The sequence below is a fragment of the Bufo bufo genome, chromosome 10 (assembly GCF_905171765.1).
Source record: "Bufo bufo chromosome 10, aBufBuf1.1, whole genome shotgun sequence".
Lineage (NCBI taxonomy): Eukaryota > Metazoa > Chordata > Amphibia > Anura > Bufonidae > Bufo > Bufo bufo.
Window position 1 is genome coordinate 115,264,377 of NC_053398.1, and position 72,089 is coordinate 115,336,465.

Genomic DNA, 72,089 nt, shown 5'->3' on the forward strand with positions numbered 1-72,089 from the left:
CTGTTTTCTATCACTCAGCCAGTTACTTACCCACATACAGACGTTTTCTCCCAGTCCGAGCATTCTCATTTTATATACTAACCTTTTATTTGGTACAGTGTCAAATGCTTTGGAGAAGTCCAGATATACGAGATCCATTGATACGCCGCTGTCAAGTCTAGAACTTACCTCCTCATAGAAACTGATTAAATTAGTTTGGCATGACCGATCCCTCATGAAGCCATGCTGATATGGCGTTATTTGCTTATTTCCGTTGAGATGCTCTAAGATAGCATCTCTCAGAAAACCTTCAAACAGTTTACCCCCAACAGATGTTAAACTTACCGGCCTATAGTTTCCAGGCTCTGTTTTTGGGCCCTTTTTGAATATTGGCACCACATTTGCTATGCGCCAATCTTGTGGAACATTTCCTGTCAGTATAGTAAAATTGTTATCCACTGACCGTCTAATATACCTCCAGCCACATAATCACTTGTTCTTTTCTGTCAGGTGAATGCATAATTTTTAGGGCCTGTACTCCACTGGCCTACAGGAAAATTGTTATTCAGTGAACGCCTAATGTACCTCCAGCCACATAATCACTTGTTCTTTTCTGTCCGATAAATGCCTTAAGTTTGGGGCCTGTACCCAACTGGCCTACAGTAAAATTGTTATCCACTGATCGTCTAATATACTTCCAACCACTTAATCACTTGTTCTTTTCTGTCCGATGAATGCCTAATGTTTGGGGCATGTACTCCACTGGCCTGCAGTAAAATTGTTATCCACTGACCGCCTTATATACCTCCAGCAACATAATCACTTGTTCTTTTCTGTCAGGTGAATGCCTAGTTTTTGGGGCCCGTACTCCCGTGGCCTAAAATAAGATTTTCTAGGCTCCAGCAGGGCACATTTTTGAGAGTTTCCCTTTAAGACACACAAAAATGGCCCCTGATTATAATATTTTTTTTGTGGGAATTTTTGCCATTGATCCCCCTCTGGTATATCACTGTCCATGTTGTGAGACTATTTGTGCACTTCTAGTAAGTGTTTGGTGGCTTCAAATATGACCTGAAGGTTTATCAGGTTCGCCTGCTATTAAAGTGAATGGGGCTCTCCCCGAACGTGCGGTTCGCGAACGTTTGATCGCGAACGAAACTTCCCGGCCGATGTTCATCCATCACTAGTGAAGGCATATGAAAAGATTAGATACACTTCCCAAAACAAGCTGGAAGTATGGTCCAAAATATGGTCTGTATGGTAGATCGTATGGTTGCAGGGGGTTTGTTGATTATTATGTTTTTTTGTTTTTTGGGGGTTTTTTTCCACCCTCACTCCACCAGGGGGAATATGGTGTTATTTAATGTATGTGATATGTCTGTTATTTTGATAATATAAATAAAATTTACTTAAAAAAGAACAGTATTTTTGCAGCCGAAAGCCATCATTTATGCCGAAAACCGGTTCCAGCAGAAGAGGAGACTACCGGGGTTACTGTACCAGCATAGCCGAACACTGCATACATGCAGCTGAATTTTTCCATCCAAAAGCTAGCATTTATGCCGTAAACCGTCCGGATCCCTGTTGGATCCCATTATAGTGCTCGGCAGTGTGCGGCTATGCTGGTACAGTAACTCCTATAGTCTGCTCCTCCGCGAGAACCACAGGGAAATTTCCCGGTGGACCAATGCCCATGGGGCCACTCGACCCCTCCGTAGGTCTCCTGGTATGTAACAATCTGATGCTCTCAACATTAATGATGGGAGCATCAAGTACTTATGTACTTAGCTAGGTACCATAGGTGCCCTCCTGAATTCTACTGTATTACCATTATCAGGATGGTGATATAGCTGAATGCTGCAGCGGGCACAGGATGCCATAGCTTCCTCCCCAACCATTCACCCCAACCAGGGGCAGATTGGCCATAGACCTTACAGGGAAATTTTCCCGGTGGGCCAAAGCCCAGGGGCCACCTGGGCCCTCCTCATGGCCAGCCAGTGGAAGTTTTTAGGGATGTATTTTGTGACGGACTGTGGTATTTGGCTGTGTTGGCGTGGTATAATGTGCCACAATATGGTGTTGTTGGCCCTGCCTTCCATCAGTTTGGACCCAACTACAAAACTGGCCATTTTTTGTATTTTTTCCAGGGCCACTTTCAGTTTCCAGTCTGCCCCTGACCCCAACTTTGGCCTGCATTGCATATGGTATGGCTGAGCCCACCTACTTGCATTGCTCCCACCTTCTGTCAATTTGGATGGGCCACTTATTTTTTTTACCAGGGCCACGTTAAAGGGTTTCTGTCAGTAGAATTTACAGTATTAAGCTGGCTGACATTAGCGATGAGCTAATGTCAGCTGCACCTAACTCTGCTATTCAAATGATTAACCGTGCCCCTGTTACTGTAGAATTCTTATATTTATAATATGTAAATGAGCCTCCAGGAGCAGGGGGGGCGTTGCTCCTGCACCTAGAGGCTCCCGTCTCCCACCTCAAGTCACGCCTTCCAAGTGTTTATTGACAGGGCCAGGCATCGTTCGCATCCTTCTGCCTGCCAAGTGTGCCCTGGGTGAATCTCGTGCCGTTCAGTATTCTACGCAGGCGTGGTGAGGAAGCTGGCATCCTGCGAGCGTCCTTCCCCCACCGCGCCTGCGCAGAATACCGAACGGCGCGAGATTTCCCCAGGGCACAGGGCAGGCAGAAAAATGCGAACGATGCCTGGCCCTGTCAATCAACACTTGAAAGGCGTGACTTGAGGTGGGAGACGGGAGCCTCTAGGTGCAGGAGCAACGCCCCCCCTGCTCCTGGAGGCTCATTTACATATTATAAAAGTAAGACTACAGTAACGGAGGCACGGATAATCAATAGAATAGCAGAGTTAGGTGCAGCTGACATTAGCTGACATTAGCTCATCACTAATGTCAGCCAGTTTAATACTGAAAATTCTTGGGACAGAAACAATTTAAGTTGCCAGTCCGCCCCTGCCTGGCCGGAAACAGGCTTAGGGCTCGTTCACACGAAAGTTTTTTGCGTTCTGTATACGCAAATGGTTCCGCAAAAAAAATGTACTCCGTATGCATTCCGTTTCCGTATTTCCGTTCCGTTGAAAGATAGAACATGTCCTATTATTGCCCGCAAATCACGTTCCGTGGCTCCATTCAAGACAATGGGTCAGCAAAAAAAATGTAACACATACGGAATGTACTCCGTATGTCTTCCGTAACCGTTCCGTTTTTGCGGAACCATCTATTGAAAATGTTATGCCCAGCCGAATTTTTTCTATGTAATTACTGTATACTGTATATGCCATACGGAAAAACGGAACGGAAAAACGGAATGGAACTGGAAACACTACTGAAATAAAAAAATGGAAAAACGGATCCGGTAAAAACGGACCGCAAAACACTGAAAAAGCCATACGGTCGTGTAAACAAGGCCTAACTTCTTAACCAAACGAGATGTGAACTGAGCCTTATTCACCAGTGCAATCATTAGCTCTTTTACACCAACATAAAACAGCATAAAGTGATTTTTACTTCTCTCTTTTATTCTTTTTAAGCTAATGTAAGGTATTCTAAAAATATGCTCTCTAATAAAATATATAAATATCACGGGGGAAAAAAAAGGTGTTTAAAAGGAAAATTGAAAGAGCGCACATTAGTATAACGGTGACAAAGGAGAGATCGTTCGGAAAGAAAAGCCGCATACAGAAGTAATTAGAACAAGCGATGCCGCAATTTCAATGGAAGCGTTTGTTTGGGGAAAGACACAATGGCGAAGGTGAATTATATTCGTCTTATTAATATCAAGGTTTAACAAAATAAAACCTTCTGCATTATAATTCATTTTACAAGAAGCTGAATTAGCATGCATATGATATCTGTCTTCCTAATTATATGTATCTATTTTCATAGGTGCAGGCAGATACAGCCCGGCGCCGTGGCACCTATTATAGGATCAAGCACATCTATGCAGCTGTGTTTTGATCAGTGCAAAGTTTTTCTGGCAACGAAGAACAGAAATCACCTATAGGACCTGACAAGAGGCAAAGTAATATTCAAGGGTTCTTTCTGTGGAAGAACAAAGGCGATAACTCTTTCACTACTGGAAGCGGTGTATTTAGGAAACCTAAATATCGAATTAATCTTGGACACTATATGTCGTTTCTGGCATCCCAAAATCGGAGAAATTGAGAAATAATAGACCTAAGTGCAGAATATTGTACAGAAATGTTGGATTTTTTTTATTTATAAATTTTTTAACAAAAATGGTATTTCAACAGCAGATACTAATAGCACATCCTGGGTTGTCTTTTTCTACAACGGAGGAAACCACAAAAGGGGGTCAATTAAATATGCAATAATGTATGTCATATAAATGTCTATCAATGGACTACCATAGAGACAAGTGAATTTCTCAAAAATTTGATTCGGCCGGTTCGCCGAACTTTTCCCCGAATTTATTCGCGGCGAATCGCTGTAAAAAATGACTATTTCCTGGCTGCAGAGAGCCTTTATAGTGGTGTAGAACACTGTGCCTTGCAGTAACACGCATAGGGAGTCTGCTGTGGTAGTGAAACAATACTGTGAGTCCGTATGACATGCAGATGTTCTTAGAATCACTGCATACTTATTAGGGAAGTCACTGGGCCAAAACTGACCAAATAACTCAAGCGTGAACTCAGCCTTACAGATCAATGTTAGCGTCAAGAAGAAGCACACTCCTTTTACACCGTCGGCAGCTGATTCCACATAGATGTCTACAGAACCTGTTCTATTAAACGCTTATACAAGTAGAGCCCCCCGACAGAGTGGAGAGCGTGTCAGCAGTAAGTTTGTGTTGACGTCACTAATTATTTTGCCCATCCTCTGATCAGTCAGAACAATAACCCCCAAAAAATGGATCCTGTCTGTGCAGCATCCACCTTCACTCTGTCAGCATTTGAACAGTAATCCATCAGTATTGCTAAAGCCCAAAAAAACAGGAGTAGATCCAAAACAGAGATGACACGCGAATGGAATATTTGCATGTCTTCTGTGTTTTGTACCCACTCCTGCTTTTGGCTACCAAATCATAAGCCAATTCTGATGCAAAATAGGGACCATATCATGCAGGCCTTACAGCTGTTACATAGACAGGATCTGTTGTGCGTCTCATTTTTCCTTCCTTCTGACAGATCAGAAGAAGGGTAAAAAAAAATTATTATGTCAGCCAGGCCGAAAGGCAAAATAGTGGCCCAGTCATGAAGTGGGGAGGGTGGGTACAGCATGAGAGGTCCACAGAGTGGCCCTATGACATAGTGGTGAGGTGGAAGCAGCAGCATTAGGAGGTCACAGAGTGGTACAATGGCAGAGTGTGGAGGTGGCTGCAGCAGCATTAGGAGGAGGCCACAGGGTGGCACAATGACAGTGTGGAGGTGGCAGCAGCATCAGGAGTACACAGAATGGCAAGGTGACATAGTGTGGAGGTCGCAGCAGCATCAGAAGACCACAGATTGGCAAGGTGACATAGTGTGGAGGTGGCAGCATCATCAGGAAACCACAGAGTGACCCGGTGACAGAGTGGGGAGGTGGGTGGCAATACCAGTACCCACTGAAGATGGTGGGTAAAAGAAGGAGCACTTGGCATCAGACGTGTGGCATCAGGAGGGTGAAAACATCAGAATAGTAGCTGAGACAAGTAGACAGAAGAAAACAGTCTCTTTTGTCAAAGTGTTGGTGTGGCACCATTGATGATCTAGTCTGATGCATCAGGCATTGGTGGGTGGAAATCCTGGCTGATCCACGCCTGACTCATCTTGACAAAGGTCAGTCTCTCCACATTTTGGGTGGACAGGAGAGTTCTTCTTGGGGTAACTATGGCCCCCGACGCACTAAACACCCGCTCTGATGCCACACTACTGGCCGGGCAGGACAGCTTTTCCAGGGCAAACTCTGCCAGTTGCGGCCACAAATCCAGTTTGGCTGCCCAGTAGTCCAGCGGATCTTCAATGTGGGGTGTCATGGTGCTGTCCAAGTATGCCACCACCTGCTGGTTCAGGTCCTGCTCCAGGTCTACCTGCTGCTGCTGGTCAGTAGTTTCTTTACTAGGCGGGTGAAGAAAGCTGCTCATTAACGACTCTAGACTCAAGTTGCTGCAGCCATGGCAGAGGAATGTGAGCGCAGAGGGTCCCCCTGGTCAGACCTGCAAGAGAATGGACGATGGCGCAGATAGGCAGCGGCCAACTGACTACATAGGATGTCTCTATAGTAGTTCAGTTTGACCTCCCTCTCAGCGGGTGTAAAATGGCCCCCATCTTGGACCGGTAGCGAGGGTCCAACAAGGTGGAGAGCCAGAAGTCATCCCTCTGCCGAATGATGACAATTAGGCTGTCACTACGCAAGCAAGTGAGCATGCATCGGGCCATTTGTGCAAGTGACTCAGAGGGATTCCCTGCCTCCATCTCCACTGCATATTGCCATGGTGTGTCTGGGTCCTCTGCCTCGTCTTCCTCATCGCCCTGTAGCTCCTCTGGGTGCTTCTGCTCCTCCTCTCCTGTCACCTGTGTAGAAACCCATTTTGCTACATATTGCTTGGGCTCCATGTCCTCCTCTTCTTCCAGTTCAGCCCCCACAGGGCTCATGTGGCCGTGAGATCTAGACGCCACGTGTCCAGTCCCTTGATCAGACAAATTTACCAGCATCTGTTCCAGGACATGAAGCAGTGGAATGACGTTGTTCATCCCGTAGTCCTGGCGACTGACAAATAACTTGGCCTCCTCAAAGGGCCTGAGCAAACGGCAGGTATCACACATGGCTCAGCCATCCTTGGTTCCGATTTTGTGTTGTCGCGAACAAAGTCTTCATTTCTTGACGAAGGACACAGAGCAGTTCCTCCCCTGTGTGACTTTGTTTGCCCAGGCAAATGAGGTGCAGAATAGCATGACAACACCGTGCCCTGCACATGTGGTATGCTGGGGAGGCACTGTGAATTGTCCCTGCAGTGGAGGACACGGAGGAGGCAGAGGTGGACTTTGTCGCAGGACCAATGGCGTGAGAACGTGGAGGTGGAAGCAGCGTCACCTGGCTAAGTTGCTGGTGTGGCTGTGCAGGAACCACATTCACCCAGTGGGCCGTAAAGGACATGTATTGTCCCTGACCGTAGTTACAGCTCCACATGTCCATGCACTGCCATGCACTTTGGCAAACACCAAGGACTGGCCCACCTTCTGTTCTACGTATGTGTCCAGGGCTGGTACTGGATTTTTGGCAAAGAAATGACGGCTTGGGACTCTCCACCTCGGCTCGTCACAAGCCATCAGTTCTCTGAAAGGTGCAGAGCCAACCACTTGGAAAGGGAGGGACTGCAGCACCAGCAACTTGGCCAGGAGCACATTCAGCTTCTGCGCCGTTGGATAAGTGCACGCATACTGTTGTCTCTTGGCAATCACTTCGGTGATCGATTGCTGACGGAATTACTGATAAAGAGTAGGAGGAGGAGCAGGAGCATCAGGACCAGCAGATGATGGGAAGGACAGACAGCTCCCTTCTGCTGAAGTAGTGGAGCCTTGACTGCCTGAAATCGGGTGTGTGCCACTGGGTGATGCAGCGGTTTCTGCGGCAGGCTGGACCAGCACATCAGAGCCACGGTTCTCCCAGGCCACTTTATGATGACGCTGCATATGTTGACATAGGGCCGTGATCACGCTTCACCTTCTGCCCACAGATTCTACAAATGGCCATGTTCACCTCGTCCGACGGCTTAACAAAAAACTGCCACACCGCCAAGTAGGTGATTTTACCCTGAACACTCCGCTCTGACTTATACCGCCGCTGCTTCCGTAAACTCCTGCCCCACTACTTTTCGGGCAGGTAGGCTTTTATGAAGTGGGTAGTCTACCCCTGGGCACGTTTGGTTCCCGACTTCCCACTGCTGCTATCCTGCTGACTCCCGGCCACGCTAGCGACTTGCTGGCTCTGCCGCTGCTCTTCTCCCGATGATAATGCAGCCCCCAATTCACCCAGCTCCCAAGTGCGATCAGCTACATCATCATCACCAAGTACTGTCTGCACATCACTGATGTCCTCCTCAAAGTTCTCTGGGTCAGGAGCCTGACCGTTTACAACACCAGCTCCCACTCCACTCTCCTCATCACTACTTGCCCGCCTACCATTGGAAGCGGTGGATGTCTCCTCCACATCTTGGCTGGCCAGTAGCTGCTTACTGTCCTCTATTAGCTCGTCCTCGCTGAATAGGCGGAGCTGAGCCCACAGCATATAATACTTATGTGGCTGAGGGAACAGAAAAGGACAGGGGCAGGTTGAGGACAGGTGAGGGAACAGGGCCTGCTCCCAGGCCATGCCAACTAAGGGTTGTGTCTGACGAACCCACTGACTCTTGGCTGGGGATGTATGATGTCACTTGGGACGAAGTGGATGACCGAGTCAACCATTCAAGAACCGCTGGGTTACTGGTCAAGACACGACCTCTAGATGACACTAGGAGCTCAGGCCTCTGGCTGCGACTCCTGCTGCCACGCTCCCTTACTCTGCTGCGACCTGTTCCTGCGCCAGAAACATTTAGGCCTCTGCCACTACCCTGTGCAGGGCCTGGCACTTCTCTGTCTGAAATACTGTTAGATCAAATAAATAAATAAAAAGGAAATTAAAACACCCCAAAAAATTCTGTAATTTTCTCACTTCACCACACAACGGCTAATAAGCCCTTTTTTTTCCCACTAATAGACCCCAAAAAGGGCTTTAGAACATATAACTGCACCGCTAAACGGCAAATATATTTTTTTTCCCACTAATACACGCCAAAAAGGGCTTTTGGTCATATAACTGCACCGCTGAACGGCAAATATATATATTTTTTGCCACTAGTACATGCCAAAAAGGGCTTTAGGACATATAACTGCAACGCTGAACAGCAAATATATTTTTTTTGCCACTAATACATGCCAAAAAGGGCTTTAGAATATATCACTGCACCACTGAATGGAAAATATATATTTTTTTGCCATTAATACATGCCAAAAGGGGCTGTAATTATCTCACTTCACCACACAACGGTAAATACTTTTTTGTGTGCCACTAATACATGCCAAAAAGGACTTTAGAACATATAATTGCACCGCTGAACGGCAAATATATATTTTTTTGCCACTAATGCATGCCAAAAAGGGCTTTAGAACATATAACTGCACCGCTGAACGGCAAATATATATATTTTTTTGCCACTAATACACGCCAAAAAGGGCTCAAATTGTCTCACTTCACCACACAATGGCTAATAAGCCCTTTATTTCCACTAATACAAGCCAAAAAATGCCTTAGAACATATAACTGCACAGCACAAGGGCAAATAAGACGTAGAAATATTTCCTTGCAATAAACCCTGTTAATGGCTGTATCACACAGCACTTGCACCCCAATACCAAAAAAAACGGTTTGCTGGAATTACAGAGCTGTATAATGGCAATTTGGATCCGCCGTCAGTGCATCAAGGTGTAATAGGATTGTTCCTATGACCCAGGCTGTAAACCTCCCTACTGAAGCCTGTTCTGCTTCAATACTGTGGAATGATTCCTCCCTAGCGGCAGACATAGCTGACCTAACAGAATTTTTCCAAAAATTCTGATTTTACCAAACTTGAATTTTGTCTGATTCAATCGGGGAGAGAAGAGAAAAAGAGAGACAGACATTTCCATGCAATCAGAGCACTTTCAATCTGGGTAGAATTTATTTGGACCTGAATTGTTTCACATGGGTGATTAGGCTGAATAGGACCCCAAATGGCTTATCTGTCATCTCTAATCAAAAAGCTTTATAAAACATAAAATAGTGACAAAATGAGAATTTATTCTATTCTACTCATAGGGTGTCCATAGAGGGCCAGTACCTATTCCTGACATTGCAACCTATGAATGTATTAGGTATTAATGAGGGCTTTAATATTGCTACCTTTCAATTCAGTGGAAGCTGGAGGCATCATCGATGGACTTTCAATATGCAGGAGATAAGGTACAGCCTGAGGACTGACAGATCCATGTTCTTCAGTGAACAGATGATGGACCTGAATGAATCTCTGAGTGACATGGTATGCTCCACCTGCCATGTTATATCAATGATGACTGCAAGTCAAAGCCGAGGAGGACACGATGTTATCTTCATGACATTGCAAGGAATCCATTTGAATTCCATCTTCCACGGGACGAGAATATTCAGGAGTGAGAAATACAGCAGAAAATCATCTACGGGAGTGATTTATACAGGGGATATGCTGGAAGAACACATGATTTACACCTGTCCCAACTGTTGAATATCAGTAATATTTATTCACGTACACACGCTTGTCCCTGCTATGTAGTAATTGTGGGAGATATATTGCTGAATAGTTCCTGATGTGGCACACTCGTTCCATCCATTTTATCCATCCTCTCTGTAGCTCCGGGGAGACTCAGAAAGCATTAGATCAATACAATGTCTTGAACAGTCGCCTGCAGCAGAATCATTTCTCAAGGTGGACACTGATGCTAAAGAGCTGCATTGACCCATTCCCTCCCAGGAAAGGTGAAGTGTGAACAGAATTCCACATTCTTGGTAGACTTACGCCGTTTTTATTTTACCAGAGAACGGTTTAAAATGAAAAGTGAACATAAAAATTTTTTAAAAAGATTACGGCTTAAAAATGTCAACAGTGTTTGCTTCCCATTACTTCCGTAACGCAACGTATTCTGCAGAGTTGTACACATTGTGATCACTCACGTCGGTTCCTGTCCCCTGTGGGTCTCACAATCTAATTTTGCTATTTTAGTCACATGCGCACTCTAGAAACAATTTCATAGGAAGCCAATAAAGGCATTTGTTAGGATGTTATCTTTAGAGTCTGGGAAGAGACCGAAGCAAGCGCAAAGAGAACAGATGGGCTCCATGTAGAGGTCGCCCTGGTGGGATTCCAGCTCAAGGCTCTCCTGCTTCTAACTAGAGATGAGTGAATTTCTTCAAAATTCGATTCGGCTTCTTCGCCGAATTTTACAAAAAAAAATTTGCTTTGTGACGAATTACTTCGTCATGAAGCGCATTTTTTTTGTAAGTAGCGGGTGCCATGACAGGGAATGCCGCCTCCGTCATTGTACCCCCCTCATAGCTGATGGCGGCATCTGAGATTAAAAAACTATGTAAAATGAACAGAGAAAGAAATTGAATCCTACTTACCGCCTACATTTGCTCGCGACAGGCCAGGCACCGCCTCCTTGCTTGAAGATCTGGCGCAAAACCTCACGTTGTCATGCCGGCCGGCGTGGTGACATAATATGTCACCATGCACGAGATTTCGGCCGAGATCTTCAATCAAGATGGTGGCGGCCGGCCTATTGCAAGCAAATGGATTAGGTAAGTATTATTATTATTATTTTTTTTACACTATTTAAGGTTAAATCGATTCGCTACCACGAAGCTCTAGGAAATTCGACTTCGTGGTGAATCCAATTTATCTTGAAGTTCGGATCAAATTCCACTCCGTTGGATTCGATTCGCTCAACTCTACTTCTAAACATTGAGTCCATGTGTTGTCCGCTTTATATTATCTACTGAAATTTGACTACCAGTATTTTCAATGTTCTAAGAGTTATGGCCAACCATGAGTCAAAAGTCCAATTCCAAAAAAATAGAAGAACATAATACTATTTACTATGCCTAAACTGGCCGGTCCCCTTCCCGCCCGTGCCATGCCCACTTTTTTAGACCTGGCATGAGCGGAGACAAGTTGCAGATTTCTGTGCAAAGGACCTCTGCGCCACAATCTGCGCCAGAATTACATGTAATTTAGTCGTACTTCTGTTTAATAAATGACCCCCTTGGTGTTCCTTGCCACTTCTCACAGCGGTCTATGTTTAAGAGGTGAAAGTGAGGTTGGACCTGGATTATGGCACATTTACTATGCCCGACTTTTCAAAAAGTGGCAAAAAAGTTGCAACCGGCGCCAGGCAACCCTTACAAACCACATTACACTCACGCCAAATATATTATTAAGGCGCGCCATTTCATAAATTTGTCGCAGGCGCATAAAGCAAAGACCACAAATGTCTAAAAAGCACACACAGGTAACATATTAGAAGGGCCTAGATGAAGTAACGAAGGCTAACAATACAAGCCACGTATCTACAAAAAAATCCTATCTATGGTAAATGCACCTCCACGGAACCCGGTTTTGGTCACGCAGCAAATGATTTCTATCATCACGGAGTCCGTTGATGTAATGGAGAGCTGAACGCACGCAAGCCGATTGCCTTCATCCTTCAAATGCAATAACCGAGACTCCTGACACTCCTGATGGTGATTTTATTGATCCTACTAAAATCATTATCAAGTATTGTGGTCATCTTGAGGCCATACACATGGTGGACAGCTGTTCAATATTGCCTGTCGCTGACAGGGGGCACTTATTTTGGGGGCCACCTGCCGCCCTTCCCTGTGCCTTCTTGGACGTGCTTTTAAACATATCACTACATTTACTACTACACCCGAAATATTTTACGGTGATGATCATATATAATCTATTTTCCAATTCTGTCCATTCCATACTGGGGTTAGTGGTTTTCAGGTTTCCAAGTCAACAGAACATTCTAGATCATTTGCCAGCAATGACTGTATTAGGCTGAGTTCACACGAACGCGTGTGATCCGTGCCCGTGCTGCGGCCCGCAAATTGCAGGCCGCAATGCACGATCGCCGGCCGTAGGTCAGCCGCATCGGATCGCGGACCCATTCACTTTAATGGGTCCGCGATCCGCCTGTTCCGCAAAAATATAGGACATGTTCTATCTTTTTGCGGAACGGAAGTACGGGACGCAACCCCACGTAGGCACTCCGTAGTGCCTCCGAGGGATCCAGTTCCGTGCAGCCGTTCTGCAATTCCGGATTTGCGGACCCATTGAAGTGAATGGGTCCGCATCCGTGATGCGGAATGCACACGGAACTGTGGCCACAATACGGCCACGGATCACACACGTTCGTGTGAACTAGGCCTTAGGCTAGTTTCTGGCAGGCTGTTTCGGCAGGGGAACAGCCTGCCCGATCCGTACTACAGTGTGCACGCGTATGCTGCAGGAAGTCCGCCCGAGATCCAGCCGCAGCACGGCAAATATGCCAAGAGTTGGCCGGACAAATACCACTGCATGCGGGCCGCCCGGACGAAAAAATTGGGCGTGGAGAAATCGAAGATTGCGGCGCAACTAACCGTTGCGCCGCAATCTGCACCTGAAACACGCCTAAGCTTGATAAATGACCCCCAATGTGCATTCCCACAGTAACCGGACTGAAGATCACCGATTCCTCTGCCGGCTGATCCTAGCAATACTACGCGAATATTCGTTAAATCAATGTCGTTCTTGTCGCGGGGTGTAATAGACGGACAGGAAGCTCCGCTTTCAGGCTTATCAGGAGCTTCTAAAGCGTCAGACGCTGTGATATTACCATCGATTTGTAAAAAATAAAAAATAAAATGGAGACAGAACTCCCCTTTCCCAGCACCGTAGTGATAATTATATCTTGTAAAAGTCTGTGATGTTTCCTGCGGGGGGGGAAAAAAAAAACGCCGGACAGCGTGTCTGAGACAATCCTCAGAGCAAGTGGTATCCCGGTGTCAAACATGGCATACGGCTGTAACGTCATTAACCCCTTCCTGCCCGGGATGAGATCCCTCCAAGTAGCCCAACAGGAACAAATACTAAATGAAAAGGGAAGAGTTACAGACTGTGAGCGCTGCGGTTTATATCAAACATACAAGGGAAAGTTGGTGCAAGGCCGGATTCCCGGAGGGACAAGAGCGCTCGCAATAAACACGGTGGGGGCGGACGGTGTGCCAGGACGAGAATAATCTCAACAAGGGTAAAGGATCGCTCACAGCTGAATAGTTCCTGCGTGCCAAGTTCAGTCCGGCTGGCTGCTTGTACTCAGAACTTGAAGACTCGGCCGTATGGCTCACGAATATTATACTGTGAGCGTCGGCTGGCACTTCGGAGGAAGGGTGAGTCTCTGTTCTTGTATAGTTAGGTGTCTAGTGTACTATGGGGGAGATTTATCAAACTGGGGTAAAGCAGAACTGGCTTAGTTGCCCATAGCAACCAATCAGATTCTACCTTTCATTTTCCAAAGGAGCTGTGAAAAATGAAAGGTGGAATCTGATTGGTCGCTATGGGCAACTCAGCCAGTTCTGCTTTACACCAGTTTGACAAATCTCCCCACTTTGTGTTGTATTGACCCTGTGTTACATCATAGACTATTATACATTTATTTTATATATTTCATAGGTCTATATTCAATTTTTTTATTGGATCTTTACTTCGTCTAATGACCATATGGGCTTTTAAGGACATAAATCCTTTTTCATTTTTTTTTCCAGTTAAACCCAGATAGTGACACACAATCCTTTTTTACTAATCAGTTTTTATTATTTTTATTTTTTTCTGATTGTAGATTTTTTATTCTATTTCCTGAACATGATTATGGGGGCGACCATCTTGCCTGAGCTGTTCTTAAAGGGAGTCTATCACTTCAGCAAATAGCATTTATTACGTAGAGAAAGTTAATACAAAGCCCTCACTAATGTATTGTGATTGTCTATATTGCTTCCTTCGCTGGCTGGATTCATTTTTTTCGATCACATTATACACTGCTCGTTTCCCTGGTTACAGACCACCCTACAATCCATCAGTGGTGGTCGCGCTTGCACAATATAGGAAAAAACACCAGCCTATGTGCGCTCCCATGGTCCCGTCCACAAGAGAGGCTGACGCTTTTTCCTATAGTGTGTAAGCACGGCCACCACTGATGGATTGCAGGGTGGTCTGTAACCATGGAAACGAGCAGTGTATAATGTGATGGGAAAATGAATCCAGCCAGCAAAGGAAGCAATATGGACAATCACAATACATTAGTAAATGCCTTGTATTAACTTTCTCTACATGATAAATGCCCCATTCACACGTCCGCAACTGTTTCGCGGTCCGCAAATTGCGGGTCCTCAAAACACGGACACCGGACCACACATGGCCGGCACTATAATAGAAATGCCTTTTCTTGTCCGTGGAGGCGGACAAGAATAGGACATGTTCTATTTCTTTGTGGGGCTGTGGAACAGAAGTGCGGAGGCGAACATCACACGGTGTGCCGTCCGCATCTTTCGCAGCCCCATTGAAATTGAATGGGTCCGCACCCGTTCCGCAAAATTGCGGAACGTAAACTGACCCATTTTGCGGACGTGTAATGTCATATCATTGATAAGTGCTTGTTTTGGGCTGAGCATGGTCTGTGTATAAGGACCCTAAGGCCCCTTTCACACGGGCGAGTATTCCGCGCGGGTGCAATGCGTGAGTTGAACGCATTGCACCCGCACTGAATCCTGACCCATTCATTTCTATGGGGCTGTGCACATGAGCTGTGATTTTCACGCATCACTTGTGCGTTGCGTGAAAATCGCAGCAAGCTCTTTATTCTGCGTTTTTCACGCAACGCAGGCCCCATAGAAGTGAATGGGGCCACGTGAAAATCACAAGCATCCGCAAGCAAGTGCGGATGCGGTGCGATTTTCACGCATGGTTGCTAGGTGACGATCGGGCTGGGGACCCGATCTGTATTATTTTCCCTTATATCATGTTTATAAGGGAAAATAATAGCATTCTGAATACAGAATGCAAAGTAAAATAGTGATGAAGGGGTTAAAAATTTAAAAAATTAACTCACCGAGTCCACTTGATCGCGTAGTTGCGGATCTCTGTCTTCTTCTGTAATGTTGAGCTGCCGGCTAAGGACCTGTGGTGACATCACATCACATGATCCAATCACATGGTCCCTCACCATGGTGATGAACCATGTGATTGGATCATGTGATGAGCACAGTGACGTCATCAAAGGTCCTATTCCTGTGCACAGCAAAGAAGAAGACAGAAGAGATGCCGTCTGCGCGATCAAGTGGATTAAGGTGAGTTCAATTATTTTTTATTTTTTTTAACCCCTCCAGCCCTTTTTTACTAAGCATTCTGTATTCAGAATGCTATTATTTTCCCTTATAATCATATTATAAGGGAAAATAATACAATCTACAGAACACCTAACCCAAACCCGAACTTCTGTGAAGAAGTTCGGGTTTGGGTACCAAACATGCCGATTTTTCTCACGCGCGTGCAAAACGCATTACAATGTAAAAATTTAAAAAATCGTGCATGTTCCCGCAACGCACCCGCACCTTTTCCCGCAACGTCCGTGTGAAACCAGCCTAAGGGTCTATATACACGTCCGCAAAATGGGTCTGTATCCGTTCCGCAATTTTGCGGACGTGTATATGGACCCTTAGGGTCCTTATACACAGACCATGCTCAGCCTAAAACAAGCACTGAAGTTGATAGGTGCTTATTTAAAGGACCTTTCACATGGGCCGATACAAACTGAAATGGGGAACTAACAACCGTTAGTACGGTTGTTCGTCCCCATGGAGGCAAATGACACCACTCCGCCTCAACCTTATGTGATTAAACTAAATAACAACACTGACAACTTTTAATGGAATAGAAATGGCCGAAGTGCTTTATTAAGGGTAACCAAAATTAAAACCAACAAATAATTTAATTAATTAATTAATAATTAAACCATAAACCATAACAATAAATACCGATCTAAAACCATCCATATATAGACCAAGATCCACTCCGCATCAGCTGAGCGATACAGCCCCTCTAATAAAGCACAGCGACAAAATAGCTTAAAATTAAGGGAGGACGGGCGCTGTCCAGATCCGCGTCGACTGCCCTGAGGTAGCGCTGAACCAGCAAATATAAAGGGGACGAAATTCCCGCCGTGAGGGCAGGAACAAAACAGAGAGCTGGAAATCTCCCCCAGCAACCAATTAGGAGCTCAACTTCAGTTGCCATCCAGATTCTTCAGTATAAATAGAACCAGCTCCAACCGGATTCAGCTTCTTACGCACCTTGAGGTAATTCTACCTGAAAAATAAGGCGGGAGAGAAAAAGGTGGGGGGGGATAGAGAGCACGAGCTGCCTACTAAATATGTAATAAAAAAGGGGGGTCATTACCCCCATGTGTCCCCCAAGCTAATCGCTCTGGTGGGCCCGTACATTCACTTTGCATGGCGTCACCAGCGTATCCTCTGTTTGCATGTAGAAGATGCCATCAATGACGAACAGGCGCTTGCTCCTTTGTCGGCTGATTGCTGCCCTGTTTGCATGGGACACTGATTGGGAGCCCATGTAAAGGAGGCCTTTACTCTGACTGCATGGTGTGAATGTGAGGAACGGACGATAACACTTTTTTAGACAATATGCGCCTCCGGTACCACTTTTCATATCACTGGTGAGACTTGTCATTTATAAAACCGGTGTAAGGCAGAACTGGCTTAGTTGCCCATAACCAATCAGATTCCTCCTTTCATTTTTGACAGCTCCTTTGGAAAATGAAAGGTGGAATCTGATTGGTTGCTATGGGCAACTAAGCCAGTTCTCTTTGTTCTGGTGTTTCAGGCAATATCTGAAGTAACAGCCCCCTCACCTCTTACACAAACTGCCATAAACAATCCTATAAGGGTCCACACACACAAGAATTTGGCTGCCATTATTTTACCTCACACTTTGATTAACAGAAAATTCACCCACTAGGTCATATATATTTTTATATAGGCCTGGATTTTGAATAGGTGCAGTGACATTATTTTACCTGTAACAAAATGCCAGAACAAGTACAAGTGGGGCTTTTTTGTTTTGCTTTTTTGCTTTTTTTTTAGCACGCAGATTTTTTTTGGGTCCTTTTTGCACACAGTGGGAGGATTTTTTTTGCCCCCACCTATTTCAGTTTAGGTTTGCAAGTATTAAAAGCCATTGAGCCATCATCTAGGTGCAAGTCTATACCACCCTCGCCATTTTACGAAAAAGTGAACATGGCGGGAGCCGAGTGTGGGGTGGAGCCATCAGCCTTGGCACATTTATCATCATTTATTTAGTTTATGCACTTATATAGCGCTGACATATTCCGCAGCGCTTTACAGACTATAGCATCACACTCCCCCCAATATGGCTCACAATCTAAGCTCCCTATCAGTATGTCTTTGGAGTGCGTGAGGAAACCGGAGAACCCGGAGGAAACCCGCACAAACACGCGGAGAACATACAAACTCCATGCAGATGTTGTCCATCTGGTAAAAAAAAACATGGCTGAAATCTATATCAGCTACGGACGGGCTTAGAATTCAATTTGGGCGCATGGACTGCCGGAGGATGTGCCCTATTTATGACGAGGCCATACATTTCCCCCAGTGTGTCTTCTTTCTGGTATTTCTTTCCTATAGAGAAGGTGTTGACAAAGTGTCTGGAAAAAATACCAAGAGCTCCAGGGTGCTGTGTTTTTTAAAGGAAACAAGAAAGACAAAAAATGCTACCTAATGAACAAAAAAAAAAACATATTTTCCACAGACCCTCTGGAACTGGAGTTTTTTTTTACTTCAGAAAAGCAACAAAAATGGCACTAAAAATCCAAAAGTGCAGAAAAGCTTCACTAAAAACTTAAGGGGTCATTTATCAAACTGGTGTAAAGTAGAAGAGGCTTCGTTGCCCACAGCGATCAATCAGATTCATCCTTTCATTTTGGACAGCAAATTTGGAAAATAAAAGGTAGAGTCTGGTTGGTTGCTATGGGCAACTAAGCCAGTTCTACGTGACGCCGGTTGTGAAATCACCATTAGGCCTCCTGCACACAAACGTGTGCGCCCGTGGCGGTGCTGCGGCCCGCAAAATGCGGGCCGCAATGCACAAACACCGGCCGTGAGGCAGCCGCAGCGGATCGCGGACCCATTCACTTTAATGGTTCCGCGATCCGGCCGTTCCGTAAAAAGATAGGACATGTACATGTTCTATCTTTTTTGCGGAACAGAAGTACGGGACGAACCCTCATGAAAGCACTGTGTAATGCGTCCGTAGGGTTCTGTTCCGTGCTTCCGTTCCGTACCATTCCGCATCTCTGGATTTGCGGACCCATTGAAGTGAATGGGTCCGCATCCGTGATGCGGAATGCACACGGAATGATGTCGGTGTATTGCGGGTCCGCCATACGGTAACGGGACACCTACCCTCGTGTGCAGGAGGCCTAAGGGTAGTTTGCAATATAAAAAAGGAATATTGAGGCGCTCGGTCTTTATCATCTGCCGCAGTGAACAGCATTCATTAGACCTTTTTTTTGCAGTTTTATAGTATATGTAGTTATATCCTGCGCCTGCTGATGGCGGGAGCTGTACGCAGTTTTTGGGTATATTGCTAGGATATGTCATCATTTTCTGATCCGTGGGGGTCCAACTGTCAAAATCCCCACCAATCCCGAAAATGAGGTGATTGCAACTTTTCTGCACAGCAGGGAACTGGACGGAGGGTGACAAGCAGGTAACAGCCCTCCGTGTCTTCTCATATGGGATGTGAGCAGAGGGTTTTCAGCTCTTGATGCTGGGTTCACACCTGAGCGTTTTACAGCACGTTCCTACGCGCTGTAAAACGCTCAACAGGAAAGAACCAATGATCCCCTATGGGCATGGTTCTCACCTGAGCGTTTTACAGCGCGTACGAACGCGCTGCAAAACGCCCTACGCCCCAAGAAGTACAGGAGCTTCTTTGGGGCGTATGGTCGCGCGTTCCCGTACATAGACTTCCGGGAACGCGCGACAATGGGCGTTGCTTGTTGCCGGAGCTGCGTCTGTAAACGCCCGATAAAATCGCGCATACAGAGCGCTCCTTCGGTACGCTCATGTGTGAACCCAGCGTTAAATAAACCTATTTGTGTTAGGCCTCTTTCACACGGGGGCGTGTGCACCCCGTGGTCGTGCTGCGGCCAGCAAAATGCGTCCGAATGGGTCCGCCATCCGGCTGTTCCGCAAAAAGATAGGACATGTTCTATCTTTTTGCGGAACGGAAGTACAGGACTCCGTAGTGCTTCCATAGGGTTCCGTTCCGTGCTTCCGTTCCGCACCATTCCGCATCTCTGGATTTGCGGACCCATTGAAGTGAACGGGTCTGCATCCGTGATGCGGAATGCCCACGTAACGGCACCCGTGTATTGCGGATCCGCAAATGCGGTCCGCAATACGGCAACGGGGCGCACAAGCCCGTGTGAAAGAGGCCTTAAAATAGCAAAAAAGAAAAATGACTTATTTTTCAAACATGCTTCCATGCTGACAGTTTCCAGGTACCCCTGCAATGATGACATGTCAATCTCGATGATGAGTATTATTATTATTATTATATTTTTAGTAGCAGTATTTGTAGCAGTATTACTGAAAATAATAACAATTATTATTATAATTATTATTTTATTTTTAGTATTCTTAATAAAGTATAATCGCCATCATTTTGTATTATTTTACTTTGGTTCTGCCATCATCATTCATTGCAATAGCAGCACTAGGACATAACTCTATTTAGATTGCAAGCTCTGAAGACACCCGTTTAGTGGAATACAAATGTTAAATGAATGCCTTATAAAGCAAAACCCTTTTTCACTGCATAACAAAAGCATGTAAAGAATGCAGAAAATACACAAGAACAGATAAAAGTCCATGAAATGTCCCAAAAAAACAAACAAAAGCAACTTAGGGTGTGGAAAAAAAAAAACATAAAAGCATAGAAATAACAGATGTCACCGTCACCAGTTGCTGCAATTTATTTTTATGCTGATGATGGAAACTAGAAGTCAAGTAAACCCTGTACATAAATCACACAGGAGGCATTGTGTGATCCTCGCTCCTCATTGTAAGCCCTATTATATGTATGTAAACCGACTGTAAATATTGTGCCCTGTAAATCCTCACACCTCCATTGTGTGTATGCAAAGTACATAAACAATCTCCTCTATTGCCGGCTTCCTCTGGGGGTAAGTGCATCACTGGGGGTAGGGATATTATGATCAACACAATATTTGGAGTCTGCACTCTTTTCTAGGCCCATTTTACTGTATGATTGTATTTTTGCTCTTTGCTGTTTGGATATATATGGCCTCAATGATATCAATTTGCATCAACTTTTTAATCCGGTTTTTTGAGTCTATTTTCAGCTTCTGGTCTCCACGGTGGAATTTTTGGTTCTATTTTCCCTCATTGTCCCTTAGAATTGATTTTTTTTATCTGTTTACTGTTTCTTTAGGGCCTCATGCACATGACAGTATTTTTTCACAGTCCGCAAAACGGGGTTCCGTTGTTCCGTGATCCGCTTCCGTTTTTCCCCCCGTGTGTCTTCCTTGATTTTTGGAGGATCACAAGACATGTAAAGTGAAAAGAAAATCTAAGTCAGGTTTGCCTTGAAAATGATAGGAAAAAAACCGACACGGATCACGGACGCGGATGACAATCTTGTGTGCCTCCGTGTTTTTTCACGGACCCATTGACTTGAATGGGTCCGCGAACCGTTGTCCGTGAAAAAAATAGGACAGGTTTTTTTCACGGACTGGAAACACGGATCACGGACGCGGAGGACAAACGGTGCATTTTCCGAGTTTTCAACGGACCCATTGAAAGTTAAAGGGGACCCGCAGAAAATCACGGAAAACTGAACAACGGTCGCGGAACCCAACAACGGTCGTGTGCATGAGGCCTAAATGAAATACATAAAAAGTAATGTGCGCAGTTTCTTGAGTTCTAGGCCTCATGCACACGACCGTATTTTGTTTCCGTGTCAGATCCGTTTTTTTGCGGATAGGATGCGGACCCAATCATTTCAACGGGGTCCGCAAAAAAACGCGGACAGCACACCGTGTGCTGTCCGCATCAGAATGTCCGTTCCGTTGCTCCGCAAAGAAAATAGTGCATGTCCTATTTTTTTCTAGTTTGCAGCCAAGGATAGGCATTATTACAATGGATCCGCAAAAAAAAACGGATGCCATACGGAACGTCATCCGTTTTTTTTGCGGATCTGCAATTTGCGGACCGCAAAACACATACGGTCGTGTGCATGTAGCACATCTGCGTTCAGAAATCAGGAAAAGCATGTCGGGGTTCACTGTATCCAGCAGAGTCGGATAATGCGGTGAACTGCTGGATCCCGTTTGACTATAAGGGTATGGACACACGTAGCGGGTGTGATGCGGTCGGTTTGCGGCTGGGCTGCGGTCAAGAACCGGAAGTCCAATTAGCGGCAGCTGCCTTTCACTTAACTAATAAAGACCGCACTGTGTAGTCGGTCTTCATTGTTAAGGCTAGGTCTACACAATGACGTTTGTGCGCAACATTTTGTCACACCAATGTCGCACGACAATTTTTATAATGGAAGTCTATAGTGTTGCACTGCGACATGCGACATGCTGCAACTGCAAGATTTTTCTGCGCCTGTCGCAGAATTTCGCATGTCGCAGTGCAACACCATAGACTACCATTATAAAAATTGTTGTGCGACATTAATGTCGCGCGGCACATGCCGTCGTGTAGACCTAGCCTAACGGCCGGGGGTTCCGTCTGCTTTCCTGCAGAAATGCCGGCTTTCAGGCAGACAAAAAGTCGTGCATGCATTTTTGATGAGACTGGACAGACCCCCGTCAGATCCCACTATAGTCAATGGTAATCCAGCAGTTCACACCATTAACTGGCTATGCTGGATCTGGTGGAATGCAGATCTAAACCTAACCTTTACAAAAGCAGATCCTGAATGAACTGATACAAACTCATGTCATTTTTTTTTTTCAAAACATATAAAAATTTACAAATCAGTATGAGGTTTTATGTTTCATCTTTAAAGGGTTTCTATCACTTGGTATCACATATTTAGGTGTCAGACACTAGCGATCCGCTAGTGTCTGCTCTAACAAACCATCCTAATATGATAGGTTTTGGGGCAGCCGTTTTGCTAAAATAACAACTTATATCTATATGCTAATGAGCCTCTAGGTGCTATGGGGGCGTCATTAGCACCTAGAGGCTCCGTCTACCTTCCTAAACTGTCGCCGCCCAGCGCGTCCCTCCAGCCCGCCCATCTCCTGCTGAATGCGATCCTCTCCGTGCGCGTCTCTGTTCTGCGCATGCGCAGTGAATGTCTGACCGCTTCCCTGCTCAGACATCTCCACTGCGCCTGTTCCTCGGAGCACTATGATGTCATCGGTGCAGGCGCAGTGGAGATGTCTGAGCAGGGAAGCGGTCAGACATTCACTGCGCATGCGCAGAACAGAGACGCGCACGGAGAGGATCGCATTCAGCAGGAGATGGGCGGGCTGGAGGGACGCGCTGGGCGGCGACAGTTTAGGAAGGTAGACGGAGCTTCTAGGTGCTAATGACGCCCCCATAGCACCTAGAGGCTCATTAGCATATAGATATAAGTTGTTATTTTAGCAAAACGGCTGCCCCGAAACCTATCATATTAGGATGGTTTGTTAGAGCAGACACTAGCGGATCGCTAGTGTCTGACACCTAAATATGTGATACCAAGTGATAGAAACCCTTTAAGGCTATTTTATTTTAGAAAATAATAAGATGTCTACATGCAGGGGCGTAACTACCATAGTGGCAGACCATGCGACTGCTATGGGGCCCAGGGCAAGAGGGGGTCCAGTTGGGATCATCTCCTCTTCTACTGTGCGGGGGGGGGACTTGGCCAGGACTCTACCCTCTAAAGCAGGCATCCTCAAACTGCGGCCCTCCAGCTGTTGTAAAACTACAACTCCCACAATGCCCTGCTGTAGGCTGTTCGGGCATGCTGGGAGTTATAGTTTTGCAACAGCTGGAGGGCCGCAGTTTGAGGATGCCTGCTCTAAAGGAACAACTTTTAGCAAATGAGGCAGTGGAAAAAAATGGCCCAAGAATCATTGAAAAGGGTTTAGGAGGAAACCCTTCTTTCCTGTTTGGGGGGCCTGGTTCCTTGCTATGGGGCCCCTTACTTCTCTATGTACGCCACTGTCTACATGCTTGAGAATGCAGACTTTCCACAGAATGTTATTGGTCAGTAGTGTAGTATCATATGATGCTACAGAATGAGAACAATATAAAAAAAATATGAATTCATAATTTACAGCTTGGATTAAACTATTTGAGTGATGATAATCTCAGTACAGAGATGCAGAAGATGTAAGCGCTGTAGAAAGAAATACAATAACTAAGTAACTGACCAAGGGAGGTTCAAATGAAGCATTCATCATTCTAATTCTCATTCCACGAATTGCAGATCTATGCTTTGACTACATTGACTTTTATGGGGAAAATACAGATCCGTAACATAAACTCCATTGACAACTGTGGAAAAAATATGATATCACTAGTTTCTTTGTTAGCATACTTGTCAATAGTCCCATTTATTTCTGGGCTGCGTCAGTGTTTTTGCACAAAAAAAAATGTTTCTGGCTGAATGGGTATGACTTCCAGACAGGGGTGGCACAAGCTCCTTTGGTGCCCAAAGGAGTGGTTACAGAACGCACCCCACCAGCTTCTGTTCCTGGAGATCAGTCTGATAGATGTTGGGTGGGCAATCGTTCATTTGCACCATGTTGCACCACTAATCCTCTGGAGTTGGGATGCTGATTTTTAAAATGAAAGGAGAGGAACTCCACAATAGTTCATAAAAAGTTGAAAACTGTTGCGCAAACCTCGGTTTGCACAAAAACTTTCATTTTATTTGGTCTTTAAGCTACACTTCTCAGTTTTGTAAAGGTAGCATGTGTCTCTTAATTATCTGGCACATCTCACTCCACCACAAACTAGATCAGAACTGGTTTTAAGACGACCAGTTTTCATAAAATCCCCCCAAGTGGCTCAGTGGTTAGCACTGTTGCCTTGCAGCGCTGGGGTCCTAGGTTCAATTCCAACTAAGGACAACATCTGTATAGATATTGTATGTTCTCTTCATATTTGTCTGGGTCTCCTCCAACACATCATGTTATCCCCTCTTTGCTGGGGATAACATGACGCTAAATTCTGTGTTGGTGCTATGTAAGAAACATAGAAACATAGAATGTGTCGGCAGATAAGAACCATTTGGCCCATCTAGTCTGCCCAATATACTAAATACTATGGATAGCCCCTGGCCCTATCTTATCATATGAATCTGTAAATGTTGACCCCCCCACGGACCATAACGCAATTCTATGATTGAATGCCTTTAGATTTATTCCGTCATAATAGAAGTCTATGGGCTGCATAACGCATCCATCCCGTTTCCTTTATGCAGGAGAGGACTCCCCTGCATAACAGAAACTGGACAGATCCGTTTTGCAGCCCATAGACTTCTATTATGATGGAATGAATAATAGAATGCCTCTAAAGGCATTCCGTCACAGAATTGCGTTATGGTTCATGGTAACTGAATCCATAACGCAATTCTGCTTTTACCAGCAAACGAAGCGTGAACGAATTTCAAAGAATGAAGTTCGCTCATCTCTAATCTGATTTATCAAATTTGACCATAATCAGTACAAAACCTCCATTTTGGCAAATGTATTATTAATTGTAGCAAAATAAATGTAGACTTTTTTTTATAAATATGTCACATTGCATCATGACATCAAACAATATTAATATAAGATTCGCGATTCTATCTTGTGCGTAAGGAGAAGTACATTTTCTACGAGTCTCCTACATTTCTCTGGTTTCCAAAGGAGCCTTTTTGTCTGGTGAACCAAGAGAACACAAAATAACTGTGCGTCTCTGTGTAGTGGTTGTGGCTCACATGTCCTACAGTGTGTGTGTAACTCAAGCCATCCTTATGCAAATTCCTTCAGGCTACACCTATAAATATTTCATTACATGACAGAAGAATTAGTTATATTGTAATGTTCCCCTGCAGAATGGATTACACACTCCGAGGGGAGAGGTGGGATTTGGAAAGTGGGTTCTTAATTGAAAGAAGCAAAGCAATGTTGTGGAGAATCTGATATGTTGTTTTAATGGAAAGAAATAAAAAGAGAACGCATGAACAAAAGTATATCAGAGAGCAAAGTGTGAATAATGTAAATGCAGGAATCATGTTTTTCTCATTTAATCACCTTTGTAAGGGCGTACATTTGCAGTGGATCCCGATGGTTCATGGCTCTGGGGGAGACCTGTATAGTCAAGTGAGATCAGTACATTGCCATGATCAAGTGAGATCAGGACCTTGCCATGATCAAGTGAGATCAGTACCTTGCCATGATCAAGTGAGATCAGTACCTTGCCATGATCAAGTGAGATCAGTACCTTGCCATGATCAAGTGAGATCAGGACCTTGCCATGATCAAGTGAGATCAGGACCTTGCCATGATCAAGTGAGATCAGGACCATGCCATGATCAAGTGAGATCAGGACCTTGCCATGTGAACACTTTTTCCAACATAAAGGCAAATGTTTTTAGATAGTTATTTTTTGATGTTGAAAATGGTTAAAGGGGGACATACCCTTACTGCCTGTGTGGGGTTTAATGGCCGCTACAGGATGTGAGTTGTCAGAGAACTGTCTAAGGGCTCATGCACACGACCCTATTTTGCATCCATGTCTGATCCGCATTTTTTTAACAATAGCTCATGGCCCCATTTATTTCTACAGGCCTGGAAAAAAAAAAAAATAACAGTACATGGGGTCCGCATCCTCAAGTCCTATTGTTGTCTGTATTAAGGATAAGTATAGTCATTTCTAGTGATGAGAGTGAGACAAATGTACATAGAAAGGTTGTAGGGTGGCCAAAACCTCCCCATGTATGGAGGGCCTCAAAACTCTCCGTCAACAGCGGATATTGAGGGAGATAAGAATCAGAAAGATTCATCTGGCTTTCTCACCTTAGGCTTCCAGCAGTAAAATAGGACTTTCTCATTTCCTAATGTTAAGGAAATGACCGTGTCCATTCTGTCTCAGAACACAAAGCAAAGTTAACAGATTAGCTCCCTAAAACATAAAGTGTCAGCCTATTGTGTGTTCATGGTTTTATGGAATTCACCCACATGGAAATATCCATTTTATTAGTTGACTGGTATTAGAGACTGTTCCAGCAACAAACTGTCCTTCAAAATATTTTGAAAGCAGAAAGAAATAGTTTGGTCAATCGGGTGATAGAAGAAGCCAAATGTTATATTCAGAATGATGGATGAAGGAAGATCAGGTGCCACATCTCAGTGTGGAGGTCTAGTTGTTATATATGGGTTCCTGATGGAAAGTAATGGTATGATTTACCAGTGTGATCGAAATCAGCCATATTAAAACTGAGTTTCTTCTGCTTTCATTTGTTGAGGAACAGCATTCCCATTGACTATGGTCATACACTCCTCAGGATGATCCACCATCTCATCTTCTATGGCTTTGTAGTTTACAGATGATGGCCATACATATGTCAATGATCTTCTTCTGGCAATATTCTATGTTATCTGTAAAGAATAAATCAAGGCAACTGGACTTACTGTAGATTTCTTGAAAACTTTCCACTCGTTCTTCCAACGAGCTTTCTCAATTCTGAGAATTGAGAAAGCTCGTTGGAAGAACGAGTGAAAAGTTTTCAAGAAATCTACAGTAAGTCCAGTTGCCTTGATTTATTCTTTACAGATATACCATGACCTGGATAAATGAGAACCTTCACAGACAATACTCTATGCTGTTTGAACAAGAACTTTGCGGACCACATCATAAGAATATTTCCATACTGTGGCACAATAATATAATATTTTTTCTCTCACCTGAGCAGCTATTAAGAAGACCCCCAGCGGTCCTTCCAGAGCTGCCTCATCCATGGAAAGCAAAATGGCAGTGGTCACGTGATTTACTTTCATGCCTGCTTTCTTAGGTGTCTACAGCTGCAACCTCTTCTATATGGGTTCTGGCTACTTTCCAGCGCCTGCACAGAATAGGATGCAGCAGTGGATGGATAAGAACGTGACCTCTGCCATCATGCTTCCCATGGATGGGGCAGCTTTGGCAGATGATGTATGGACTGATCTATGGACAAATGTACGCATGACTTATCCAAGAAAGAATACAAATTTTATTTCAGCCACTAGGACAGACATTTTAGTACGCGTTTAAATTTGGTCATTGCCATAATCATTTTCCATAAAAAATATTAATCATTTGGTCAGCAGGTGGAAGACTCTAAAGGTCCATGGCTCCTATAGGCTTAATGGTCCATTCACACGACTGTATTTGCGGTCCACCTGTTTTTTGAGGATACAATGTCGACCCTATCATTTCAATGCAGCTGGAAAAGATGCGGACAGCACACCATGTGCTGTCCACATCCATATGTCCATTCCAGGGCCTGCAAAAAAATAAATAAATAAAACCTCCTATTCTGGTCCATTTTGCAGACAAGAAGACAAGAAGAGTCATTTTTTACATAGTGTCGGACCTGCGTAAGGGGAAAATGCGGGATACACATGGCCCGGATATGTGTTTATTGGATCCACAGTTTGCGTGTATACGGTCGTGTGAATGGACCCTAACTCACACACATCACTTTGCGGTTTTTATTATTTGCATTTTCTTTTTTTACGTTAAAAGCACTCTGACTACATATTACTTTATTTCATAGCAAAAAGTCTAAATACAAAGCATTTTGTTTCTTTGCATTTTTATGGTCATGCATTTTTTATTTTTTTTTAAAGAAAGCATGCTCTGGATGGGGCTGTATTTCCCACAGGGATTTTCTATGGAACTTGAAAAATACCTGGAAAAAAAAAATGCTGGAAAAATGCTACAAATAGTGTATGAGAAGGAGCCCTAAGGGTGAGTGGTCACCCATTGGTTTTTGAGCCAAAACCAGAAGTGGATCTAGCATGAAGCAGAAGTCTAAGTCTTTCCTTTCTACGTACTTCCTGCCAACCCACTTTTTGCCTTCGGTCTTAAAAAAACGGACGCAATAACCTACGTGTGAACCCCCCCTAATGCTGCCATTCATCCAATGTTGGTGGGATTTGTTGGTGACCTAAATTTTTATGGTACATCATAGATAAGTACCACTGTCATACAATTATTTTTACGTATTGTATAATGGCTTTAATGGGTTTTGAAGTCTCAAAGATTGTTGTGCGGGTCATGTTTGAATGTTGTAAGTGCCCAGTATTTGTCCTGTTTGACCATTATTACTATTGTTGGTCTAAGGTAGAATATTTTGCACCGATGCCTCAATTTAAACTAATTGGAGGGATTGATTAACACTGCAAGTAAACCTGTATCAAGTCCCCATAATTTATCACACATTAATTGTTATTTTTTATTTATTTTTTGTAAAAAAAAAAAGGCTCATTTTCAGGAGGCCCAATGCAAGAATATGAATTTCAGGATTTTTGGTTGCTGTTATGGGTTGTTTATTTATAGTTATAGAGATATAATATATAATGTATAGCTATAGATATATAACATATAATTATTTACATACATAGATATGTTTCGTATACAGTTAACAAGTTATGGTGACACCAAATGCCGGGAGGCTTTAAAGTTTGTAACCGTCGGAAGGTGTTAGCCTGACTTTAATTTAAATTACCCAATTATTCAATGTTAAAAGCCAGAGCTAATTTAATTGTAACATAATGTTGCCTCCTCTGTGCCTAAAGGAACATATGCCATGTCTGAGGAACAGCTTCCTTGCAGTCATTTCCATTCCAAGGAGGTGGAAAATGCGAAATGAGCGAAGACTGAAGCTAAACCACTGAGAACGGTCTCCTCTTTTGCAGGTCTGACAGTCCCATGTAAAACGTGCAGACATGCAACAGGCATTTGAGGTACTTTCTATAGAAGCTTCACAGTTCTACAAATATAATGATCCGAATCGAAAGCAGATACATTTCCCTGAAAATGAAGGACTGATTGATTCATAGTTTATTCAACTGTATTTTTACAATGATGTGCTTTTACCTTGTTCTACTCCTCTGGACTAGGGCAGCTTACATTTACCTACCAGGACTTTCCTGCTAGGCTGGATCCATTTATATGATATGTACATACATACTGACTTGTTTGCAGTGAAAATGTTAAATTATTACTATTATTATTATGAAGAAGAAGGAGAACCATTATCATACTGCAGCATACCTCAGTTCTTTATTTATAATTAAAAGAAGCAAAAAATATGTAAAAGTAACAAATATTCAAAAACAAATATCTAAGGCTGGGTTCACATTACATTTTTACCCGACGTTTAACGTGTACACTGGAGAAAAAAGGATGCAAAAGCGCAGTACATGACAATTTTCGTCCTGCAGAGTACAGTAAAAAATGCTTATGTAAATATAATTTTTTTTTTACAATGGAACTCTATGGTGACAGAGGCCACTATATGGCTTCCATCAGAGGCATCTATATACGGTTTTTGCACACGTTAAACATAAGACAAAAACGTGATGAACAAACTGAGAGATGATCTCTCCCATAAGAGTGTATCTAGTATAATAGATTAGTGTGTATAAGATATGTAGATAGATAGATAGATATACATTACATAGATAGATAGATAGATAGATGATAGCGAGTAGATAGATAGAAAGATGGATAAATAGATAGATAGATATTAGATAGTAAGATAGACGAATATATAGATAATAAGATAGATAGATATTAGATAGATAGTTAAATAGATAGTTAGATATTAAATAGACAGATAATAGATAATAGATAGATAGATAGATAAATAGTTAGATATTAGATAGATGATAGATAGATAGATAGATAGATAATAGATCTGAGATAGATAGATATTAGATACATAGTAAGATAGTTAGATATTAGATAGATAATAGATCTGAGATAGATATTAGATACATAGTAAGATAGTTAGATATTAGATAGATAATAGATCTGAGATAGATATTAGATACATAGTAAGATAGGTAGATATTAGATAGATAGTTAGATAGATACTGTAACATAAATTAATATGATGAATGAAAAACTGAATAGTTCTTATATCATGTCATGGATATTTTGTAGAATGTTGAGTGTTTTTGGCAGCTACTTTCTTGTGTTCAGCTTCTCATTAATTTGTAATAAATAATTTTATCTTAAAAGTTGTTATCGGGAATTTCCTGCCTCTAAGAAAGGAATATTCAAATGATAAAGCAGGACAGTTCTAGGTGTGGTCAGTGACACCAATAAACTAGAAAGCAGAAATGAACGGACGGGTGCCTTTTCCCCCCATCAGGTTGCCTTGAGCCACCCCATATTACTTATGATTCAATTATGTGTATTTGTTTGACCTCTGATCAATTATCCGCTGTCAGAAATAATGGAAGGGGATTAAATTTGGGACATCTATGCCGGGTTATTGATCATGAGGAAATAAATCTAAACTAGAGAGTTGATGGGTCCCTATTGTCTGGAAAGAAAAAAAAAAGTGCAAAGACCAAAGGGCCTCATGTTATCCAGGGGGGATACCTTATGTGGGGTGGAGGGAGGATTGTACTTAAAGACAAAGAGCAATTACATGGAGGTACCTGGCCTTAATGAGTAATGCAGAGCATTGATAGCCTCATCCAGACAACTCTGCCACATACAGAAGTAGCAAAGCTGGGTTTGGCGTTTGGCATTTAGCAAAATGTATGGCTTTACTTTTGTATGGGACTGCAGGACTACTATGTGATTTTTCTGGCTTATGTCACAGATTCAGCACTGCTACATCTGTGTGCACAGCGTCTAGGCCCCCTCACCCAGAAGAGATAGCTGCTATTAAATGACAGATGTCCTGCAGTGATTAACTCCTCATGATAAGGTGTGATACATGGATACTGGGGTGTACATAGCGCCTCTCCCATTAACATGCATCCTCCTCACTCCTACAGCCAGAGGTCCCACATAGACTCAGCTGATTCTTCAGCTGCTAAATGGTTAAAGAGCCTTGTTGCTTGTGCGTCTATTAACCCTTTCACCTTGACCAAATCTAATTTTTTGGGGTGTTTTAACTTAAGAGTAAAATTGACATTTTCTATTTTGATTCATTGGAAAAAGATTTAGAATTTTAAAAGCCACATTTAGAACTTTTTTCTTGAAGACCGATTGCCAATAATAAATAAATGAAAAATCTCCAAATATTTCTACCGAGTCCCCCAGAATGATGGAGGTCAATGATGCAGAATTAGTTTCAAAGTTCCTTATCAGAATCAATTTTATTTAGACAAATAAGTTTGCCCTTACAAGGAATTTGACTTGGCATTATGAGCTGTGAGAAGAAGGACACAGACAAGTGCAAACAGCATCCACTTTTCTTTTTTCTTTTTGGGGCATTATTTTTTACTTTCTTTTACAGTCATGCTGGGAGAATATTGTCAGAAATCTGTAATACACTGATACTCAATATACACATAGACATGGAGGGAAAGATGTAAGAACATCTGTATGGATGGTCAATCTAATACAGAGAATATACACACTGGTATAGACATAAGAGACAGCTCGGCAGCCTGCACCAGCCATATATCAATCTCTGCCACAGGATGTGGTTAAATATTCAGAGAAAAATAATGACTTGTTCAGTATCACCTATAGGAAGATTATTATGTCCATCCTTCAAACTCAGCCCCCAACTGAGCTCCATGTTCCATCAGCCACAGTCCTCGTCTTCTCCTACCCAGGACTCTCTGGTCTGTCTTCTCTATAATGAGTATTGTTAGGAGAAAATAAACAAACAAATAAATAAAAATAAACATATATATATATATATATATATATATATATATATATATATATATATATATATAATGTTGCTCCAAATAATTGCACACAGATTAATCTCATGGAGTCAGAGCTGCAGCTGGTCTGTACAATCAGTCATCAGAGGGCTATGGGTGCTAGGGTCAAGTTTTGGCTACAGCAGAATAATGGTATTCCAGGGACACATACAGGCAGATGCAACCTCCAAGGTGATCTGACTGTTCCTCATCTTCCTCCAGGACCTGCTGCTGCTGCCATCATCCTAGATCCCCTGCCCTGGGCTGGAGCAAGGGGGACACTAACACCCAGCCTCCCCTCTCCAGCACTTGTCATAGGCCCCGCCCACACTGTACTGACAGCAGCCACAGCCAATCAGAGGAGTCCTAGAGCTCCCAGCATTACCCCCCCCCCCCCTTCCTTTCCAGTTTGGTGGAGCTGGATGGCAGCATGAAAGAGTTATATTGCCTTGTTATCATGGCATATGGAGTGGGCTTATTTCATCATGCTGTGGGACTACATGCTTCAGCATGCCCACCTTAGTACTTTGCCTAGGAAGGAATACATGCTGGGACTTGTAGTTCCACAGCAGCAGGGACTTTTCTATCAAGCAGGTGATTATCAAAGGAGTCTTATACTTATCCCATGAAGAGAGAGAGAGAGAGAGAGAGAGAGAGAGAGGAGTGTGCAGCACTGCTCATCCAGTCTGATACAAGGCTGTGCAAAAATGGCTTGTCCTAAGAGCTTGCAATTAGCTTTTTATCTGTCGGTGTCCAGTGTGTGCACAAGAGCTTGCAATCAGTCTTATCCATAATTCTCCATTCCTAGGAGAGCTTGCCCTTAGTTCGATCCGAGGAGAGGAGGAGACTAGAGATGACTTGCCCTCAGAGCTCGCACTCTACCTCAGGAGGAGGCATCCTGGAAACATTCCTCCAGATAGGGAGCTTTGCTAGTTAGTTGCTAAGAGGGTTAACATTGTATCCAGCGCTGAGTGCCTGCCCCCTCCCTCCCCCTCCATGAGCCGGCCCCCTTATTATTGGGTGGCAGCTGAGAGGGACAGCAGCCTCCAGCGAATCACAGGCTCATTGATTAGGGAGCCTGGGTTTGAATAGAGCTGGACATGTGCCAGCCCCCCCCTCAGCCCCCCCTGCTGCCTATGATTAATCGCAATGCATTATTGATCATCATAATTATGGCAGGACACATGCGCGCTGGATGGGGCTCCCTGCCCGGAATTGGGAGCACATTTTGGGAGTAAATTATTTGTCTTCTTGCCCCAGCTGATGTGCGAGCCAGCATGTCTCGGAGGAAGCAGGCGAAACCCCAGCATCTCCAATCGGACCCTGGGCTGGCCCTGCCTGGAAGTCATGGTAAGTGAGAGCACCCATAGGAGCCCTGTCACCCAGCCTGGGGGCCCTGCGCCCGACCCGGACCTGAGGGATGGGAGAGGAACCAAGAGCCCAACAACTCCTCACTAACTTTCCCAGCTCTCTGCCCCTGGATCTCTGCGGGGTCTGTGCCTTCTGGAAACTCCTCCAGGAGAGAAGTCCGAGATCCTGGTGTTATAGCGGAGTGTATGTGTCTGCATAGTGTATGTAGTGTATGTATGTGTATGTATGTGTATGTATAGTGTGTATGTATGTGTCTGCATAGTGTATGTAGTGTATGTATGTGTATGTATAGTGTGTATGTATGTGTCTGCATAGTGTATGTAGTGTATGTATGTGTATGTATAGTGTGTATGTATGTGTCTGCATAGTGTCTGCATAGTGAATGTAGTGTATGTATGTGTCTGCATAGTGTATGTAGTGTATGTATGTATAGTGTGTATGTATGTGTCTGCATAGTGTGTGTATGTATAGTGTCTGCATAGTGTATGTAATGTATGTATGTGTGTGCATAGTGTGTGTATGTACAGTGTATGTGTCTGCATAGTGTGTGTATGTAATGTATGTATGTAATGTGTGTGTATAGTGTATGTAATGAGTGTATGTACTATATATGTGTGTGTATTTTAATGTGTGTAAGTATGTTATATGTGTATGTATAGTGTATGTATGTAATATATGTGTGTGTATAATGTATGTATAGTGTATGTAATGTGTGTATGTATAGTGTCTGCATAGTGTATGTAATGTGTGTATAGTGTCTGCATAGTGTATGTGTGTGTGTATAATGTATGTATAGTGTATGTAATGTGTGTGCATCATGTATGTAATATATATGTATGTATAGTGTGTGTGTGTGTGTAATATGTGCATGTATGTAATGTGTGTACATGTATGTAATGTGTGTGTATATAGTGTGTGTGTAATATGTGCATGTAATGTGTGTATGTATAGTGTATGTAATGTGTGTGTGTGTGTGTATATATATATATATATTAGTGTTGTATATCGATATATTATAGTAAGTTTAGCTGCCACAAGTAATAGAAGGCTTCTTAAAGTCTTCAATTAAGTGTGTGTGTGTGTGTGTGTGTGTATATATATATAATTACATACATACACACACTATATTTACTTTTAATAGATATTTTATGGAGCCTCTTCTTTTTCCTAGTAGCAGCTAAACTTCCTCTCCAGTCCATGTCTGTCCCCTGTGATCTCCCACATGCACCTTGTGTGACAATCCCCCCAGACCCCATTGAAAAGTGATTTGTCCCCTCTTGCTAAACATCTTCCAGGCATAGCAGGCGGCTCCCCATGCCCCATTGTGCAGACAGTGCAACATTTAGGGTCAGATCTTTCGGGCTATTCACTAACCAACAATGCTCTCAACATGGGAGGAAGAGAGAAGGGCTTCTTCTTCTTCTCCCCCCTCCTTATCTTCTGGGACCCCTCTTTAGGCTATCTGGCTGGTGTACACCTATAGGAAGCACCTTTTGACTTCTTCTTTAGATAACTTCTTGCTCTAAGGGCTTAACTCCTTGTATCCCCCCCCCCCCCCCCCCAATAACCACCGAATGGAGTGAAGGGGAGAAAACTGCCTGCTTTGTCCCAAATGTGACCCCCCTCTTCCCATGGACTCCTATCCTGCTAAAAGATTAACCACATCCAGCAAGAGATGGTTACTTATTAATCCCAAAAAAAAAATGATGGTCACTCTCTGGGTTTCAGACCAGAAACGAAAAAAAAAATAAGTGATCCTGTGTATGGTCCGTGCTAATAAGCCCCTCTAAAGCCATTATTTCTTGGTCGGGCTTATCGCTTCCCACCATCTTTTGCAAAACAATAGGATTTTCATTTATAATTTGCATTAACTGTTTGATTTCTGCATGTGGTTTAGTACATGCAGATCCTTACTGCTGATAGCCAATCTTGGTAATTTGATCGAATTAAGTTTTCCCCCCTTAATAAAGTGATAAAATACATTGTTTCAGAATCCAACTGTATGTAAACTTTTAATGGTCCTCAAACTTCCTCAATTTAAATATATATATATATATATATATATATATACACACATTTTATAAATAATATATATATATATAATGTGTGTGTGTGTTTGTCATTTGCTAGTTAATTAAAACATCTAATGAGCAAATGGCTGAAAGGACAGTTCGCTGTTTATCCTGTTTTTCGTAAAAAGAACGTTTTATCACCTCTAGATCTTAGTTTTCCAGTAACTCTGCCCGCAGGACATGCATTGTAATAGTTCAGAGGATTATCTTGTAATAATATTAGCATTTCGCTAAAGCCACAAATCCTCACTCTACGAAAAAATAGATATAACGGAAGACAATTAAATTTCTGCAATCCGTTAATTTACATTAAAAAATAAAAATAAAAGCATAGCCAACGCTCAGCTCTTTCGTTCAGAAATAAGTCGCATTTTATGAACGGATATCTTTCCTGTCGCATCGGTAGAAGGTCTGGAGAGATTAGCATTTTCTTTTCGTTCTTTTGTTTGTTTGTTTTTCCTTTTTTTTCCTGCCAGTGTTTGTAAACATTGTTATCTCCTAAGAAATTCAACAAGTCCTCTCCTTGAGAGACGCTGGGTGGAGTCTCAGAAACTGAATTTGCTTTAGTGGAAATAAAATTAGAAATCTTTTTTTTAGTGTGTTTTTTTTTCTTTGGTTACTGCTATAGAGAGGCTAGGAAGCAGAATCTGGAAGGAGAAGTTTGTGCCTTTATTCGATGTCTGCTCTGGGTGGGTGTATTTTTTGGCTTTGTTGAGTTGGTAAGGTGGGCATAGTGCTGAGGGGGTAGTTTGATGGACTATGTTATGCTGTATGAATTGGGACTGGACTGTATGCCTTGTATCTTGCACATCAATCTAAATCCCTCTGCTTTGTTAACCTCTGCTGGCCTCCTCTCTTAAAAAGGTGACAAAGTTCAGCATCCAATATGTTTTTGGATCCTCTCTCAATGATTCCACATCCTGATCCTTCCTAGCAGGGAGTTCACTCAGTCCCATGCACCTTATCAGGAGCTGCACTTCTTCACTAACCCCTTCCTGCCCTCACACTACACTGGATTGACAAGTGCTTCCCATAGAGCAGTGCTCTCCAAAACAACTGGGATTTAGTTTCTTGTCTGAATGCCAATATTTATGTAGGCAGAGTGTAGATGGAGACTCCAGGAACCTTTCTTTTTCTTTTTTCTTTTTTTTTTCTTTCTTTTTTTTTCTTTCACTCACACTGGAATTGTCATATATGTGGTGTGTTTTTTTTTTTTTTTTTTTCCTCCCCATTGAAAGCATTGCTTCTGGATCCCCACCTAGTGTTCACTGTTATAAAGTGTGAGCTTCATTTATGGAAGAGCTAGAATAGCAAAGTTTGTAAAACCTGCTGTATATCTATTAACTACATACATGACTTGATATTATTGTCTATCCATCTATTAGTTTCAGAAGAAACTTAAGTAAACTTTTGATTTTTGTATTCATTAAAACTTGTCATTAACATATACAGTATGAGTGCATCTAGATTTCTGTCAATACAAATATGTACGCCTGTTACATGGTATCAATCTATAAAGTGTATATTAGAGACACTATATGTGCGTAAATAATTATATAATATATATTATATAGACATAAAAAAATTATATATATGTTTTTTTTAAAAAAATTTATGGAGCATATGTATACCTTTTTTATTCATATTTGATTACCTTTAAATATAATCATTGGTTTATTTGTGCCTGCTCTCTTTTCTTTCTCCTGCAATTTTTTTATTTTTATTTTTGCAATTGATCTAAACTAATTTCAATACCTGATGCATAAAATCATATTCATTTTGGTTCAAGTTGGGGGAAGATTTCTATAATTCTGGACGTGGTTCTATTTTCATGTAGCATTCTATTTTTTCTTATAATGATAAAAAAAAAAATCTTACAAAAGATTCCATCTGACCTGAAGCAAAAGTTAATTAGTTTCTTAAAATTAATGGGACTCGTTAATGATAAAAACTGAGAATATAGTGTAGTTATGAGTTTACCAGATCTATCTAAAATATATATATATATATATATATATATATATTTTTATATATATATATTTTTATATATATATATATATATATATATATATATATATATATATATATTAATAATACATACACCTTTATATTCCTATAAATTATACAGTTTCATCATAGGACCCCAGCAAATTATTCCTTAACCTATTAACCATTTTCTAGGTGATTTGAAATAATGCTAAGTTCTGGCCCCCAATAAATGTGTTTCTGCAATTCTAGGTACACTGGATCTAATACAGATGAAGATTGCCAGAGAGTCTGAAGAAATGAAATCTGAAGTAGATGAAGGAAAACTTCTATTTATAAAAGAAAGTACGTGAACTCTTTTTAAGTCATCATTTTAGACATTAGCACATTTAGGGGTTCTGAGTGGCGCCCACTCTCAGTTTGTGAGATTTGTATAAATGTTCTAAAATATTTAGTTGTAAAGTTGTATATTCACAGTTAATAAAGGGAAAGTCTTTTAACACCCCCCCCCCCCCCCCCCACAAGCTGTTTAGACCTGAATTTGCTATTATTTGCCCAGGCACAGCTGACCAAGCAAAACTGTGTTTTAAAGTGGCATTATGTTTTGATAAATGTGATCTGGTTGAAACGTATTTTCCACTGAATGTAGAGCTTAAATGAACATGCTGACATAATAGTTTTAATGCATTTTGTTCAAAATGTGTGCACAAACAGAATGGCTTTTTGTTCGCTCATAATTGGCTGTAAAAGTAGATGGGGACATAACCATTACATATGGAAATGTGCAGCATTTCTGTTGAATATATTAGATGCTGAATTTTCATGGGAACAGAGAGGCAACTAGAATGCACATACATTGCTTGTCAACACGCCACCATCCCAACCGCCCTTTTTCTACACCATAATCTGAGATTTCTATTCTCCCACTGTCTGGTTAGATTTCCATGATGCAAAAGTAACCAAAAAACATGAAATCCTATATTTTGCAAATGCAATCAAATCCTAGCCACTTACCATTTATGAAACTATTAAAATTTTAATTTTCTTAAATTTTTCTTCACTTGAAAGCCCATACTTATTTGATTCTTCTGGCCCCTAAAATGTAAATTTTATTCACTGCTTCTAATAAGTTATTACAGACCAGGGTATTTTATTATGTTGAAAGACGCGCGCGCGCACACACACACAAAAAAGTCTTTGGCCAAATTCAATGGTGGTGTCATGGAAACTTCCCATTATGTGGGATTTTTTTTTTTTTTTTAGGATTGCAGTAAAACATGCAGGGAGGTAATCTCTGAATTAAACAGGTTTTTTTTTCACAGCCTTGTAAGATAACCACATACCATTTTAAACAACAGCAGTTTCTGTCTTCACGCTGGGTGAACAATAGGAAACCATCCTGTTTTTCAATAGGATCAGTTAGTTTTGGAGTCAGGGACTTATGTTTAATTTGCAAATGGTCTTGGGTGTAATAAGAAATGTGAGCAACTAGTGGGAAGAGCAAATTGGGAAGCCTTCCCCATAAGCTAATTGAAATGTGTGGAAGCACACAGATGCGGAACAATGGGGGAAGAGTTTTATCACACTGTTTTTCTGGAGTTTTGGCCACACAATCCCATTTTGGCGCAGGGATAAATCTGAACGTTATTTCCCATCTTAACATGGATATGGAAAAAAAAAAGCAAATGATATGGCCTCTGATATGACAATAATTTTTATGGTCTCATTCAGTGAGCTTTAACTTAGAATACCTTTCTACAAAATCTGCAGAGCATTTCCTGACATTTGCTGTGCATTTGATGCAATTAATATATTGTATGCTGTAAGCCGCCATCTCATGTCGAGATCTCTTAAGAAAAAACCTGATGGTTTTTCACGCAAAGTTCAATCCGTTTTTTTTCTGCAATTGCATTTAGTGTTTCCTTTTTTTTTTTCTTTCCCATCCGGATTGCATCCGTTTTTTGCTCGCGTGAAGAATAATGCTCAACATCTCCTCCGGTTGCCTTCTATTTTATTTTATTTTTTCACACAGCCCCATTCATATATGGAACATACTGCAATTTTTTATTTAGTTATTTTTTTTAACTCCGGGATGATAAGTTAAAAACGAATCTCATGTGCAGATAACCATTGAAATGAATTGCTGAGGATTCAGTCCGGACGCTGTCCGTTCTCAATACGGAACGCATCCGGATGGAAAACTCGTTCGTGTGAAACTAGCCCAATTGCCTCCTATAGATTTTCACTTCAAAGGGCAGAAAAATATTTTCACCCATCCATGATCATTCCTCTATTTGATATGTCCAATTCTAAAACTTTTATACCCATATTGTTAGAAGCTCATCTGAATCTTGCAGCTTAGATAGATGGATATATATATATATATATATATATATATATATATATATCTCTAAGTTTGAGGTGTACTTGTCCCAATTTGATCACTGATGCCCCATTTCTTATCATCCAGAAACACTTGCGTATAAATATAAAAGTATTTGACATGATGGGAAAGATTGTCCCCAAATTTGTTACTGTGTGTGTATTCTCATCTGATGGTAGCATTTATGAGTAATGACTGAGAAACGCAAAAGAAAGATTCGAACAAGTTTCATTCTGTTGTAAGCAATTACTTTATAGACTTGGTCATTGCGCATGAATGTTTATGGTCTTGCTGTTTAATGCCGTCTGTGTTGGGTTACGTGTCGGACCAAAAACTGGCATCATCAAGATTTCCAGAATCAAACGAGAAGGATGAGAACAAATGTTTAACTAGGCCTTTTAAGCTGTTTTGTGCCCAACTTTATAACAAAAAACGTAATTATTACCAAATACCTCCTTTACATAGTATGCTATATTCTAATGGGTTATTTGAAGCAAATTATTATCTAAGAGGATGTAAGGTCTTCAAAGTCTAGTAGGGGGTGGAAAGTGTTACAAAAGTTGTGCACAATCCTTGTGATATTGATCGCAGAACCTCTTCGTTGTGATTGTTAATCGAAATATGTTTTAATAAAAAAATTGCTCTTGGTTCAGAAGCCATGTTTCTAATTCTCAGCTCTTGGTTTTTAGGAGTTACAGAGAGGGTTCAAGCTCACCGGACACCCAAGAACAAGGATGCTCACGTCTGCACCAGATGTTGCGCTGAGTTCTTTGAACTATCAGATTTGTTGCAACACAAGAAGAACTGCACTAAAAATCAATTGGTTCTAATTGTGAATGAAAATCCACCACCTCCTGCTGAAACAACCTCTCCAAGTCCCCCCTCAGATAATCCTGACGAGCACATGAATGACACAGTTAATAACGCAGATCAAGCTGACTGTAGTGACCTTTCAGAGCATGACAAGCCTGACAAAGAAGAATCCATGGAGGTGGAGATCGAAGCTAGCAATAGCAGCAGTGGTTCCAACAAAGTGGAAAATGGTGTTTCTAGTAGTAATAATTCCACCTTGGGTACCTCAGCCATCACAACCACACTACCTCAAGTAAGGGATCTGGCAGCTTTGGGCAACTTTTCAGTTATTAACAGCAATGTCATTATTGAAAACCTTCAAAGTACTAAAGTGGCGGTGGCACAGTTTTCTCAAGAAGCAAAGTCTAAAGGAGCAAGTAACAATAAAATGGCCGTGCCAGCACTAATGGAGCAGCTTCTGGCTTTGCAACAGCAGCAGATACACCAGTTGCACCTAATTGAGCAAATTCGTCACCAAATATTATTGTTGGCATCACAAAGTGCAGAAATGCCTACATCTAGCGGTTCTCAAGGGGCACTGAGGGTATCTGCTACCCCGTTGACTACATTGAGTTCTCACCTGTCCCAACAGCTTGCAGCAGCAGCTGGCTTGGCTCAAAGTCTTGCTAGCCAGTCAGCCAGCATTAGTGGTATCAAGCAAATACCCTCAGTACAGCTACCTCAGAGCAGCCCTGGCACCAATATTCCATCCAATAGTAGTTGTTCTCCTTCTATCGGTCAAATGGCAGCAGCTAATCCACCTTCTGTAGACAGAGTACCTTCAAGCACTGGTGGCTCACAGGTTAGTAACCAAGCAGCACCTATAACATCTTCACCAGCCTTTGCAATAAGCAGTCTATTAAGTCCTGCACCTAATCCACTACTACCTCAGGCTGCAACGAGTACCACCATATTCCCCAGTGCATTACCCAACATAGGAACAACGGCAGAGGACTTAAGCTCACTGAGGAAAAGCAAGCCGGCCAGCACAGCTCCATTTGAAGCAAAGAGCTCCTCTGATGAGGCGTTCTTCAAGCACAAGTGTAGATTCTGTGCAAAGGTCTTTGGTAGTGACAGTGCCTTGCAGATCCATCTTAGGTCTCATACAGGCGAGAGGCCATTTAAATGCAACATTTGCGGTAACCGGTTTTCCACTAAAGGAAATCTAAAAGTTCACTTTCAGCGTCATAAAGAGAAATATCCTCACATTCAGATGAATCCATACCCGGTGCCAGAGCATTTGGACAACATACCAACAAGTACAGGAATTCCATATGGAATGTCTATACCACCTGAAAAACCTGTGACAAACTGGCTGGACAGCAAGCCAGTTTTACCTAGCCTGACCACATCTGTGGGGATGCCACTTCCACCAACTATTTCAAACTTGACACCATTCATTAAGACTGAAGAACCCCAATCTATAGCCATCAGTCACCCAGTTGCTAGCCCATCCGATTCAGGAAAAAGTGATTTGCCGGCTGTAGGATCCACTTTAAAAAAAAGTAACAGTCCTTTAGAAGAGATTGAATCTATGGAGTTGCCCAACCCCGATGACAAAGGTGAAGAAAACTCTCAACATTCAAATTTTCAAAATTTTGACAGCACTACTTGCTCTCCTTCTGGTGACTTGGCAACTGCTAACCCCACAACTTTTTCAAACCCAGTTCTACCATTGCTCTCCGAACAATTCAAAGCAAAATTTCCTTTTGGTGGGCTTTTGGATACAGCTCCTGCATCAGAGACCTCCAAACTGCAGCAACTTGTAGAGAATATTGACAAAAAGTCTAGTGACCCAAATGAGTGTGTGATATGTCATCGTGTACTAAGCTGCCATAGCGCTCTTAAAATGCATTATCGAACACACACAGGGGAAAGACCCTTCAAATGTAAAGTATGTGGACGTGCTTTTACCACGAAAGGTAACCTAAAGACTCACTATAGCGTCCATCGTGCCATGCCACCACTTAGGGTACAGCATTCCTGCCCCATTTGTCAAAAGAAATTTACAAACGCCGTTGTGCTGCAGCAACATATCAGGATGCATATGGGAGGACAAATTCCAAACACCCTAGTCGCTGAAAATTATCCTGACTCTATGGAATCTGATACTGGGTCCTTTGATGAAAAAACTATGGATGACCTTGACAACTTCTCAGATGAAAACATGGAAGACTGTCCTGATAGCAGTGTTCCAGACACACCTAAATCTGCAGATGCATCTCAAGATAGCTTATCTTCCTCTCCACTGCCCCCTGAAATCTCAAGCATTGCTGCTTTAGAGAATCAAATGAAGATGATCAGTGCTGGACTGGCTGAGCAGCTTCAAGCTAGTCTCAAGTCAGCTGAATATGGCTCCATTGAAGGTGATGGTATGACTAATGACTCATCCTCTTTTGGTGGTGACCTTGAAAGCCACAGTGCTGGGAGCCCAGCTGCCTCGGAGTCTACTTATTCAATGAATGCTATGTCACCTAACAGCACAAATGACATTTTGAAGTTTCCTAACGCTGAAGAAAGGCCACCTCGAGCTTTACCATCTGAACTATCCAACGGGATGTCACCAACTCCTGCCAATGGAGGTGCTCTAGACTTGACCTCCACCAACACAGACAAAGTGATTAAAGAAGAACCCATGGGTGTGCTATTTCCATTCAGAGAACGAAACAAATTTAAAAACACAATATGTGATATTTGTGGTAAAACATTTGCATGTCAGAGTGCCTTGGACATTCATTACAGAAGCCATACCAAAGAGAGGCCATTTATATGTACAGTCTGCAACCGTGGCTTTTCCACTAAAGGCAATTTAAAACAGCATATGCTTACCCACCAGATGCGAGATCTACCATCACAACTTTTTGAGCCCAGTTCCAACTTGAGTATTAACACACACCTAACACCAAACCCAACTCCAAATCCACTGGCAACCATAATAAAGACTGAGTTTAATGGTTTTTTGCATGGCTCAACTCAGGAAAGTAAAGAACAGACTCCAAGTATTAAATCTTCAGGATCTCTGTCCTCCTCTGCTACGTCACCGGTTCTCCTTTCAGCTTTGGCCAGAAGGACTCCAAAGCAGCATTACTGCCATGCATGTGGCAAGTCTTTTTCATCTTCCAGTGCTTTACAAATCCATGAGAGAACCCATACTGGTGAAAAACCATTTGCCTGCACTATATGTGGAAGAGCGTTTACAACAAAAGGCAATCTTAAGGTAAGTCTTCTTCATGCATGTCTAGGAAAGTGGCAAATGGCTTTAAATATGGAAGACAATCAACCAGTATCCTAGGACAGTGTTCCTCAACTCCGGTCCTCAGGGCCCATCTGCCGGTCATGTTTTCAGGGTTTCTTTTTTATTGAGCAGGTGATATAACTAGTGTCTATGAATCAGGATTTACCGCAGGTATTCATTCTGTGGGATATTCTCAAATCATGACCGGCAGGTGGGCTCTGAGGACTGGAGTTGAGGAACATTGCCCTAGGAGTTAGGGTCCATTCACACGGCCATGCCCATTATAGAAATGCCTATTGTCCGCAAAATGGACAAGAATAGGACATGTTCTATCTGTTTTGTGGGGCCACAGAACAGAGCAACAGATGCAGACAGTACATGGTGTGCTCTCCGCATCTTTTGCGGCCCCATTGAAATGAATAGGTTTGCACCTGTTCCGCAACATTGTGGAACGGATGCAGACCCATTAATACGGTTGTGTGAATAAGTCCTAAGCTAGATATTGTAGCCCATTTAGAGATACCATTTTGACCTAACTTGGTTTTCTCAGGTCACCCTGAAACCAACATGTTTATAGGCTTCAGAAAACTAAAAAAAAAAAAAAAAGATGGCTATTTTGTTTATTTTAGGTGCATTGGCTTCATATTTTGGGAGGCTTTGAGGTGCATTTTATTTTACACTTGTCTAACTAACTAATGATTCTGAACGAATTGACTTATTCATAAATTGTACTACTTTGTGGTTTGGTAACATTTTAGAGGTCCACATAATATTGCCATTCATTCTCTAAAGAGACTGCATAATAGTGCAACTTTTTGGAATGTTTAAGTATTTCATCAGCATTTTAATGTATAAAGATGTTTGGTCAGAACAGGAGTTTCCAGGCTTTCAAAAATGGCTTGATGGTCACCAGGTGGCAAAAGGGTGTGTGTGTGTGTAAAATGACCACAGTAGGGAATGGCCTCCAGGCAAATGATGTAAAACTTTTGGTTTTGGAAACCTTTACGATTCCATTAGCGCCATGATAAACATTCAACTTCTGTAGTACCGTGGTTCAATGTTCTATGGTCCAATATAACCTAGTACAGATCTCGAGCTGGTTTCTCGCCATTCTCCTGTATACCAAAGCTTGAACAGACTGACTGACTTTATTTAAAGCAACCTAAATGTGTAAACCATATATTTCCAGTCTGTGGAATAACTGGTTGAATAACCATACAATTAATTTTTCATTTTTTTTTAATCCATCACTTATTTTACCTGACAGTCTTAAAATAGGCTTCTATAATGTCAAAATAGATAAGTTGTAGTATAATTTTTATATTGAACATTTTGTACTTTTTTTTTTATGCATGAAGCTATAACTGATGCCTTTTTGCCTTTGTTTCTGCTCTTTTTGTTCATAGATGTAGTTTACCATTTATTGAGCTTTTTGCACAATGAAGTGGTGCCCTTTATCAGACTTAATGTCACCCAGATATAGAGTGTATGTAGTATTTTATGTTATGGCTTGGGCCTCATGCACAAGTGTGCAAACCACAGATCCATAAAATATGGACACATTCCATGTGCAATCTACATTTTTCTAACTCCCATGACTAGAAATTTCTATTCCTGTCCACAATACGGACAAGATTAAGACCAGTTCTATAATTTGCGGAACAGACACACGGATGGAAAAATATGGTCGTGTGCATGAGGCCTAAGTGTTAATTATAATATATATTATATAATACATGCGTATATACAATATTTTTGGGCGATATTAGAAACGTAGTTATCACTTATAGAGAAACAGCCGTTCTTCACCTTTTTTTTTTTTGTATGTAAATCTTACATGGAGTGGATCAACCTTGTCAGATGTCTGTTCTGTAATCCGCCTCCCTTTGCTGTGTTCATTTGTGTGTCGTTACCCAGAATCCCTAAAAACTGTAAAACATGACATAGGTATTTAGAAATGGCTGAAGGATTACGGACAGCTTCATTAATCTTGTTTGTACTTTGAAAATATCACCTAGGAATGCATGGGCTCTTATCATGGCACATTAAAAGTAATAAGAAGTGTACTTTTATGGTTGGAGTTTTAAGGGTGCTTTCACGTTTTTGGTAGCGTTTTTCTGCAATTTTGTGCTTTCGGTCGGTCAGTTTTTATTTTATTTTTAGCACTGGTGTCAGCTCCAGAGGTTAGATAAAGGTCTACAAGGAATGTTAAACTTAGGAAAAAAGTTGTTGTTGTTTTTTTTTTTTTTTTTTGTACTGCTGGCATTTTTCTTATTTTAATTTCAAAAAAAAATTTATTCTGGCTTTTTACAAAATGCAACATACTGTGGCTCGGTTTTTTTTCAAACTTTTTCCCATCTGTGGGGGAAAACATCATGATGAAAATACTAATGGGCAAACACTAGTTGCAAAATAAAAAAGCCACAAAAACCGCAAATAACAAAAAACATGCGTGTGGTTATTCTGGCATTTTTACAGCCCAAAAGCAATGCCTGTGAAAAATCATGTGCGTAAGGGACCTCGTACAGTTTTTTTTTTTTAGTTTTTTTTCTCGTGTGTGTGTGTGTATTTTATTGCAGTGTGGGTTCTTATAATACATTGAAATCCAAGGTATTGCAATTTCGCACCAGTAACCTAAAATGGCTTATATTTTATTTATTTTTTATTCATTTGTCTTTCTCCAATTTTTTTTTTTTTCCAAAGCCATCTACAAAGTATCATTTTTAAAAAAAAAATTTATGGCTTAGTATATTGACTTTCTGAATGACAGTTTATCTCCTGAAACCCTTAAGTGTTTAACCAAGATGCCCTTTATTCATCTGAAGCATGTATGACTCGGGTTCTTAAACAGTAGCGAAGTCCTTGCATTTGTACACATGGTGTTGACAGAATTTCTCCAGAGATTGCTGTGAGAAATGTGAGAGTAGTAATTACATTTAGGCTGTTCATGGTGTATGTGTGTTTTTTTTTTTTTAACATATATTTTGTGTGGCCTTTAAGAGGACTTGCTTTACATATGTGCTTTATAGAAACAATTTATGAAATATCTAGTTGCTTTTATTTCATCTAATTTTTCATAATTAAATCTGACCATACACATTAGATTAATTTCAGCAAGCCCGTGCCTAATCACGTATGGGAGGAGTGTCCTGACTTTCTCTCGAAGGCAGATGTTTTTTGAAGAATCCAGGATGTTGATGTCAACATGTCCCATCCTTGTATTCTCAGAGGAGATAACCTGCCACCAGAGGTGTCTGTGAGCAGCTGTCTCGCCTCTCCCCATTAGGCCTCTTTTACAAGACCGTATGGCTTTTCAGTGTTTTGCGGTCCGTTTTAAACTGATCCGTTGTTCCGTTTTTTGTTTCCGTTGTGTTTCCATTCCGTTTTTTCCGTTCCGTTTTTCTGTATGGCATATACAGTATACAGTAATTTCATAGAAAAAATTGGGCTGGGCATAACATTTTCAATAGATGGCTCCGGAAAAAACGGAACGGATACGGAAGACATACGGATGTATTTCCGTATGTGTTCCGTTTTTTTTGCGGACCCATTGACTTGAATGGAGCCACGGAACGTGATTTGCGGGCAATAATAGGACATGTTCTATCTTTTAACGGAACGGAAATACGGAAACGGAATGCATATGGAGTACATTCCGTTTTTTTGCGGAACCATTGAAATGAATGGTTCCGTATATATGGACGATATACGGAACGCAAAAAACGGCCCGCAAAACGGAAAAAAAAAAACGGTCGTGTGAAAGAGGCCTTATGCTGAGCATGCATGTCTGTATGGGAAGGTTTTATACAAACTTTTTCTGCTCAAAGGTGTATTTCTATAGGCATATATAATTAGTTGCATAATGCGAAAATACTAAATGGTGTTCTATTTTTATTCCCCCCTCCTGCAGGTTCATATGGGTACTCACATGTGGAACAGTACACCTGCAAGGAGAGGAAGACGGCTTTCTGTGGATGGGCCTATGGCATTTTTAGGAGGGAATCCTATCAAATTTCCTGAAATATTCCAGAAAGACTTGGTTGCCAGGACAGGCAATGGGGACCCATCCAGTTTCTGGAACCAGTATGCTGCAGCTCTGTCCAATGGCTTGGCCATGAAGACCAATGAAATTTCCGTTATTCAGAATGGTGGAATTACTCCAATGACTGGAAGCTTGGGAAACGGTGGGAGCTCCCCCATCAGTGGTCTCACTGGGAACCTAGAAAAACTGCAAAACTCTGAACCAAATGCACCTCTAGCTGGTCTGGAGAAACTAGCAAGCAGCGAGAATGGGACTTCCTTCAAGTTCATGCGTTTTGTGGAGGACAGCAAAGAGATTGCTACAAACTAGCCTCCATTCTCTAGGACAATTCATGCAGCCAGAGGTTGCCATGCTTTAGATTTCTTTCCTTTTTATTTTATTTTTTTTGTCTTTTGTTTTCTGAGAACTTGCACCATTGAGACTTTCTTTGGATCATATCCAACTTCCAGAGTTTTAAGTGAGTGTATTTATTAGTGATGAAAAACTTATTTTTAGCTCTGCATATCAATGCAAGCTTTAGCTCTGGCATTCGTATTTGGAACGAAATACTAATAGACTAGAGTTGTAAACTGGCTGTAACATTTATGGCAACTTGCAAGTCTTGATAGTTGGTCTTTTTGGCATTAACTTATTTTATATATTCAATTTAACCTGGTCCCTGGTGTTAATGCAGAAGGGTAACGTGGGAGTATGACTTTGTCTCTACGTGAATGCACATTTTAAGGGAAGATTATTTCTTCGTTTCGTTCTTCTAGGGGGGCAGGAGGGTTGGTTTTATGACATGGACTGATTTTAAGACTGTACAGTGCTACCCTAAACCGTCGTTTTTTGTTTGTTTTTTGAAGGTTTTTCTCATCCACTAGTAGATGTTCTGTGCATTTTTACTTTCCTGTGTACAGTGACCACCACGTCATTTCATTTGAGAGGATGCAAGCATTTTAATTGTTTTTCTTTTTTTTCTTTTTCTTTTTTAACAGTTGCAGTTGACACTTTTGTTTTTGTTTCTTTTCCCTCTTAGTAGGTTCTTAGTAGGTATAGTCCTTATGGAATATGTGCTGGAATTTCACAATTGCTGCTAAGTACTAGCATCTGGAACAAACTTCCATTGAAAAAATGTAGATGCTTGTGTATATGTACATATATAAATATATAAAGGAGAAAAGAATTCACTTTCGATAGTGTAAATACGTTTGTGAAACTTTTTGCTCTCAAGTGGTCCTGGGGAGGTTGGGGAGGGAAGCTTTCATTTCGATGCAGTCAAGGGGTTAAAAGAAAATGGACAACCCCCTCCTCCTCCTCCTCCTTTTCTGTTCTCCGAGAGGAATAACCTAAAGTGAGGTGTGGTTCATGATTTTTGTATTAGTGGGAAGTGGACATTTATGCGCTTTCTTTTTGAAAGTTGGACGTCCAGCTCCCTTGTTTTATTGCATAGAATACTGTAATTTTAAGTACTCAAATACATGAATTTTCCAACATGTGGTGCGTGTGTTTTTAAGACTCGATGTGCGTGTGAAAAATTGGCAATCTGTGGGTTAATGCGTATGGCGCACCTTAAATTTACTTCAGCGCACCTGCAAAATACTGCACGGGCAAGTTAAAGGGGTTTTCTGGGCTTTTAAAATTAATGGCTTATCCTCAGAACTCACTGCACCCCCGCCAATCAGCTGTTTGAGGTGAGCACCATGGCCTTCTCGCAGGGCTATCCTTTGGATAATGGCTATGCTTGGTATTGCAGCTCAGCCCCATTCACTTGAAGGGTATTGCGACTAGGCCATGTGACCGATTTAAGACAACCAGAGCACTGTGTTCTCTTCAAACAGCTGATCAGCAGGGGTGCCAGGAGACAGACCTCCACTGATCTGAAATTAGGAGGCCGCAGAGCTCACCTGAGGATAGGCATTCAATAACAAAATCATTGGACCATCTGGAACAGAAACAGTTAAAAAAAACAAAACTCCTGGATGCCCCATGACTTTGTGCCCAATGGAACCCATTGACTCATGGGGTCTGTCAGGTTTTTGTTATGGTGTTCATCATTCTGCTGGACAAAATAGAGCAGCATACTTTGGTATTTGGTGCTATGTTTTTGCTGAAATCTTCAGCGTAGGCTCCTAGAGGAATGCAATGTAAACCTAGCCTTACAGAGTAGATGTTTCTGACATAATGAACAAATTCTAGGAGGCTGTTTCCTGGATTCTTATAAATGACCATGGGGCATTTGAGTGGAGTCTGCCACAAGGTCAAGGACTCGTTTTTTGAGGCCTCACAATTCCTCCTAATGGTGTTTGTTTGGTGGGATTTGGGTCAGGGCTGTCCAACCTTTTGGCACACTTGCTTAAACATTATATCCTCCGCCACTTTATTTTGCACATTTGGGCAAATGAGTTCTTCTGATACCCACCATCCATCAACATCAGAAGTACTTGGCTCAATATAATTTATCTTCAATGGCAACTTTTTGCCACTCCATACACTTACCATTGACCCTGTGAATCTTGGCATTAAGTTTGTGATTTACCTCTGAGCATGAGGTGCTCCTACAGCTTTTCTCTTTTAATAGTGGGTGTAGCTGAGCCCACATGTTATGTATGACCACATAGCTTTTTACCTTGTACTTATTAACCAGCTAGCATACCAAATAATTATTGTCTAATGGACAGACATTCGGTCATGTGATGCACAATGGTGGGGCATTCTACCATTTTTACACTTTCCAGGAATGAACCATCAGTGACTTATCCAGGTAATCCATTACAGATTGGTGAGGATCTGATTTCCAGAACCCCCATGATCATCTGTTTTGAAGGGTTTGCAGCTCTCTGATAAGTGCTATGGCCTCTTTGCAGTATACCCAGCATAGTCGTACATTGTATAGCAGCTGTACTGGACTGAGCTTCACAAAGGCCATGTGACTGATGGACATGACGTCACAGGCCTAGGAAGAGGCCTCAGTGCTTGCCAGGTGGCTCCTTCCAACAGCTTGATCTCTGGGGGTGCCAGCTGTTGAATCAATATTTTAAGTAATGGAAAACTCCTTAAACACAAGCAAATATCAGCCTGGTCTTATAATGGTGTCACCTACATCACAATTATTGCCAAGCTGTGCAGCCATATGTGATAGGATGACTTCTTAGAGGGCCTGTTCACCTATGGCAGTATGTTCTTAGCTTTCATACAAGCTATGCATTTACATGTATAGAAAAGGACAAATCTTCAAAATCCCCCCTGTGGTTTCTTTCTTGTGTGGTCAGCTGTCTGGCTTTATAAATGATCAGAACCAGTAGATGAGATATTGACTAAAGCTTTGCTCTTCCTTGCCTGGATGTTCCCAAAGGACAAGCAGGTGGAGTGTATAATATGCTATATCCCACCTGCCTTCGCTGGTTGTATAGAAGAATATGCTCAGATTTTGAGATCTATTACTACAAGTCTCTATCAAAGCCATGCATATTCGGCCCCGTTCTTGAGGTCTTCATCATATAATAACAAAAAATAGAATATCAATAAATAGATTGCATCAAACTGGTTTTAAGTGGCATGTTTCTGTTCAGTTTACAAATGGATCACAGGTTCAGGAAGTCACCCATAAAAAATGAAAGCTTATAACAGTATTAGGGTTGTACCTATAGGGTGTTCAGAGGTAGCAGGACATGGGGGCTCAAAGGCCCCTCTGCTACAGAAGACATAGTAGACAATGGCCTTTTGATAGCTTTTCCATTGGGGCTCAGGAGGGTTGTGCCATTAAGACAACTTATCCCCTATCCTGTATCTGATCAACGGGGGGTTCTGACCTCAGGGGCCCCCCAATGATTACTAGAATGGGAGCCCATGCTCCCTGTTTGAAAGGAGTGGCAGCCACGCATGCATGTCTCCTACTCTACTCAACTCGATAGGACCTACACTTCTGAACTGTATACAAACTCCTTTCCACTCCAAATAGGAGTTTACAGTTATAACTGATGTTTTCTGTAATAATAAATAATCTAGGGTATGGCGCGATTCGCAAGATCTCTTTCCACCAAAAATGGCACAGCGTCCCAATCAGAAAGTAGGAAATATGTGTATTAAAATATGTAGAATATATGTGCATAGAAACAAGCCCTACTAATCCCATAATGTTGTCAAACTCGGCCATTTTTGTGACCCACAGTTGATCCATTTAAAGGGGTCGCCTGGTTTCATCAAGAAACTGGACAACACCGGGGATTAGCCTAAAATAAGTGGTAGTTACCTAGCATATCCACCGTTGCCACTCTGGTTGGTCGAGCTCTGTTAACCTGGCTGCAATGGTGATCTCACTTTGACCACATGTGACCCCTGCAGCCAATCATTGGCCTCTTCTGTGCACTGCTGAGCCTAGTGATTGGCTGCAGCAGTCACATGTCGTCACTGGTGCAGCTGGTTAAACAGAGTCTGACCAGGAGAATCGGAGCAGTTCTGCTAGGTAAGTACAGCTCGCGTCTTTATTTCAAGCTAATCCCCGGCATTGTCTGATTTCCTCCTGAAAGCGCGCAGCCCCCTTAAGTAAACTAAACTTGTATTTCTAAGCTTTTTGTTAAAGGGGATCTATTTTTAGTAAATAATTGTATTCCCCGTGAAATAACTCTGGTGCATATTTTCTTAGAACTATGCATTGAGCCGTTCCTCTGTTATTCTTCCTAGAAGTGTACAACTGGAGCTACCATGCCCCTTATCAAAGAGGTGTGCTCCTACATGGACTGGCAGTGGCTATGGCACTGCTTATAGGACAGTGTCAGACCGTGTAGGAACACATCCTCAAATCCAGTTGTCAATGTATTCCTTTATTTCTAGCAGTAATAACAGAGGAATGTATGCAACTCACATGGTGCATGCATTGTTAAGATCTGAACGACCTACCCAACACTAATCAACAAGGGCAGATTCTATTTCTACATAACTGACCAGATTGGATGAGATTCATCAATATAGGGGTCAGGACAAACAGCTGGATCAGTGGTCAGTTAAAGGGGTTTTCCGAGTTGTTGTTGGTTTTAAAAAAAAAAAAAAAAAAAAAAAACGAGCTATCCTCTGGATAGTTCATCAGTACCAGATCAGTGGGAGTCCGACAGCTGGGACCCTCACCTATCAGCTCTTTTGAAAAGGCATTGGTGTATACAGTAGCACCACTCTTTCTCACACAGCACAGTGTCATACATTGTACAGCGACTCTCCTTGGTATCGCAGCTCCGCCCCGCTCACTTCAATGGTTTACACACCGTAATGATCACTTGTCCCATATCGAGGAGATGACTGCTGGGTGTAAATGCAACTATCCTCTCTGCTCTACAATCGGGAATGATTGGTTTGTTCCTGACCATTGCCTTTAGCCTTCCCATCTAAAGGGCATTTCACTGATGGCCTGGCACCTGAAGCTTTTGACCACCACGAACCTTACTAATTGTACGGCACGGTCATTAGATTACCTTTTAATGTTTGGTCACTTTATGTAGCTGTTACTTGAGCAACGTGTGGTGGAATTCACTTTGGCACTGCTACTTTTGTAAATGGTGGTGTTGGCCTTTTATAGCCCTGGAGTTGAGAAAGCTGTATAGAAAGATATTTGGCCAACATGTAGCAATATTTAGGCAATGTCAAGTTGGGACCTTGGTAGGTGCCACAATCTGGAGATGGCTAGCCTTTGCGTTTGTTCGAGTCAGCCATAATCTATGCTAGATCAACGATGGGATTAGTGATGAGTGGCAGGGGTCCTATTCGAATTTGTGATATTTTGTGAATATTTCATAGAATATTCGTCAAATATTCGCAAATTCAAATATTCGTTAGGAGTAGTATTGATTGCAAATTTTTGTAATGAGAATTTTTGGAATGAGAATCAATGAGATCGTGAAAACTCAGATCCAATGGTATATTCTAACCCCCAGGCATTCCCATGGTGACGGGGACGCTTGTCAGGGAGGAGTATGCCAAAGTGGAACAACTGTACAGAAAAAAAGACTAATATTCTAAAAAACTAATATATTCGTTTTTTTTAGAATATTCATAATATTCTAAAACAAGAATATATAGCGAATATTCGATGTAGAACAATTTAGCTAATATAGTGCCATAATCTTTTTTTTAAGTTGTAATTTTTTTCCAATCTGGACTTCAGATGAGAAAAAAAAATTACAACTATTAGACAAAGAAGATTATAGCACTATATTAGCTAAATTGCTCTATATTCATTTTTTTTTCCGAATATTCGCTAGATTGCTATACACTTTTTTAGAATATTCGTAATATTCTAAAACAAGAATATATAACAATATAGCGAATTATTATATTACGCAAATTATCATTACAAAAATTTGCTTTTGGAAAATTCGCAATCAACACTACTCATAAAGTCAAAGATATTGCAGCCTTCTCATTGGCCCACAAGCTAGAAGCATATTTGCGAATTCTCGAAATGCTTATATTCGCAATAAAAATTTGCAATTCGAATATTTGTGATCAACACTAGATGGGATATTTTGTGCAAGGGCATCAGATTATAATATACTGTAGAATGATTTTTGAAAGTGAATATTTTTTTTTTTTTTGCTTTGAGTATATATCAACAACGCCCAACTCTCAGATCCTTCTTCATCCTTCCATTTTCATTTCCCAAAGGACCTCCTCTACCCTGATTTATAATTGATTTGCCTTAAACCTCATGGATAGCATTTTCCTAATGAGTTACAAAATCTTCTGTATATTACTGTATCCCTAAACTCCCTTTTCTCCTTATCTCATCTCAAAAACTTCTTATTTGTTGGTTACAAACTTCCCCTATATTGGAGTACTATTATTCTATAGTCTATAGTGTGTCCTTTCTTCTTCTCAATTTGCGTCCAACCGTTCGGATTGATTGTCTTCCCTTTCATTGATTTCATGACATCTCCAGTCTTTTTCTGCTCCACCCCAATCCAGTCAAAGGGTAACTTACTCAATATCCAAAATAAATAAATAAATAAATGACGGATGAAGAAAGGTTAATGTTTATTTGATTTTCTTTATTGTTGAGGGTGGCAAAGAGGTAGACGAGGCCATCAATGTTCTTGTTGGAAATTTATGGTCATCTTCTAGAAGGTTGAGTGTCTTCAATTTTCTTTATTTTTCTTAGACCTCTTCTCAATGGCTTAGCTAAATGTTCCGCATCAGTGAACTTCCTGCAATGCAGGATCTGTTAATTTGAGTGTTCTTTTTATACCCAGGTTTTATAGCTGGCTAAATAGTCTGCAATATTTACAAGATCTGTGGAGTAAAGGATGCCTTTCTGATGGGCCTTTTGTGTCGCTGACACTCACATCTGGTCACTAAAAAGAAGACACTTTTATTTGAGTTGGGGGGGGGGGGGGGGAATCCGCTTCCTGATCTAAGATCCTTCCTTTTTTGTTTATTCTCTAAACAACCTAAAATCTGTCATTCTTTCCCTGCTGTCTTCAGATTTCACACGTATCCAACCCCCTCCCCTCCAAACATTAGATGAGCAGAAATTCTCACAAACATTTCCAATCTGCATTTTCCTCCCCGCACACAGCTATTTAATGATTGCGTCAAATAAACTTTTTATTTTCCAAATCCTTTTTGCCGTAACTCACTTGTCTTTATGAATCGACGGAAGCTTTTTCAATTATATCCAGAAAAATGCAACATTTGACTGATTTAAACACTCTGGATCACTGCCATACTAATTTTCCGATTCCAATATAAGAGATAATGAAGTAAAACAATTTGTAGAAAATACACTCTTTAGGCTGCAGTGGATGGTGAGAAGGGGGAAGGCTCGAGATGAAAGATTATTTTATGGTCTAGGCGAAGCGTCGGGGCAAGATTAGAGTTGGCAAAACTGGATGACGAGTGTAAATTTTAATGTGTAAGCAAATAGCATTTCTAGTCTTTTGAGTTAAACTTCTTTTACATCCCATGCTTGCTATCAATTCTCAGGGACATCTTTTGTATTTTACTACTAACATTTCTGCCTTAACGCAGAGAAAATGTTTCCTAATTTGAGAGATTTCCAACTATGAAATCCATCTTTATCTATTGTAGAAGGGGCCTACCGCCGCCGTTGATCACTGACCATACGCTAAGTCGATTTGGCCCTCGTTTGAAGACAGTAATTCATGGGCAGATTACTTCCCCCTATGAACGGCCAGGGGAACAAGCGTTCACTACTGACCGTAGTTTATGCGGCATTAGCCTTTTTACACGGTGAGATGTGCAGCGGGCAGATTATACTTTTTCTTCTGCCATAGGTTGATCGGTGGGCCTTCTACCTACTGCACTGTTTCTTTGAATGTTTGCCCAATGATTAGCCCCCATAACAGGTTCTTAAATGGGTTATGCAGGCAGTATATATTGATGTAAGAAAAAATGTGGCGCACAGGAATGACTCACAATCGAGGTAGAGGTGCTCACAGTAAAGAGGAATCACCCTTCCTCTGGGCGGATAAATAGGATTAAATAAAAATACTGGGCACTCTCAATATATAAGAACCATACAATTTATTATGCTGTATAACACTAGTTAATAACAATAGATAAAACTAGAACGTTAATTTCCTAAAATATCGCATATAAAATTCAATATCCTAAAATCAATGCATAACTGATTCTAAACTTCATATATAATGTTTCTGGAACATTAATATCCTAAAATCATCGCATATATAATTCAATATCCTAAAATCAATGCATAAATGATTCTAAACTTCATAAAAAAATCTACCTTAATACAGATTATTAATATAAGATATAAGGTACGTGATATGGGATGGTACAATATTGAACCTCCGTAATAGATGACACAACAATAGTCTTGAAATATGAAACTGCGTTTCTATTAGTGTCTTATACGGGTTCTCTGATCAGTAACAATGTTTGCTTATCCTCCAAATGCAGTAGTGACACAATAACTATGTGTTAGATCTCCGTAATTGTTTAGCGGCGTCCCGCTATACTCACTGGTCAGCGGCGTCCCGCTGAACTGTTTCAGTAGTATTGCTACTCCGGTTGGTATGCTGCTCGGAAACTTCTTATGTGCCTCTTCCGTATCCCTCAATAGCTCTAGATGCCGCTCCGATATAACAAGGAGCCGGTGTCTTGCGAGCTCGAACCCTCGTTCTCCCGCTCTGGTGTTCGTTTGCACGTGTTGATTTGATGTGTGACCGTGCAGTGATTTCCCACTGAGGAAGGGGTGATTTTAAAACCCCGAAACGCGTTTGGTTCAAGACCCCCCCATCCCAATAGATCGGAGTACCATCTGCTGAATAACTCGATGCCAAACCAATCCTGAAAACTAAAAACCTGACGCGCTACTAATAGACTCGGAGCGTCTCTAGAGTTATATCGGAGCGGTATCTAGAGCTATTGAGGGATACGGAAGAGGCACATTGTGTCACTACTGCATTTGGAGGATATGCAAACATTGTTACTGATCAGAGAACCCGTATAAGACACTAATAGAAACGCAGTTTCATATTTCAAGACTATTGTTGTGTCATCTATTACGGAAGTTCAATATTGTACCATCCCATATCACGTACCTTATATCTTATATTTTATATTAATAATCTGTATTAAGGTAGATTTTATATGAAGTTTAGAATCATTTATGCATTGATTTTAGGATATTGAATTATATATGCGATGATTTTTGGATATTAACGTTCCAGAAAGATTATATAAAGTTTAGAATCAGTTATGCATTGATTTTAGGATATTGAATTATATATGCGATATTTTAGGATATTAACGTTCTAGTTTTGTCTATTGTTATTAACTAGTGTTATACAGCATAATAAATTGTATGGTTCCTATATATTGAGTGCCCAGTATATATTGATGACCTATCCTCAGGATAGGTCATCAATATCTGATTGGCGGGTGTCTGACACCTGGCACCCCTGCCGAACAGCTGTTTGAAGAGGAGGCGACGCTCCTCTTCATTACACTGCCCGTCATCTCGGAAGTCTCAGCAGCAAAGTGTAATTACAAGTACTCGCTACATTCACTTGAATGGAGCGAGTTCTTGTAATTACACTGCTACACCTCTGGGAGGGAGAAAATGTGCATTGTAATGAAGCAGCGCTCACATGGAGCACCGCCGCCTTTTCGAACAGCTGATTGGCAGGGGTCCGGATGTTGGGCCCCCACCGATCAGATATTGATGACCCATCCTGAGCATAGGTCATCAATATATTCTGCCTGCACAACGCCTTTAATCTATATTTATCTAATAACCTATATCATCTCTATTAGATATTTAAAAAATATGATGGCGCACTCACATCTGGTGTAGAATAGAACAAAATGGGTATCACTGATTATATATAAAAAAAACTTTTTATTAACGACACAAAAGAACACAGGAAAAATCTTCTATGCTGACAGTTGTCAGCATAGAAGATTTTTCCTGTGTTCTTGTGTCGTTAATACATTTTTTATATATAATTAACGATACCCATTTTGTTCTATTCTACACCAGATGTGTGTGCAATCATATTTTTTACATATCAAATTATTTTTACCAAACGGTTTTTGGGTGTACCAATGATAGAGCACCTCTATCCCTAATACAAAATTGGTGAGCCACTGAACAATTATATTATCATCTCTATTAGGCTACATTCAGATGACGTGTTTTGTGGTCTGCACACTGATACCGGTGCACGGGGCAACACTATATAGAAATACCTATTCTTGTCTGCGATTCCAGACAAGAATAGGACATGCTCTATATTTTTTGCGGGCCGCATTGAAATCAATGTGTCTGCTCCTGTTCTGCAAAATTGTGGAACGGATGCAGACCAAGAAATACGGTCGTCTGAATGCACCATTAGGCTACTGTCCGACAGACAGACTGTTCTGGCAGATACGCCATAACCAAATAGTGCCATGTGCCTGCTAGACGCCATTGACTTTAATATGTGATGGGACAGGGATCCGGCCCCTCCACGACATATCAGCAATGTTTTTTGTCCAGCTGAATCCTGGCATATATGTTGGGTAGCGGACTAATCACTACTACATCCCATTATAGTCCATGGTGTCCGGTGGGCACATGGCACTATTGGGCTATGCTGATTCCAGAGAACTCCGGCAGACTTGTCTCTGACAGAACAGCCCGCTGGATTCCTTTGACATGTATGAAACTAGCCTTACTCATTGATCTGTTTAAAAATGTATTAACCCTGTCTTCCTCATCTTTCAATGTCTGCACAGTAGAGTTGAACCAAATCCATTCAATGCAAATGAAAAGTGCTCCAATTGGCTTGAAAATTTTTGACTCTGAGGTCTCCTATGGCTCCTATTTTTTCTATCTTGAACTGACTTTAAAAAAAAAAATTCACAAAATTCACAAATTTTTTCGCTCTCTCCTCTACAAAATTCCACCAAATAAAATTACTCTCATCTCTACTGCCCAGTTACTGTCTACAGATTTATTATTTTTTCATCTATCTATATTAAGGGGCGCATGCCTCTTGTCACAACTATATGCCGACTCTACTTTACGATTTTTTTTAAAATTACGATAAATGTTTTGGATTGAGGAAGTCTTGACCCCTTTCAGCGAAGACCTACCCACTTTTTGAAAAGTGGCATGAGCAAAGGAAAATCCCCAAAAAGTGGAAAAGTGCAAAAGGTAGCAATTTTTGTATGCGAGAAAACACAAATACAAGCTTGATCTATTCCCCCTGTATGTCTATAGCTACGTGTCCGCATAATTATGTATCTACGTTATAGATATCTATCTATATAGTTACGGTAGATATTATAGACGTGCAAAAACCTTCAAATTCTGTTCTAGTCAGATTTGCCTGAATCGTCGGCCTGATTAAATTCGGGTCTGAATTAATTCTAACTGAATTGAAAGGGCTCTCATTGCCTGGAAAAACTCTCTCTCTCTCATTCTCGATTCTCCTGAATAGGATCACACAAAATTCGAATGAATTAGAATTTTTTTAATTTATTTTTTTATTCTAATTTTACAGTCAAATTGGTCATGTTTAGATTAGACCTTTACATCTAAATCTATATCTCAGTTTATTTCATCGTACACCTTTAAAAATGTTTGCAGGAGAATAAACGTTTGCAGTGATCTGTAAAGGATCTATTTCCCATTCATAGAGGTTTCTTTTCTACTGTATTTCTGCCCCTTCTAAACACATTTAATGCCTACTCTTAAAATATTACGTCGCAGTTATTTTCTTCTCAGCTTGGGATGACTGAATTTCTCTGAAAACACTTAAGATGTCTCAAGTTACTGTAGTGGAAGTCACTTGACCTCACATGAACACAGAAATCCTACAGGATTAAGAGGAAAGCCAGTCCCAACTGAAGGAGAGGAGAGATGTTCTGAAAGGTGATGGAACTGATGTTCTAAAGAGGATTAAGAAAGAGATAAAAAAGAAACCGAAGGAAATGCAACCATTTATCTGCTGAACGGTACACGCGTTTACATGGCTTATATCAGAACATGTGTAGTACTGAAAGCTCAAAGCTGAAAAACCTGCAGATCTGTGTCTTGTATTGAGCCGAGCACCGGTGTGTCCACCAGATCAGCAGGTTTTTATTCACTGGAAGTAAATAATGAAGATTCCTGAAAACTGGGTACCGAAAGTATTTAAACTATTTTATAAGTGTCTTTGAAAATGGACACATATCCATCAAGCTCAACCACTTTATTATTTTCCTTATATTGTAAGTTCCAGAGGTTGGACCCAGTTGATTCACATGCTGATAGGCTATCAATGGTTTCCCCAGAAACACCTTTAGCACCCACAGTTAAATTACATTTGCCTTTTAAGTGCCCATGTACCCGTCATTTACTAAAGACTACAATTTCACACACCAGTCAAACCTAAAAATCCCGCTGGGGGTTATCAAAGACTAAACTTTTTAAGAAGACCCCTTTAGAGTGGCTGAACCCTCAGTGGGGTTCACACCTACTTGGTCCTCACCGCTAGATTCTGAATGAATCGCTCCATGGACGCCTCTGCAGGTCTCGGGTCTCTGGAAATCAATATCTTGTTGATGGGCATCACATGACCACTGCAGCCAATCACTGGCTGCAGTGGTGGTCTGTCACCCATGCGGTACATCACTGGGTTACGGTCTGAGACGAAGTGCCAGGAATAGGGCATCAGGGATGGAAAGTAGGACTGTGGACATGCAAGTGTTTTTTTTTTTTTTTTTTTTTTTGCTGTTGCAAAAGTGCAATTCTCAGCATGCCTAGACTGCCTACAGCAGGGATGCCTAACCTGTGGTCCTCCAGCTCTTGCAAAACTACAACTCCCAGCATTCCTGGACAGCCTAGTGCTATCAGCCTGCAGCAGAGCATGGTGGGAGTTGTAGTTTTACAACAACTGGAGGGCCGCAGGTTGAGCATCCCTAGCCTACAGCTATCAGCCTACAGCAGGGCATGGTGGGAGTTGTAGTTTTACAACAGCTGGAGAGCCGCAGGTTGGCCATCCCTGCTCTAGGCCATTAAACCCCTTTAACTTTCTCAGTCAGACCATAACAGCGATCAGAGTGAGTCTCCCCACCCTCCACCCCCTGTTTTGACTCAATTACAGCATCGCACATTACACTAATCAATTCAGTGCCCTCTTGTGGGAAATTGTATCTAGGCTAGGGATCAGCAACCTCCAGCACTATAGCTGTTGTAAAACTCCCAGCATGCACATTTGTTCTTTTAACGCCAATGGTGCATGTTGAGAGTTGGAGTTTCACAACAGCTGGAGGTTGCTGAACCCTTATCTAGGCCTGGAAAAATAGAACTGTCATATTCTTATCCCATTTCTACACCTACTTTTATACTGAGGATTACCTTGCAGAAAACATCTTCCCCTCACAGCAGCAGTAAACTGACAATAGATTGTCTATCTATTCAGGAAATCTTATCATTTGTGTTGAGTGCTTCATAAGGAAAATATTTGGGTGTAATTTATGACCAGATATACGCCGCTTTTGTGTCGTATATCTGGTGCAGATTCTGTCACTTGCTATGGTGCGGCAGAATTTGCGACTTTTTCCCCGCTCACGCCAGGTCGAAAAAAGTGGGCGTATTTTAGGCATAGAAAATGGTCTAAATGTAAGGCAGCTAGGAAGCTGTCTTACATTTAGAAGTGGAGCGGGATGCGCCGAAGTTATAGAGAGGCCGGCGCCTCTACGTAACTTCGGTGATCCACCACCAGCTATAGGGCTTATTATGACTGGCGTCTAAAATACCAACCTTAATGACCCCCTTTGTGTTTGTTTCAATTGCATAATACTGCCAAAATAAAAAATAATTATTAAATTAAAAAAATACATCTTTCTGATTGAAGTGTCCCTTTAACTAATACACCAGTTTGTATGTTAAATGTATCTATAGGGTTCCACTCACCTAGCAAAGGTCAAAAGAGCGTGACCTTTGCTGCCGCCAGGCCTTTATACCTTGGAATACCTTTTTTCTGCAGACTATCCTTCCTATACAGTGTATATACCGGACACCGGAGCTTCCTGTTGGAATTTTCTTTTTTGGTATTTATTACAATTGCGACAAGTTCCTGAAAGATGATGCCACTTGTTTACGGTGAGCTCCGTTAGGCCCCTAATATGATGGAGTTCTCTGAATATCTATTATCTGTGACTGAATGGAGCATTCTCCTTCCGTCAACGAAGGGGTTAATAGATGAGGACAAAGAATTAATAAAGAATCACAATTCTGAATGCGTCATATTGAGGCACAGTTTTCTTCGTGGCTGTGTTAAAAAGATCTTTAAAATATTCCGAATATCTAATTACAGCTTTCCCCCACAAAGCTTCTATCTGAAGAATAAAGGAGGTTATTGTACATGAAATGATACAGTACTTAAAGGCACGCACTGCTTAAATAATAGGTCACTGACATTTAGCCCTTGTGTGTTTTCGGCATTTTGTCTTCTTAACTTTGTGGTAGTGAATAAGTAAGAAAAGGGCAGAAAAAATATTATTGAGTGTTAACCCTTTGTGATTAAGAATAAGAAAACGACTTGCCTGCTCATGATAGATAGATAGATAGATAGATAGACAAACATAAATAGATATATAACATGATAGAAAAAGACAGCTAGATATTAGAAAGAATAGACAGATTAGATATATAGACATATATGCATAGATATATAATAGATAGATAGATATAAATATATAACAGGATACAAAAATATATTAGAAAGAATAGTCAGAATTGATACAGCTAAGGGTCCATTCACACGTCCGTTGTTTCTTTCCTGATCTGTTCCGTTTTTTGCGGAACAGATCTGGACCAGTTCTGTATCCATTCATTTTCAATGGGTCCTGAAAAAAAAATCTGACATTGAGCTGTCCGATTTTTTTCAGGACCCATTGAAAATGAATGGGTACAGAACTGGTCCAGATCTGTTCCGCAAAAAACGGAACAGATCAGGAAAGAAACAACGGACGTGTGAATGGACCCTAAGGCTCTTTTTTCTATTTGGATTATCTATTGTAACTTGTGGTCTTGGAGGGATTGCACTCCCTATTACTTAGCTGACAGTGGTATTAGATAGATAGATAGATAGATAGATAGATAGAGTGATAGAGTGATAGATAGATAGATAGATAGATAGGAGATAGATAGATAGAGTGATAGATAGATAGATAGATAGATAGATAGATAGATAGATAGATAGATAGATAGATAGATAGATAGATTCTCAGGGCCAACCGATTTTGAAGGTCCTATTGCAAATGACAGAGATCATTCCATTAATATTTGTACCTTCTGGCCTACAAAAATCTTGGGACATTACACTGAACAGCCATTGTCACAAATGTGTTATTAGGGGAAAGGAAATGTAAAACTAGAATTTATGTGACTAGCACAAGAGCAACGGGAAATAATTCGCTGCATGGCAAATTTTTACTGCATGTATGTGGCTTAAAGATCTCGTAGCAGCCAACTCCATCTGTGTCTATAGCTGTCTAACCACAAGAGCGAGAGAAAGTAGAAGCTTGTGCCTCTCCCATTGTTTTAAAGGAGCAGATCCCAGCAGAAGACAGCTCAACCCCAATAAAGTGCCAATCTTAATCAGATGCAACTGAGAGTAAGTCAGTGATAAATAGCCTGGGCAATCAATTCTGAATGCAATCAATGACATTGCCGTGTTCGGTGGTATACCCTGCAATTATGTTCCATGAAGAGCAAGAAGCGTGCAGGGGGTGAGGCTGAAATATCTAGCTTCAGTGGGATGTTTTAACTACTATTGCTCCTGGCCGGTGCTACAGTAATGGCCCCCGCTCTCCTATACACTTTTACAGGTTTGATGCCCACTGGGACCCTACAGTCCAGATCGAATCACTTTTTATTATACATAATAAAGCACACATGGCCTATTTTGCAGTTGGGAGGTGGCTTAGGCAGGGTCCTGAGTCTCCTTAAAGAGTCCAGTCCTGTATGGAGACTTACTGGAAGCACTCCATGGTACGAAGAATAATTGCTTCATGGGAAACTCTGGTATCTCCCAAGGTAGAGAACCATCTCGTCAGTGCTACCTATTGGAAGTGGCTCCCTATGAGTCAAAATCTAACTTTTCAACATGCCTTGGGATTTGACAAGGGAATAGAGCCAGGTAGAGATATCCATCTGTAGACAGCTGTTTTGAGGGTTGTCTCCACCTCGTTAGTACAGAGTAGGATTCTGGCTTGCTGGGTGCAATGTCTTGGAAGCAGTTTCCTTCAAGAGACCAGTCCTGTATAGAGACTTACTTGAAGTACTTCAGGGTAGGGAGACTTATTGGAAATGCTCCATGGGTAACAAATATGCAAAGAGCTATCTCCCAAAAAAGAGAACCATCTCGCCAGTGCCACCTATTGGAAGTGGCTCCCTATGTAACTTTACAACAAGATGGTGGGATGGTTCCCTCCATAGTTCATAATGACTGTTCTTCAAATTTTTGGTGATGCCAGGTGTTGGACCCCACCAATGAGATATTGATGATCTATCCTGAGAAAAGGTCATCAATATTATACTCTGGAAAACCCCTTTAACAGCAGTGATATCTGATTAGCAATTGTATGGTGTGAATAGGACTTTAAAGGGTTTCTGTCACCCCACAAAACTCTTTTTTTTTTTTTTGGATAGTTAGATTCCTCATAGCGCGATATAGGAGAATAAAATGCTCTTACTTACTTTCATGCGGCCGATTCTTTATAAAACGAAGTTTTATAATATGTAAATGAGGGCTCTACCAGCAAGTAGGGCTGGCCCTCGCCGTGTTGATTGACAGGGCCAGCCGTGATCTCCTCCTCTGGCCGGCCCTGTCAGTAATTCAAAAATCGCGCGCCTCTGGTCATTCGGCGCAGGCGCTCTGAGATGAGGAGGCTCGTCTCCTCAGCACTCCCTCAGTGCGCCTGCGCCGATGACGTCTTCTCTTTCGGTGATGTCATCGGCGCAGGCGCACTGAGGGAGGCGCGATTTTTGAATTACTGACAGGGCCGGCCGGAGGAGGAGATCACGGCTGGCCCTGTCAATCAACACGGCGAGGGGGCGGTTTTCTGCTGCGGCTACCAGCAAGTAGACGCCCTACTTGCTGGTAGAGACCGCATTTACATATTATAAAACTTCGTTTTATAAAGAATCGGCCGCATGAAAGTAAGTAAGACTATTATATTCTCCTATATCGCGCTATGAGGAATCTAACTATCCAAAAAAAAAATTATGAGTTTTGTGGGGTGACAGAAACCCTTTAAGGGGTCCTAAACCTTTGCTGAAACCACAAAACCCTTTCAGAGCGTTCTGCACCTTTGAGGCTTTGCTTGGCTTTTCCAGTGTGATGACTATGGATCCCATAGACTATCCATGTTCCATATGCTAGAAAAGCCAGGCAGAGCCAATAAACCTGAAGGTGCAGAGGAGCACTACTGTACCTTCATGGTTTTAGTAAAGGGTCCCTTTTAGGGTCTCCATACACTGACCATCTATCTAATGTATATGGGGGCCTCCCGACTTTCCCCTGATGGTAGATGTTTAGGAAAATAAGTATAGTTGGATTTCATCTGCTTGATGCTTTTGTTCTGTGGGAGATACTCTGAAAAAGTGTTTATAATATGAAAAGAAGCCTCACTCAACTCACTCTACGATCCCTGGCCGTTCCATCAACATTGGTCCCGACCGGTCTTTGTTTCCAGTGCTAATCAATGACATCCCCAACTACACATTGTGATCCCTGCAACCAAATACTGGCCTCAGCAGTCACGCGGTGTAGTCGGGGACATAATCTCTGCAGTGCTAGAGACATAGACTGGCGGGGAGGACCAGAGGTGCTGAAAAAAACAGGGGATCGGAAAGGTAATTAAGACTTCTTTTGTTACTATAGGACACTCCCTGCCCATATCTAAATTTTTGGTGTCTCAGAAAACGCCCCTTCCCTTTGTCTAATGGTTTAGATGCTGCATCACTATTGACTGTAGCATCTAAGCAGTTAAACTGAACGAATGAAAGTTGTCTGGACCACTTCACCTTCTTCACTATGAGATCACTCTGCTGGTACTGAGAGGAGGAAGGAAGCAGAGAAGCAACTGAACTTGTTGGTCCTTCACTGAAGGAAGGAGAAAGTGGACCAGAATTTTGGTCAGAGAAAGAACAGCAGGGGGCGCTACCAGAGAAGAAATGTATTGTAGATAAAAACAATATTTTTATTGCTCACATGCTGCAATAATACTCATTTGAAATGCTCTCTTCATTGTATAGTAATACTTTTTGTGGGACAATCTCTTTAATAAATTAAATGATAAGAAGATGTAATAGTAAAGACAGTGTGCTACAAAGTGATCAAAGAAACATATAATAAAATGTAAGATTTCTGTAAATCATGTATCCAGTCAGTGACAAGGCTCCGGGATGCATCTTTCCAGCTGTGATCTGTAGATCCTAAATTCTCATTTTCTTTGTTAATTAAGCATTAATCCTCAGTATTGGTCAGTATACAAAGCAATAAATTGCTGACAGGTTGAGTAATCACCTAGGTGAACCTGAGACATATAATCAAACAGTTAGATGTGTCTCTGAATAACGCCCCAGTTCCAATTATTATAGCTAATTACTGGAAAATACCCTGGAAGGTCTTGTACCCGCAGTCGTCTGAAAACAGTCATACTTCCCGAATATTTCTATAATACTATAGAATATTCTGATATTTATGAATATTCTATTTTCCACCTTAGGCTACATTCACACGACAATGAATGTGACAGCCGTTTTCACAACAAATTGAAGTCTATGGGTCTATTCGCAAGGCTGTCTTTTTTTTTACGGCCACTGAATAGCAGCTTTCACAAAATAGAATATGTCCTATTTTGGGCCATTTTATCGTTTTGAATGGCTGCTTAGACATGTAGAAGGGTACACTAGTTCAATACGGCCTTTTAGCCAATATGGCTGGGTCATCATGCTCAGCACAGGTCCTTCGGCAGGTCCTCCACAATCAAGAGAGGAGCGACTGCCTCTGCGCATGCAAGTGGATGAGGTGTGTGATTTTCTTTTGCTAAAAAGAAACATTACAGCTGAGGGCCACTATGGGGGACATTATTACAGCTGGGGGCCACTATGGGGGACATTATTACAGCTGGGGGCCACTATGGGGGACATTATTACTGCTGGGGGACACTATGGAGGACATTATTACAGCTGGGGGCCACTATGGGAGACATTATTACTGCTGGGGCCACTATGGGGGACATTATTACTGCTGGGGGTCACTATGGGGGACATTATTACTGCTGGGGGACACTATGGGGGACATTATTACAGCTGGGTGTCACTATGGAGGACATTATTACTGCTGGGGGCCACTATGGAGGACATTATTACAGCTGGGTGTCACTATGGAGGACATTATTACAGCTGGGGGTCACTATGGAGGACATTATTACAGCTGGGGGTCACTATGGAGGACATTATTACAGCTGGGGGCCACTATGGAGGACATTATTACAGCTGGGGGTCACTATGGAGGACATTATTACTGCTGTGGGTCACTATGGGGGACATTATTACTGCTGGGGGACACTATGGAGGACATTATTACAGCTGGGGGTCACTATGGAGGACATTATTACAGCTGGGGGTCACTATGGGGGACATTATTACAGCTGGGGGTCACTATGGAGGACATTATTACAGCTGGGGGCCACTATGGAGGACATTATTACAGCTGGGGGTCACTATGGAGGACATTATTACTGCTGTGGGTCACTATGGGGGACATTATTACTGCTGGGGGACACTATGGAGGACATTATTACAGCTGGGGGCCACTATGGAGGACATTATTACAGCTGGGGGTCACTATGGGGGACATTATTACAGCTGGGGGCCACTATGGAGGACATTATTACAGCTGGGGGTCACTATGGGGGACATTATTACTGCTGGGCGCCACCATGGGGGACATTATTACTGCTGGGGGCCACTCTGGGAGATATTATTATTGCTGGGGGCCACTATAGGAACATTATTACTGCTGGAGCCATTATGGGGACATTATTACTGCTGGGGGACACTATGGAGGACATTATTACAGCTGGGGGCCACTATGGAGGACATTATTACAGCTGGGGGTCACTATGGGGGACATTATTACTGCTGGGCGCCACCATGGGGGACATTATTACTGCTGGGGGCCACTCTGGGAGATATTATTATTGCTGGGGGCCACTATAGGAACATTATTACTGCTGGAGCCATTATGGGGACATTATTACTGCTGGGGGTCACTGTGGGGGACGTTAGTACTGATGGGACCCACTATGGATGAAATTATTAATGCTGGAGGCCACTATGGAGGACATTATTACTATTGGGGGCCACTATGGGAGACATTATTATTGCTGGGGGCCACTATAGGAACATTATTACTGCTGGGGCCATTATGGGGGACATTATTACTGCTGGGGGTCACTGTGGGGGGGTTTAGTACTGCTGGGGGCCACTATGGATGAAATTATTAATGCTGGAGGCCACTATGGGGGACATTATTACTGCTGGGGGCCACTATGGGGAATATTATTACTGCTAGGGGCCACTATGGCGGACATTATGGGCCACTATGGGGGGCATTATTACTGATGGGGGACATTATGGAGGACATTATTACTGCTGGGGGCCACTATGGGGGACATTATTACTACTGGGGGCCACTATGGGGGGCATTATTACTGATGGGGGACATTATGGAGGACATTATTACTGCTGGGGGCCACTATGGGGGACATTATTACTGCTGGGGGCCACTCTGGGAGATATTATTATTGCTGGGGGCCACTATAGGAACATTATTACTGCTGGAGCCATTATGGGGACATTATTACTGCTGGGGGTCACTGTGGGGGACTTTAGTACTGATGGCACCCACTATGGATGAAATTATTAATGCTGGAGGCCACTATGGAGGACATTATTACTATTGGGGGCCACTATGGGAGACATTATTATTGCTGGGGGCCACTATAGGAACATTATTACTGCTGGGGCCATTATGGGGGACATTATTACTGCTGGGGGTCACTGTGGGGGGGGGGGGGTTTAGTACTGCTGGGGGCCACTATGGATGAAATTATTAATGCTGGAGGCCACTATGGAGGACATTATTACTGCTGGGGCCACTATGGGGGGCATTATTACTGCTGGGGGCCACTATGGGGGCATTATAACTGCTGGGGGCCACTATGGGGAATATTATGCTGGGGGCCACTATTGTGGACATTATGGGCCACTATGGGGGGGCATCATTACTGTTGGGGCCACTATGTGGAACATTTTTACTGCTGGAGGCAACTATGGGGGACATTATTACTGCTGGGGGCCACTATGGGGAATATTATTACTGCTGGGGGCCACTAAGGGGAATATTATTACTGCTAGGGGCCACTATGGCGGACATTATGGGCCACTATGGGGGGCATTATTACTGATGGGGGACATTATGGAGGACATTATTACTGCTTGGGGCCACTATGGGGGACATTATTACTACTGGGGGCCACTATGGGGGGCATTATTACTGATGGGGGACATTATGGAGGACATTATTACTGCTGGGGGCCACTATGGGGGACATTATTACTGCTGGGGGCCACTCTGGGAGATATTATTATTGCTGGGGGCCACTATAGGAACATTATTACTGCTGGGGCCATTATGGGGGACATTATTACTGCTGGGGGTCACTGTGGGGGGGTTTAGTACTGCTGGGGGCCACTATGGATGAAATTATTAATGCTGGAGGCCACTATGGAGGACATTATTATTGCTGGGGGCCACTATGGAGGACATTATTACTGCTGGGGCCACTATGGGGGGCATTATTACTGCTGGGGGCCACTATGGGGGCATTATAACTGCTGGGGGCCACTATAGGGAATATTATGCTGGGGGCCACTATTGTGGACATTATGGGCCACTATGGGGGGCATCATTACTGTTGGGGCCACTTTGTGGAACATTTTTACTGCTGGAGGCAACTATGGGGGACATTATTACTGCTGGGGGCCACTATGGGGAATATTATTACTGCTGGGGGCCACTATGGCGGACATTATGGGCCACTATGGGGGGCATTATTACTGATGGGGGACATTATGGAGGACATTATTACTGCTGGGGGCCACTATGGGGGACATTATTACTACTGGGGGCCACTATGGGGGGCATTATTACTGATGGGGGACATTATGGAGGACATTATTACAAATGGGGGCCACTATGGGGGACATTATTACTGCTGGGGCCATTACTGGGAACATTATGTATACTGAGGGCACTGCAGAGGTTGGGATTTTTATTTAAAAAAAAAGCCAATGAAATTAATCCATTTTTTGTGGTCTGTTTTTGATGTTGTGTGCATGTAGCCTAAAGAGGACTTTTCCCCTATTCTGATGTGTCTGTTTCAGCAAATAATTGTATTCCATGTGAAATGATAAATCTGGAGCATTCATTCCTACGGCTCTATGCTGTGCCATTCCTCTGTTATTCCCACTAGACGTTTGTGAGTATACCTAGTCGCAGTGTGTGTCTGTGTACAGTCTGGCACTAGCCAGCGTCACACTGTGCAGTGACATACCCCAAACTGGTAAAACCCAGTTGTACATTTATTCATAAACTTCTAGCAGGAATAACAGAGGAACAGTAAAACACAGAGTTATATGAAAAGATGCTTCAGAATTGTTATTACACGGGGAATGCAAGTAATTACTAAAACAGACATTTTAGGAGAGGTGAGGTGCTCATTAGGCCGTGCCTGAGGAAGACATTACAATATTGCAGTGTGTGGTATAAGCGATCCAGTGAAATAATCACTTGTTTGGGATAGGTCAGTGGTCAGTATTAGTATATGATCGGTGGGGATCCGACTCCCAGCATCCTTGTGTATTAGCTGTTTGAAGAGGCTCCTGTAAGCCCAGCAGCCTCCTCACAGCATACCAAGCATAGCGCCATCCATTGGAGAGTGGCGGTGCCTGGTATTGCAGCTCAGCCCCTTTCACTTGAAAGGTCAAGTGACCAATGC

At 42.0% G+C, this 72,089-nt stretch overlaps 1 protein-coding gene across 1 annotated transcript; it reads left to right on the forward strand.

Moving 5' to 3' along the window:
• Positions 1-33,772: 33,772 nt before the first annotated feature.
• Positions 33,773-49,997, forward strand: SALL1 (spalt like transcription factor 1). The gene is made up of 4 exons (XM_040409921.1): positions 33,773-33,940; positions 38,272-38,364; positions 41,092-44,471; positions 48,400-49,997. Exons 1-4 carry the CDS (start codon positions 33,868-33,870, stop codon positions 48,838-48,840), a joined length of 3,987 nt encoding a protein of 1,328 aa, XP_040265855.1. The 5' UTR covers positions 33,773-33,867; the 3' UTR covers positions 48,841-49,997.
• The last annotated feature ends 22,092 nt before the right edge of the window (positions 49,998-72,089 follow it).

Excerpts from the sequence above, each read along its gene's own strand:
- SALL1 (XM_040409921.1), top strand. The coding sequence starts at position 33,868 with ATGTCTCGGAGGAAGCAGGCGAAACCCCAGCATCTCCAATCGGACCCT. Across the intron at positions 33,941-38,271 it reads GGCCCTGCCTGGAAGTCATG|GTACACTGGATCTAATACAG; the intron begins GTAAGTGAGAGC and ends CTGCAATTCTAG. Across the intron at positions 38,365-41,091 it reads ACTTCTATTTATAAAAGAAA|GAGTTACAGAGAGGGTTCAA; the intron begins GTACGTGAACTC and ends CTTGGTTTTTAG.